Source organism: Miscanthus floridulus, chromosome 2, assembly GCF_019320115.1.
Source record: "Miscanthus floridulus cultivar M001 chromosome 2, ASM1932011v1, whole genome shotgun sequence".
Classification (NCBI taxonomy): Eukaryota; Viridiplantae; Streptophyta; class Magnoliopsida; order Poales; family Poaceae; genus Miscanthus; species Miscanthus floridulus.
This window is the reverse complement of record NC_089581.1, coordinates 103,451,652-103,523,740: the sequence shown is the minus strand read 5'-3', so window position 1 is coordinate 103,523,740 and position 72,089 is coordinate 103,451,652. Positions and strand designations below refer to the sequence as shown.

At 43.6% G+C, this 72,089-nt stretch overlaps 3 protein-coding genes across 3 annotated transcripts; 2 read left to right on the top strand and 1 right to left on the bottom strand.

The window, feature by feature from the left end:
- The first annotated feature begins 25,584 nt into the window (after positions 1-25,584).
- LOC136536831 (uncharacterized) lies at positions 25,585-26,217 on the top strand. The gene is made up of 2 exons (XM_066528991.1): positions 25,585-25,632; positions 25,717-26,217. The coding sequence occupies exons 1-2, from the start codon at positions 25,585-25,587 to the stop codon at positions 26,215-26,217; spliced, it is 549 nt and encodes a 182-aa protein (XP_066385088.1).
- Positions 26,218-40,454: 14,237 nt separating this feature from the next.
- LOC136539278 (uncharacterized) lies at positions 40,455-43,881 on the top strand. Its single transcript, XM_066531218.1, has 5 exons — positions 40,455-40,874; positions 40,970-41,262; positions 41,374-41,518; positions 43,088-43,173; positions 43,405-43,881. Exons 2-5 carry the CDS (start codon positions 41,002-41,004, stop codon positions 43,525-43,527), a joined length of 615 nt encoding a protein of 204 aa, XP_066387315.1. The 5' UTR covers positions 40,455-40,874; positions 40,970-41,001; the 3' UTR covers positions 43,528-43,881.
- Positions 43,882-65,604: 21,723 nt separating this feature from the next.
- Positions 65,605-70,360, bottom strand: LOC136527486 (uncharacterized). The gene is made up of 8 exons (XM_066520242.1): positions 70,235-70,360; positions 69,989-70,134; positions 69,697-69,853; positions 68,808-68,861; positions 68,551-68,702; positions 67,245-67,758; positions 66,875-67,138; positions 65,605-66,078 (listed from the first exon to the last, which is right to left on the bottom strand). The coding sequence occupies exons 1-6, from the start codon at positions 70,239-70,241 to the stop codon at positions 67,663-67,665; spliced, it is 612 nt and encodes a 203-aa protein (XP_066376339.1). The 5' UTR covers positions 70,242-70,360; the 3' UTR covers positions 65,605-66,078; positions 66,875-67,138; positions 67,245-67,662.
- Positions 70,361-72,089: the final 1,729 nt, after the last annotated feature.

Sequence of the window (72,089 nt, the reverse complement as noted above, 5' to 3'; positions counted from 1 at the left end):
TTACTCAAGCATACCTCTGAAAAGGGTCAACATAGAAGCAAGGTGTGTTGTCCAAGTTTAAGTTGGGGCTCATTCTTAGAGAGTTGATCCCAACACCTTTGTCACCACTTACAAGTTTGAACTAGAGCTCTTGATTACCACTGAACTTGTCATGTTGGAGCTCAAACCCACTGCTTAATTGGTGACAAACACCTAGGGTGTTACACTTGCTATTCACGGATGACTGCATTGTCTTTTCTAAAGCATCGCGAAGAGGGGTTGATCGACTCTATAAAGTTTTGAGAATCTATAGTTCTGGCCCTGGACAGCTGTTAAACAAAGATAAATCTACCATCTTTTATAGCTCCAATTGCTAGAATGAGGCCAAGGATGAGGTGATGGAGGTATGCAAATAGATAAGGAGGCATTGGCAGAGAAGTATCTAGGCCTCCCCATGGCCCTTGGACGCTCAACTAAGGAGGCATTTGAGTACATGCCCACCAGATTGAAGAAGTTGGTAGGGGCATGGAGTGCAAAGGAGGCAAGTTGCATGGGGAGGGAGGCACTACTGAAATCAGTCGTGCAGGCAGTCCCTACCTATCCAATGAGCTACCTTCTCAATCCAAAAGACACTTGTCGAAAGATGAAGACCATAATCTCGAATTATTGGTGGGGGAGTTTAGCAGATAATAGACACATGCACTGGCAATGTTTAGAGCTCCTAACCCATCCAAAGATAGCAGGTGGAATGGGTTTTAGGGATTTATGGCTGTTCAATTTGGCAAAGCTAGGAAAATAGGATTGGAGACTCATTGACAACTTGGACTCGCTATGTGCAAAGGTTTTAAAAGGGAGATATTATCATGATGCAGATTTTCTAATAGCATCCAAAAGGAAATATGCTAGTTAGACATGGTGTGCAATTTTAGCAAGGAGAAAGGTGCTATAGAAAGATCTAATGAAGAGAATTGGTGATGGAAACCTAACAAACATTTGGCACGATAGATGGCTACCAAACCACTTTGATGGCAAGCCACTGGTAGTGCCTGATAATCCATCGGTCACCTCAGTGTCAGAACTGATCACAGCAAGCGAGGGTTGGAATGAAGCCTTGATCAAGCAAGTCTTTACAGGAGTTGATGCTAACGCCGTCCTAAGCACGCCGATCAGAGGTACTGGGGATGACAGATGGGCTTGGGAGCTGGAGAAACATGAAATATATTTCGCACGATCAGCCTATAGACAGTTATATAATTGAAAGGATCAAGATGCCCAAGAGGGGGGGGGTGAATTGGGCTAATTCTAAATTTCTTTGCAATAATTAAGTCCTATGATTAGCCCAATTAACCCCTTGTGCCTAGAAAGTGTTACTATTGATCTACCGCACAAAAGTTTAGCAACTTAAGTTCCAATCCTACTCTAGCATGGCAATTCTATGAATATAAATGACAAGAATTGAATTGCTCAAAGTAAATGCTCAAAGTAAAGTGAGAAGAAGGAACGCGATGATGTTTTGCCGTGGTATCGGAGAGTCGCCACTCCCCACTAGTCCTCGTTGGAGCACCCATGTAAGGGTGTAGCTCCCCCATGATCTATGCAAGGATCAAGTGCTCTCTACCGGTTGATTCTTTGACACTCCGTCATGGTGAATCACCCACAACCACTCACAACTTGAGTTAGGTCATCCACAAGCTCCATCGGATGATCACCAAGCTCCCAATCACCACCAAGCCGTCTAGGTGATGGCGATCACCAAGAGTAACAAGCACGACCTCTCACTTGACCATGACAAGCCTAATGAGAAGGGTGGATGCACACTTTGCTACTCTTGATCTCACTAATGAGGACTCTCTTTGGGATTCTCAAATCTCAATCACCTCACTAGGACCTTGCTCTTCTTGGCACTCACAAAGGTGTTTCTCAGCTATTGGAATGAGCAAAAGTACCCCCACACACGAATGGAGGAAGTATTTATAACCATGGCTGAAAAACAAACCGTTATGTGCCTCTGCGGGGTGACCGAACGCTCTAGTCATGTTGACCAGATGCTCTGGTCAGTTCTCCCCGAACTCTAGTGTTTAAGATGTGACTGGACACGTCCGGTCGTGATTTTCACTGTCTGGAACCTTACTAGAGTCGACTGGATGCTGGGACTCAGCGTCCGGTCACTTCACCTCTTAGCGTTCGGTCACACTAGATGATTTCACCTTGATCAAATGAACTGACTGGACTCTACGCCAATGTCTGGTCACCCCGAAGCTAGCGTTCGGTCAGTATTTGACCCTCCATTCACTTCTAACTCTCGATCGTATGTGAATGAAGTTTGCTCCAATGGATCTAAGGACTTCTTAGAAGCTACCTAGTGCTAGATTTAGCAAGTGTGCACCACATCTAACTCACTAAACTCACCTAGGTCAAGCTACCCATCCATACCCTCCTTAATAGTACGGCCAAAGGAAAAATAAAGTCCTAAACTACTCTAAGTGTCTCTTCCACTCCAATCAATACTTAGAACTAGTCCATCCTTATCCTTGTCATTCATCCTTTGAAAACCAAAATGATTTCCATCGTAGGGGCATGGCCATAATGATAGCCCAATCATCTCCATTACCATGACCTAACTTAATTGCCTCTGCAAAACACACGTTAGTCATAGTAATCACGTATTGTCATTAATCACTAAAACCCAATTAGAAGCCTAGATGCTTTCAATCTCCCCTTTTTAGTGATTGATGACAATACCACCTCGAGTATATGAAAGAGTTGAGGTTTTTAACATGCTTGGTTCATATAAGCTTTTGACAATAAGAACAAAAGAGTTAGGCAAGCTTATATGACCCAAGCCAACATGATGTACTCAAAAGATATGAAATAAGCATGAGTACAAGTAATAAAGCTCATTTACATTAGAGTAAAACATGGAAGCAAAGCAAATGAGCATAACACTAGTGATATGACATATAAAAGATTCAAAGTAGAGAGCACACATGTCACATATCATGATCACGTAGGTATCACTATCACATAAATATAGTTTGATGCATGAAAGTAAACACACATGAATGCATAGTGTATCACACATAAAAAGCAAACATAATAGAATATTAAGCTCCCCCTAAGTCACTCCCCCTTAGTCTAACATACTCTATCCCTCTCCCCCTTTGGCGTCAAACACCAAAACCTAAGGGTCGATCGGTGGGGCTGCAGCGGGCAAGTCGGGCGCTAAGGTACGAGGAGTGAGCTGGAACTATGTGCCATCATCATCTGACCCTGAGCTCTGAGGTGTCTGACCCTATGTAGCTAGAAGCGATCTGGGTTAGATCAGGGACTGGAGCGGCCATAGTCTATGCTGGTATCACTGAAGCAGGCGGCTCTGATGATGCAACAGAAGAAGGGAACGTCTCTATAGTCCCGGTAATAGGTGCAACTATAGAAGGACCTAGGACATATAAATATGGTGGAATAGGCTACCCTGTCAACTCACTGAAAGTCGCTCCAAGGCTTCTGGAGACTGAAGTATCTAGCACTAGCAACGAATAAGTCTGAGCCGATGTGAAGCCCATCTAAAAAGGTGTGAACTACGGGGCTAGCACTGGTGAGGCAAACCATTAGGACACCTGCTCTGTAGGTGAAGCAAACTATGATGGTGGCTATCCTTGACTCTAAAGCCCACTAGGTTGTAAAGCTGGAGTCATAGAAGTGGTGGCAGGCTGACTAGGCTATGGCGGTGGAGCCCCAAGTAGCTGCTGTTGCATGAGAAGCTGCTGCTAATGCATGGCCTGCTGCTGCTGTATAGCCTGCTACTGCTGCTGTCGCTGGAACTCATCCTGCCTAGTCTGGAACTATGCGAAAGTAGCGGTGGTCTCCTGTGCCTAGCGAGCCTGATCCTGCCTCATCTGCTCAAAGATGGCAAGTAGAGCGGGGTCTGTCTATGGTGTAGGTGGAGCTAAACTAGAACTATCGGCCTCATGGTCATGTCGATGTGGAGGCATCTGAGGAATAGGCTAGTAGTCATCATCTAAGCTGTCACTAGGGTCACTCGCGACAATCCCCTCCTGCTGAGCATCAAACTGCTCCTCCTCTATAGCTGCTATGCTCCTGATGGTCTCATCCTACTGAGCTATAGTCTCTTACACCTCTAGACGTCGGCTCAGCTGGCTGGGTGTCCTCACTATACTATGATAGATCATCTGAGTCATGTTGTATGCTGGGAACTCTGTAGTAGCACCAGTATACTCTACTAGCATCTCTAGTGGCCTCATAGTAACTACCCTGTGGATCAGGAATGTAACCCAGTGAGCATATGGTAGCTGTTTGTGACCCCTGAACCCCTCTACAATAGTATCCTCCATCTCTGATAGAAGGAGATCCCAAATGTCAAACAATGTCTGTTGCATCAGAGAGTTTAGTAACCATAACTATATGCGAGTCAAGCCCTCATGATACCCCATCCTTGGAAGCAGTGTCCTCCTCATAATAGCATCCAACACTCTAGCTGTAAGAGTGAGAACACTGGGTGTCCTGCTCGACCCCTCACCAAATGGCTCTATAAAACAGTGGCAGACTATATCTGTAGGGGGCACAAGACCACCGTGAGGGTGTCTAGGAGGCACTGTCTGTCCATATCAAACCTCATGTAGCCGGATGGGATGCTCCTAAAGCCTGAGTATCTCTCTGACCCTAGTGCTTGTCAGCCTATAATCTCTGCCTCTGAATGCAAAGTGTATAAATCTATGCTGCGGGTCAATCCAGAGTGTAGCATAGAACTGACAGACCCAAGATGGAACATATAAGCCTATCCATCCAAGTAAATCTATCAGCCCAGGCAGGTAAGCTAGGAAGGGCGAATATGCTCTCTAGCTGCTGCTACAATGGTCTCAATGTTGCACACCATCTGAGATCTGAATACTGCCCCACTGTTAAGATATGCATTATAAAAGTCTTTCTGCAAAGGTGTGTAGAAACCCTCTGAAGCACGCTCATCCTACCTAAGAGGGAACCACTACTCAAAGTCCACAAATCTAAGTTATTGAACCTGCTTGGCCGTGGCAGCCCTCAAATCTAAGTGAGTCACTAGAGGCGGACCCTATGATCTAGGTAGTGGGCGAGAACCCCTCCGCTGTGTCTCTGACCTTGTTGTGACTGGAGCATGGGTATGACTAGAGCAGCAAAGCTGTGGCTGAGGTGCCTGCTCTGTCTCCTCGGCCTACTCTCCCTCCTGAGTCTGCTCTGCTGGCTATGGCTACTACTGAGGATCCCCCTAAGACTAACTCTCATTAATAGCAACACGCCGTCCTCCAACCATGAGAGTCCTAGCTAGACCACCATGACGGCGCTCAACCTGCTCAACTACAATCGTGGTAGATGGAGAAAGTTGATCTACAATAACAACACCACTTTGAGCACCACCTCTCTATACGCACTCTATGGCCTCTGCAACTATGGCTGCTCTCGTTGTATCTACATCAGGATACTTGCGCTTCCTCGTTGCTAGCTTCTTTGTCGCCTTGCCTTTTGCATCTGTAGGCTGGTGAGGTAGGGGCCTCGGATCCTCATCACCGGGACCACCTACAACATTTTTGACATGAGCCATCTGATGGATCTAAAAGGAATAACTATCACTGACGAAGATCAACAACCAACTATCACTTTTGAGGCTTGGCCTCGATCCGTACTCACGAGCTTGGCCCCGAGTTAACTGACAACTACCAATGGGACCATAATGGCACTGACTCTCTACATGATAGAATAGATAGGATATACAAATAAATACAATATATCTAGAGATACGAAACCCTAAGAAAGCAAGCAATGGATATGAATTTGGAAACAAGGGCTTGCTACCTTACGAACTGGCGAATCGACGAGAAGAGGAACGAATCGGGGAACCACCGGATTGGCAATGCGAGGCTAGGGTTAGGGTTGCGGTGAAGTTTAGCGGCCAAGCAATGCAATGAGGGCACGAGCACAAGGATGGCAGTAGAGTCTCCAGCACAGAGGACAGCTAGGGTTTCGACGAGTCTGGTGATGGCGCTAGCGCGTGGATGACGGAGTAGAGCGATGCTAGGGCACAGGAGAACTTAGTAGCAGTGGTGTGGTGGTGCTAGGGCAGCAGCACAGTGCATGAAGGCATGGGCGCACTATGGCGGCACTAGAGCTAGGGCGCACAGAGCAGAGGCGCGGTGGCGTAGATGTGCGGCGGTGGCGTACGAGCGTGAATGGCATAGGTGGCGGCGTAGGAGCACAGCACAGGCGGCGGTACACGGGCAGTGATGTCGGCGTAGGCTCGAGCAAATTGGGTCAAAACAAGGTGTGGCACTGCGGTTATAAGGTGCCCCCCATGATGTAACAGAAAAGGAAACAGGAAAGAGTCCAGAGACCGCACGTTTTCTACTAATCGGACACTCCAGTGGCAGCGTCCGGTCAATTCCAGAGAGGTCCAAAACCCCTAGAATCATGACCGGACATGTCCGATCACCACTGACCGGGCGTAGCCAGAGTCCAATTGATCCTGACTTTATCTTCTTCGCTCGATCAGACACTAGATCGCCATCTGACCAGACGCTGGGAAAGCACTGTTTCAGTGTCCGGTCACTCCTTCTCAGCAGCAGTTCACCTCCTATGAACTGACCGGACGCTGGACTTCAGAATCTGGTGCAGCGTCTGGTCACTCTTTTTCCAGCAAATCTTCAAAGTCCTTCATGCTACCTATTCCCAATCAAGTCCCAACTTCAATAAGATCCAAGTAAACACCAATTGGGACTGATGTGATTGACCTCTCTCAAACCCTCAATTTTTTAAAATATTTTGCCTTAGGCTATAATTCTTTTTAAGAAAATAGGCAATAAGAGGGCAATTGAAGATAAACGACAAAGCAACATTCATGCATATGCAATGCAATACTTGAAAGTAAATCTAGTTGCTTATCAAGTTTGATCCAAGGTTAAGCTTCTTCACACGCTTTTCGACGGTTATCTTAACCATGTTAGACAAGCCCTATATGCATTACCATAAAAAGTAAACATGTTGTATATTATAATGCAATGCAAGGGACAACACAAGCTCATTTTTTGTGAAGTTACTAAAATCAAGAACATTGAGCTAATTTCACAATCGACAAAAAGTCACCTCATCTAGCGGTTTAGTGAAGATATGCACCAATTGATCCTCGGTCCTTACACCTTCTAATAAAATATCATTCTTTGCAACATGATCTCTAAGAAAGTGATGTCGGATATCTATGTGCTTGGTGCGAGAGTGTTGAACCAGATTATTTGCAAGTTTTACCACACTTTCATTGTCGCACAAAAGAGGTACTTTTTCTAGAACTACACCATAGTCTAGCAAAGTTTGTTTCATATAAAGAATTTATGCACAACAAGCACCCGTAGCAATGTATTTGGCTTCGGCGGTGGACAAAGCCATACTATTTTGTTTCTTGGAGGACCAAGACACAAGTGATCTACCAAGCAAATGGCACCCTTCGGATGTGCTTTTTCTATCCACTTTGCAACCGGCATAATCTGAATCAGAATAGCCAACTAATTCAAATATAGCTCCTTTGGGATACTAAAGGCCAATGCTTGGTGTGTGCTTAAGATACCTAAGGATTCTTTTAACGGCAATTAAATGAGTTTCCTTAGGACTAGCTTGAAATCTAGCACACATACACACACTAAATATGGTGTTGGGCCTAGATGCGGTTAAATATAACAAGCTACCAATTATAGAGTGGTTGAGAGTTTGATCAACCATGTTAACTCCCTCATCTAGGTCGAGATGTCCATTAGTTGACATTGGTGTCTTGATTGGCTTACATTCATCCATCTTGAATCTCTTGAGAAGATCATTTGTATATTTCTCTTGAGAGATGAAAATCTCTTCTCTCATTTGCTTGACTTGAAAACCAAGAAAGAATGTAAGCTCTCCAATCATTGACATCTCGAACTCATTTGACATCAATTCACCAAACTCTTTGCAAGAATCTTCATTTGATGATCCAAAGATGATATCATCAACATACACTTGACAAATGAAGATATATCCATCAAGCTTCTTGGTAAATAGTGTGGTGTCAACCTTCCCAATAGTGAAGCCCTTCTCAATAAGGAAGTCCCGAAGGCGCTCATACCAAGCTCTTGGGGCTTGCTTAAGCCCATATAACGCCTTGGACAACCTATAAACATGATTAGGATATCTAGGATCTTCAAACCCAAGAGGTTGATCAACATAGACTAGTTCATTAATAAAGCCATTTAAAAATGCACTTTTCACATCCATTTGATATAGTTTCATGTTATAATGTGATGCATATGCAAGGAGGATATGAATGGCTTCTAGTCTTGCAACCGGTGCAAAGGCCTCTCCAAAATCCAAACCTTCAACTTGAGAGAACCCCTTTGCAACTAGTCTTGCCTTGTTCCTCACAACTACACCTTGATCATCTTGCTTGTTGCGGAACACCCACTTTGTTTCAATGACTCTTGCACCTTTTGGACGCTCTTCAAGAGTCCAAACTTCATTGCAGATGAAGTTGTTCAATTCTTCATGCATGGCATTTATCCAATCTAGATCTTGAAGAGCTTCTTCTACCTTAGTAGGCTCAAAGGAAGAGACAAAAGAGTAATGTGCAATAAATGAAACAAGTTTTTGTGAGTGAGTCATTACACCCTTTGATGGACTCCCTATGATGAGATCTTGTAGATGATCTCGTAGTAGAGGTGTGTTTCTTCTATTGACCACTTGAGGAGGAGGTTGTGGAGCATCAACATCTTGTGCTTGTACCACCATTTGATCATGGGAGATATGAGTTTCTTCATTTTCTACTCTTCCATCTTTATCACCATCTTGTGGCACATTTGATGAAAAGGTGGATCAATTACTTATACATCATCTTCATCATCTTTAGGCTTGATGTCTCCAACCAAAATGTTCTTCATAGCCTCCCTCAATGGTTCATCACCTACATCATCAAGATTCTCATGTGCTCCTTGGAAGCTGTTAGATTCATTAAATTCCACATCATATGTTTCTTCAACCAAGCCGATGGCATGATTAAATACTCTATATGCTTTAGACTTTGATGAGTAACCAACAAGAAAACCAATATCACAACATCTTTGAAACTTCCCTAGGTGTTGCCGCTTCTTATAGATGTAGCATTTGCAACCAAACACCCTAAAGAAGGAGACGTCCGGCTTCTTCCCATTGAGCAACTCATAAGGTGTCTTGCCAACGAACTTTTGAAGAAATAGACAGTTGGATGCATAGCATGTGGTGTTGATAGATTCTGCCCATAGAGCTTCGGGGGTGTTGTACTCGTCTAGCATTGTTCTTGCAAGAGTGATCAATGTCCGGTTCTTTCTCTCAACTACACCATTTTGTTGAGGAGTATATGTTGCAGAGACCTCATGCTTGATCCCAACTTCATCACAATAGGCTTCTATGTTTGTGTTGTCAAATTCTTTGCCGTTGTCACTTCTAATCTTCTTGAGCTTCACTTCAAATTCATTTTGCGCTCTCTTGACAAACTTCTTGAAGCAAGATGCAACTTCAGATTTCTCATGAAGGAAGAATACCCATGTGTATCTTGAATAGTCATCAACAATCACAAGACAATAAAGATTTCCTCCCAAACTCTTGTATGTTGTTGGTCCAAATAAGTTCATGTGAAAGAGTGCTAGCACTCTTGTGGTTGACATGAAAGCTTTTGTTGGATGAGTATTTGCAACTTGCTTGCCGGCTTGACATGCACTACAAAGCTTGTCCTTCTCAAACTTCACATCTTTCAACCCTCTCACCAAATCATTCTTCATTAGCTTCTTGAGTGAGCTCATCCCAACATGAGCAAGTCTTCTATGCCATAGCCACCCAAGTATTGTTTTGGTGAATAGTCATGTTTTCAAGTTAGCATCTTTGGAGGTGAAATCCACTAAGTATAGGTTGTTGTATCTAAATCCTTTGAATATCACTTCATCATCATCCTTCTTAGATACAACAACTTCCTTCTCGGTGAATAAGCATTGGAAGCCAAGATCACACAATTGTCCAACGGATAGCAACTTGAAGCTCAATGAAGCAACATAGAGCACATTTGAGATAGAATGATCATTTGATATTGCCACTTTGCCCAATCCTTTAACCATGCCCTTAGAATTATCTCCAAATGTGATTCTTTCTTGTCCATCTACTTCTTCATCTAGTGAGGTGAACATACGAGGATCATAGGTCATATATTGTGTGCAACCACTATCAATAACTCAATGACTTCCACCGGTCTTATAGTTCACCTGCACACAAGAGATCAAGCTTTAGGAACCCAAACTTGTTGAGGGCCCATCACCTTCTCAACAAGTGACTTTGCAACCTAAATTTTCTTTGGCCTATTCTTGTTTGGAGGTCCTAAGAACATGACTTTCATCTTTCCACTAGAATCCTTTCTAAGCATGTAATGAGCATTGAAGGCAAAAGGTCTAGCATGCTTGGGCAAGGGTTGTGGTGGTGGAGTTTGACACTCATGGGCAAAGTGGCCTTCTTGTCTACACTCAAAATACTTCTTTGGCTTTGGCTTTTGTTGTTGTTGAGCTTGAGCCTTCTTCTCTTTGTTTGCCATGTACCCAATGCCACTTCTATCTATCTTCATGATGGTGTTCATTAGTAGCTCACTTTGAAGATGCTTGCATCTTGTGAACTTGCTCAATCCAATCTTGAGATGCTCTTTCTCCAACTTGAGCTTCTTGTTCTCTTCCTTGAGAGCATCATTATTTTTCTCTTGCTTGAGCTTCCTGTTCTCTTCTTTGAGCTTCTCATTCTCAAGAATCAAGTCACCATCATGATCACTAGTTTCAAGCACTATGGTGTTGGTGGTCTTGAGCTCTTCAAGATCTTTCTTGAGCTTTTCATTGTCATTCTTGAGCTTGACAAACTCATCATAATCATTGGCCTCAACCACTTGCTTGCCCTTGCTACTAGAACTTTGCTCAATGCTCTCAATGATCAAATCATCACATGATATAGCTATATCAATCTTAACAACATTATTAGTAGCATCATGTGGCTCATTGGATAGAAATTCTTGAGCAATGACAAGATTATCATGATTAATCTTAAGAGTAGTATATTCTTCTTTTAGCTTGTTATGGCTAGTGATGAGCTCTTTGTGCATCCCCTCAAGTTTATTATGTTTATCTTTAAGCTCTTTCTTAGAAGATTTGAGCTCCTTGAGTTTGGATGATATAGCAACATTTGCTTCTCTAAGCTCAACACTAGCCTTTTCGGCTATATCACATTTTGCTAAAAGTGAATCATTCTTAGCCTCTAGTTTTTCATTCTTAGCTCTACTCTTTCTAATGATCTTAGTGTATTGATTTAGCAATTTAACAAGATCATCATAAGAAGGTGATTCATATTCATCATCATCACTATCACTATCATCATTGCTAGCATGTTCATCACCACTACTATCATCATTTGATACCTTGTGATCACCCTTGGCCATAAGGCATAGGTGTGTAGGGGATGATGGCGGTGGTGGCGGTGAAGATGATGAAGAGTTAATAACAATGGCGGCCACCTTCTCATTGTCACTATCATCATCGGATGAGCCACTAGATAAATCAATGTCCATGAGCCATTGATCGATGATGTATGCCTTTCCACTTTTCTTCTTCTTGTAGAAGTCCTTCTTGCCATCTCTCTTCTTGTATGGCTTGTTTTTCTTCTTCTCATCTTCTTCTTCATTGCTTGAGTCATCTTTCTTGCCCTTGTACTTGTTTTTGAACTTGTCTTTCTTGGGCTTGGTGCATTGGTGTGCTAGATGACCAAGTTCTCCACAATTGTAGCAATCCATCTTGGAGATTAGCTTCCTTCTAGAGCTAGTGAAGAACTTCTTCTTCTTGCCATCAAACTTGATGCCACTCTTGTTGAGCTTCTTTAGCATCTTAGTGGTTCTTCTCACCAAGAGAGCAAGACTTGCATCATTAATTTCATCATCACTTGAGCTCTCATACTCAAGTCTTGCTTTGCCCTTCTCTTGGCTAGCCTTGAATGCCAAGTCTTTGTCTTTCTTCTTGTTAGAGGATGAGCCATCTTGAGGTGTGATGTGTATATGTACATCTCATGAGCATTGATCTTTCCCAAGATTTGTGTTGGTGTAGCGATGGAAAGATCACCTTGATGAAGCATGGTCACAATATGCCCATATTTGTCAATGGGGAGGACACTCAAGATCTTTTTTACAACATCGGATGGTTGCATTTGAGTGAGTCCAAGCCCATTGACTTCCTCTACAAGAACATTCAAGCGTGAATACATTTCATTAGCACATTCTTTAGGAAGCATCTCAAAAGAGTTAAGCTTTTTCATGACAAGATGATAGCATTCCTCACGCTCACTCTTTGTTCCCTCATGGAGCGCACAAACGTCTGACCATAGTGCATGGACATCTTTGTGGTTCCTCACCTGATTGAACACATCTTTGCAAAGGCCTCTAAAGATGGTGTTTCGAGCCTTTGAATTCCATTTTTTGTAATTCACCTCAGCACCTTGTAGGTGTGTAGCATCCCGAGGTTTTGGGAAGCCTTGTGAGGTGGCTCTAAGCATTCCAACATCTAGAACTTCCAAATACGCCTCCATGTGGATTTTTCAGTATGGAAAATCATCCCCCTCAAAGATAGGAGGAGGTCCATCCCCATGAGAGATCTTTCTCTAGGTGGTTAAGCCTAAATACGTGAGCACGAGGCTCTAATAATAATTGAAAGGATCAAGATGCCCAAGAGGGGGGGGTAAATTGGGCTAATTCTAAATTTTTTTGCAATAATTAAGTCTTATTATTAGCCCAATTAACCTTTTGTGCCTTGAAAGTGTTACTATTAATCTACCGCACAAAAGTTTAGCAACCTAAGTTCTAATCCTACTCTAGCATGGCAATTCTATGAATGTAAATGACAAGAATTGAATTGCTCAAACTAAATGCTCAAAGTAAAGTGAGAAGGAGGAACATGGTGATGTTTTGTTGAGGTATCAGAGAGTCGCCACTCCCCACTAGTCCTCGTTGGAGCACCCACGTAAGGGTGTAGCTCCCCCTTAATCCACACAAGGATCAAGTGCTCTCTACGGGTTGATTCTTCGACACTCCATCATGGTGAATCACCCACAACCACTCACAACTTGATGTGGGTCATCCACATGCTCCGCCGGATGATCACCAAGCTCTCAATCACCACCAAGCCGTCTAGGTGATGGCGATCACCAAGAGTAACAAGCACGAACTCTCACTTGACCATGACAAGCCTAACAAGAAAGGTGGATGCACACTTTGATACTCTTGATCTCACTAATGACACTAATGAGGACTCTCTTTGGGATTCTCAAATCTCAATCACATCACTAGGACCTTGCTCTTCTTGGCACTCACAAAGGTGTTTCTCAGCTGTTGGAATGAGCAAAAGTACCCCTACACACGAATGGAGGAAGTATTTATAACCATGGCTGAAAAACAAATTGTTATGTGCCTCTGCGGGTGACCGGACGCTCCGCTCATGTTGACTGGATGCTTCGGTCAGTTCTCCCCAAGCTCTAGTGTTTAAGATGTGACCGGACACGTTCGGTCGTGATTTTCCCTCTCTAGAACCTTACTAGAGTCAATTGGATGCTGTGACTCAGCGTCCGGTCACTTCACCTCTCAGTGTCCGGTCACACCAGATGATTTCACCTTGATTAAATGAACTGACTAGACTCTATGCCAACGTCCGATCACCCCGAAGCCAGTGTTCGGTTAGTATTTGACCCTCCATTCACTTCCAACTCTCGATCATATGTGAATGAAGTTTGCTCCAATGGATCTAAGGACTTCTTAGGAGCTACCTAGTGCTAGATTTAGCAAGTGTGCACCACACCTAACTCACTAGACTCACCTAGGTCAAGCTACCCGTCCATACCCCCCCTTAATAGTATGGCCAAAGGAAAAACAAAGTCCTAAACTACTCTAAGTGTCTCTTCCACTCCAATCGACACTTGGAACTAGTCCATCCTTTGAAAACCAAAACAATTTTCATCATAGGGGCATGACCACAATGATAGCCCAATCAATCTCCATTACCATGACCTAACTTAATTGCCTCTACAAAACACATGTTAGTCATAGTAATCATGTATTGTCATTAATCACCGAAACCCAACTAGGGGCCTAGATGCTTTCGATAATGACCAATGGCAACAGGGAGATACAAATTTGGCATCAACTTTGTAACAGAACGGTCCAATTTATAAGAGCACAAGTACAATAGCAACCACCAAGGTAGTCAAACCATCACACTTGAGCCCATATAAATCCAGTAGTTCATCGAGTATCATGAAGGATCTCGAATCAACCAACATACAAGCCAAGATCATACATGATTCGACATACAAGCCACATGTTACAATGAGTTCACAAATAGTTTGTCATACATTAGAGTTCCAACATAGTTATTACAACATCAGTTTAACAGTAGCGAAAGCAACATAGTTCAGAATGACATCAACAACAATTTAGATACATAGCCAGATTCCACAGTCATCTCTGACAAAAGTACAAGAGTGAGATGATATAAAAGAGTGACCATTGCCCATGGTCCTATTCCTCATCCACTACAGGAGCAAGGCAATGCTTGCAGTAGCCGTGGTACATAATATTATCTGCAACAATGGGAATAAAACCCTAAGTACAAGAAGATACTCAGCTAGACTTACCCATTATCAACTAAAATGCTAAGACACCAAGGAGTATGCAAGGATTTATAAGTAGAGCTGGTAGACATTATTTGCATAAAAAGCATTAGTTATCCAATATCTTTTAAATTATGAATCGCCAGTTATTAATCCTATCTCATACTAGATTAGCAACTATCCTTTGCCAAATATGTTGGTACCATTAAGTCAATACAATAATAACCATATCAAGTTGAGCTCTTTCATAATCTCATAACCAACACTTCCATCAATTACTACGATGAAGCATACTCCTGTCAAGTTCTCACTATTTGGTAGAGATGGCGATTCGAATCGATTCCTACCCAGCTAGGGAAATATTTCTAACACATGAAAGCATCTAGGCCCCTAGTTTGGTTTTGGTGATTAATGACAATATGAGATTACTATGACTAACGTGTGTTTTGCATAGGCAATTAAGTTAGGTTATGGTAATGGTAATTGATTGGGAAATCATGGTTGTCATGTCCCTATGATGGAAATCGTTTTGGTTTTTAAAGGATGGACGACAAGGTTAAGGATGGACAAGTTCTAAGTGTCGTTTGGTGTTGAAGAGACACTTAGAGTAGTTTAGGACTTTGTTTTTCCTTTGGCTATACTATTAAGGGGGGTATGGATTAGTAGTTTGACCTAGGTGAGTCTAGTGGGTTAGGTGTGGTGCACATTTGTCAAATCTAGCACTAGGTAGCTCCTAAGTAGCCCTAAGATCAATTGGAGAAAACTTTATTCACATATGATTTCAAGTTGGAAGTGAATGGAGGGTCAAATGTTGATCAGACGCTGGCAGTAGAGTCCGGTCAGTTCATTTGATCAAGTGAAGTTGTCTAGATGCAACCAAACGCTAAGTGAAATATGATCGAACACTGGGTGCCAGAGTCTGGTCAACTCCAATAAGGTTCCATAGAGGGAGAATCCTGATCGGACGCGTTCGGTCAGTGCTGACTGGACGCTGGTCTGGTTCTAATTACTGACCGGACGCTGAACAACAATATGACTAGATGTAGGTCAGAGTCTGGTCACAACTTAATGGCTCTATGGTGGGGAGAACTGACCAGAATGTCTGGTCACCTTGACCGGAGCGTCCGATCACCCCACAGAGTGCTAACTCAAGCACATAACGATTCATTTTGAATGAGGGGGTATAAATACTTCCTCTATTCATTCAAGGGAGTACTCTTGCCCATTTCAATAGTTGAGAAACACCCTTGAGAGTGCTTAGGAGAGCAAGAGCCTAGTGAGGTGATTGAGATTTGAGAATCTAAGATTAAGGCCTCATTAGTGAAAAGAGAGTAGCAAGTGTGCATCCACCCTTCTCATTAGGCTTGTGGTCAAGTGAGAGTTCTTGCTTGTTACTCTTGGTGATCGCCATCACCTAGATGGCTTGGTGGTGATTGAGAGTTTGGTGATCATCTAGTGGAGCTTATGGATGACCCAACTCAAGTTGTGAGCGGTTGTGGGTGATTCACCATGATGGAGTGTCAAAGAATCAACCCGTAGAGAGCACTTGATCCATGTGCAGATCAAGGAGGAGCTACACCCTTGAATGGGTGCTCCAACAAGGACTAGTGGGGAGTGGCAACTCTCCGATACCTTGGCAAAACATCACCGCATTCCTTCTCCTCTCTTTACTTTGAGCATTTACTTTTGAGTAATTCAATTCTTGTCTTTACATTCTTAGAATTGCCATGCTAGAGTAGGATTAGAACTTAGGGTGCTAAACTTTTGTGTGGTCGATCATTAGAATCACTTTCTAGGCATAAGGGGTGAAGTGGGCTGAGTGTAGGGTTTAATTATTGAAAGAATTTTAGAATTAGCCCAATTCACCCCCCATCTTGGGCATCTTGATCCTTTCAACACACACCCAGACAACCTGATCAGCGGCCACCTTAGGTTACCTTTGGTATAATTCAGGTCCAAATCGTGGGTCCAATCAGCGCTGCACCCATAGAGATACTACCAATCTGCCAGGAAGCTCAGGACACTAACCCGCCCTTGGGCTCATGCTATTGGCTCCCCACACATCCTTACTACCTCTTGAGTGCACACTTTCACTTATTAGGTCTCGGCCTGAATTGAGCTATTTGGCTTCACGATCGGAATGACTTATCTGGCCAACTATGTGAGGGGCATGCATTCAACATGACAAGATGACCTCCAACGACCGGTCCTTAAACGACACAGATGGAATCACTATGATCACCACCAACATAAGACTCCGCTCGGTCTTCAATTGATCAATAACACCAAGTTATGTTTCACAATAGCACAATATAGCCAACTGTGATTAAGTTATCGCCTATAGCTCGCAGGTGATAGGAAATCACCCGACTTCTATCAGTCTAAGCATAGCTAAGCATAAGGAGTGTTCCTGGACTTAAATATGATTTAGGGTAGATATTTCTGGACAAGGAAAGGTAATATGCATCAAGTGTTTCCAAATAACTCATATCACATAATGCATCAATACGAGTAACTTAGGTGACATTAATAAAATAGGGAGACTTATAATGCTCCGGGGCTTGCCTTTAATGAATGTGGTAGGCTAGTGATCTAGGCACTCGGGAAGATGATCAGCTTTAGGCTCTCCTTCTCTAGGAATCTCCTAGTGCTGCACCTCTTGGCTTTCCTCTTATGGATCGACTTCGAGTTCCACCAACGTGATCTCCTTGGCTGTGGCTATTGTATGGATGCATAAGTAAGTTCTATGAATGCAGAAGAAGGATCATGGATGATGTGACATGGGAATGTACATGATGATGTGATAATGATGTTAAGTTACTTAAATGATAACAACATTAATTTCTTGTTTACTGAGTAGGTGTATAACTCTTCTCTATCTATTTCTAATATTCATCACAAGACAATTTTTGATCTACACACAATAGTTACAAGTTTAAATGATAATTGTAGTTTTACCTATCCAAATTTTGTGATCTTGAACTTTCTAGAAACCTTATAAAATTTCCTACAACTTTTATTTAATCACCAAAAGCTAATTCAAACTATATCCTAACCAAAATAGGTAATCTTTCCAGCTCTGTCTAGAAATTTCAGAGAACAAGCATTTTGGGAGACCAAATTCAAACAGCTATAACACCTTAACTATTTGCCCTATGGCCCTAAAATTTTGACAAAAGATAGATGAAGAAGTTACCTACAACTTTGTTATTAACCATTTTTATAGTAAATTTCATTTTGACTATGCAAAATACCCAACAACAGAATTTGTCCAAAAATACCTCTAAATTGAGTTATAGAGCAATAATTTTTTCGCGGCATATAAACATCTCAAATTGAGCAACACCATTGGTACCAACAGTCCAGGAATATCAAATACACTCTAGAAAACATAATGGTCAAGCCCAATTTATTTATTTAAATGCCTTTATTAATTTAATTAGATAATTAGGTGAAATAACAAATATATACCAAATTTGCACAATAAATTCTCAGAAAATTATAGTAGCTTCCAAGTGCGCCCAATAGACCACTGTATAAATTACATACCATTTGAACACGTATAGCATCCTCTGCAAAAATATTAAGCTAGCAAGGTTTATTTTAGTGAAAATAGTTAACCCTATTGAAAAGTGTCAAAGAACATATTTTATATTTTTCTTAGCTTCATCCTAGTACCATAGCACTATACAAAAACTTACATGGTAATATATTACTTATTTTTATCCTTATGAATTTCCTTAGAAACCACCATTTATTAAAAGATAAATAGAAAGACCCTCCTCCAATCAAGTTTACTTCTAGTTTAGTATTTTTCCTAGCTAGAGCATGTCAATACAAACTCTAAAAAATTGGAATCACAAGTTTTGCACATACCAAGCTCAAGTTATGCATTTTTCAAGATAGCAACAATTTAAAAAGCATTTATCTGGCTACATTTTATTCACCTTGAAAATATCAGAAATAGTGCATTTCATATTTTTATAAAATACTAGACTTCATGAGGAATCCAACAAAATTTGGTTCACCAAAATTGGACACTCCAAACTTGGGATATGAATTTTTGAAACAAGCATTCAAATCTGTGAAAACAATTCAGAAAATCAACTACTACACAGACTAACAGATGGGGCCCGTAGGTCAATGGGACCTAGACATCAGCAACTCTAGAGTAGGGGAGGTGTTTTGGCCAGTGATATCTCACTAGCAGCGAGATCACCGGCGACGACAACGACACAAACATGCTCCCTGTGACCCCCCGCACCCAATAGTACCCTTCGTTGGACCGGTGGTGCACTGGAGCACCCTCAACGGCGGCGATGGCAGACAATGAAGGCAGCATGGTAGTACGTTGGTGTTCTCTAGCCACCTCGTGCTCTGGTGAGGTATGCTATGGCTTCATGGACTCCTAACGAAGCTATCTAGGGTGGTTTGGGTTCCGGTGAGGCGGCGATGAGCTCTGATCGTGTGCATGCCCGCACGGCAGCACACGGAGCATGGCATTGCTCCTACTATTCCAGCAAGATGGCGATGAGAGGTGGGTCTTCGTCATGCCATATGCTAGGTCAAGGCTTACCTAAGCTAAGGCTCACAAAAGAGGAGGGAGTCGATGGGCCAGCTCAACACGGCAAGCTTGGGTGCCATGGCGGCAATGGCGGCCATGCTTGGAGCAACGAACCTGTTCCAGCACCGACATGCAGTAGCGTCAACCGTTGATTCAGCCTAAGTTACTAGACACTAGCAGGGTGCTGGACCAAAGGAGATGGATGCATGTGGGGCAATGAAATGGTTGGGCCACGGTGAGCTGTGAGCGTGGCGGTGCTCCAGTGATCGCACGATGGTGGCGAAGCATAATGCGCCCTTACCCTGGCTCGGCAAGAGGGGCAAGCGGGTCAGGGTGGAAGAGGTGACAATGGTGGAGCTATTAGCGCAATTGATTGGGGAATGGTGTGGCGATGACAGTGAGTAGGCACGGTGGAGCGACGGTGACGGCATGGTGGAGCGGTGCTACGCTTTGCTCATGCGCGGGCGAGAGAAGAGCGAGGCGCAAGAGTGAAATGGAGAGAGCAGCAGAGGTGCGTGGCTTATCTTTCCACACTGGTCTAACTGGCTAGGCCAGCGCCAGCATACGGCCGCCATGCAGCATGCCAGGCCTGCCCTCGTTTGGCCACTGATGGCACCCTCAGCCAATTCAGTCCAGTGATGAAGCCGACTGACCGAGCAACTTTGACCCACTGTAACTCCCAAACTAGTTAGAGTTAGCAAAAATTCCCTGAATAGAAATTGTACAGCTACATGTATCTACATACTTTCTTTAAGAAGCATCCCCAAATTCTCAATGGTTAGCCAGTTACAATGCTCCCAAGTGAGGTACATCGAAACTGTAAGCAGCATAAAGACTTAGAAAAAATTTAGCAAGTCCAAAACAACATTTCTTGCTACTTGTAAGCTAATTTTGAGCATGCTATGCACCAAATTAGGTCTTGACCCAAAAATAAAAGTTGTTACTCTAGTCAATTACTACAACTTTGCTTAAGGGTGTACTACCATGCAAACATTCTATGCTACAGTTCAACTTAGGTCAAACATGTAACTTGAAAATGAAAGCCTACACTATAACCATGACTTAGAGGCCAAATGGGTCCAAGTCATGAATACCAAAATTATTCCATATGACATTCTAAGCATGTTTAAGGTACTCCTAGGGTCCCACAAACATTTTATACATTGGTTACATATAAACCCTAGCATATGTAAAGCACTTAGTAACAAACACATGAAATATAAGCAATCATAGAGAAAATTTGAGATGCTCATGCTCATGAATGATCAATGATGCTTGTGCTCATGCAATGCCAATGCTAAACACATGCTTAACACCTAGGGTGTTACAGCCCTTCCCCCTTAAAAAAATCTCATCTCAAGATTTGTACGACCTACCATCTCTTGTAGAAACCCGGATAGACCTCACATAGATAATCTTCTCAATCCCATGTAGCATCTTGCTCACTATGGTTATTCCATACTACCATGTACAATTTAATGACTTTGCTATGAGTCACTCTTTCCATTGTCTCAAGCACTCGAATAGGTCTTTCTTCATAGGTCAAATCTGACTGAATCTTGACACTAGCGGGTTCAATAGCTTCTTCAGGTACACGAAGACATTTCTTGAGTTGGGAGACATGGAAAACATTGAATATAGCTCTCATTTCTAGAGGTAACTGGAGTTTGTAGGCTACTGCTCCTTTTTGTGTAATGATATGATATGGACCGATATACCAAGGAGCAAGTTTTTGTCTCACTCCAAACCTTTGTACCTTCTTCATTAGGGACACCTTTAGATACACATAATCTCCAATTTGGAACACAATAGGACTTCTCCTTTTATCTGCATAACTCTTTTGTCTTGATTGAGTAGCTTCTATATGTTGTTGAATGATTTGAACTCGTTCTTCAGCTTCCTTGACAAAGTCAATCCCATAGTACCATGTTTCACTAGGCTCAATCCAATTTACAGGGGTCCTACACTTGCGACCATATAAATCTTCAAACGGAGCCATCTTGATGCTCTCTTGATAGCTATTATTGTAGGAGAATTCAGCCAAAGGTAACCAATCCTCCCATAAACCCTTGGAAGAAATCACATATGCTCTCAACATATCTTCCAAGATCTAATTCACATGCTCAGTTTGACCAGCTATCTGTGGGTGATAAGTAGAGTTGTGAATCAATGTGGTACCTAAGTACTTGTGCAGGTGTTCCCAAAAATGATTAACAAACTAGGGCCCTTGATCTAATACAATACTCTTAGGTACTCCATGCAACCTTACAATTTGATCAATGTATAACTTTGCATATTGATGAGGTCAACACTTGACATTGATAGGAATAAAATGTGCAGACTTGGTGAGACGGTCAACAATTACCCATATAGAATCATGACCCTTTTAAGTGTTTGGAAGTCCGACAATAAAATCCATACTAATGTCCTCCCATTTCCAACTTGGGATAGACAGTGGCTGAAGTAACCCTACTGGTTTCATATGAATGGCCTTAACTCGGCAATAGTAATCACATCTAGCAACGTATGCTGTAATTTCTTTCTTCATTTTTGTCCACTAAAATCGAGTTTTCAAGTCTTGGTACATCTTGCTGCTACCTGGGTGAATGGATAGCTTGGAAGAATGAGCTTCATCTAAGATCTGGTTCCTAAGCTCTCTATCTTTCAGCACTACTAGTCGATCTTTAAACCATAGAATACCATTCTCATCCAATCGAAAATACTTACTTTCTATCGGGTTCATAAACCTGAGGTCCCTCACGGACCGGCTTCCCAACGAAGGCTTAGCCCAAGCAGACAACGCACAACTCATGGGCCAGCCCAAGTATCTAGACAATAGGCTAGAAGGGCGATCCAATCATCGACCGGAAGGTCTAGTTGAGGAGGAGCGATGCCCGTTTTCTAACTCCGGCCCACCTCTCCGATCAGAGGGTTCACTTTAGTCTCTAGCCTGCCTTTGGATGGCCTCTCCAATCGGAAGGCTTGGCCAAATGCCACTTCTGACTCTGACCCGCGTCTCTGACCGGGGGTGTGCCAAACCCCTGCCCACTACTTTTCTATGACTGGCGCGATTAGAGCTGACCAGGACCCACCGACCGGGGACGCCCGCTCGGTAAGGACCAAGAAACGGGCAGAGAAAGTAAGGCAGGGCACACAAGTCAAACTATACTAGGGACCATACCCTGTACACCTATAGAAACCGTACTCTGCAACCTCCCTAGCATGGTAGAGCCCAAACAGTGTTGTAGACACCGACATTTTCCCCTATAGTATTATGGGCGTCATTAACTCCTATACGGGCAGGCTCCCCCACATACCTCTGGGCATCAACAGTGTTGTGGGCACCGTCATTCACCGTACCAGGCGAACATGGTAAAACCCCTCACATGCCTCTAGGCATCAATAGTATAGCAGGTACCGACATCAACCATACCTGAAGAAGACGACATGACCCCCACGTTCATCTAACACCCAACAGTGTTGTGGGCGCCTACCATCATCCTATACCTGCCGGCGTGGGCAACAAGGTTTAGAAGCATACATACTCTCTCCCTCTCACTTGTAAGACCATCCCCTTTATCTATAAAAGAGGATGTGTTCTCTCCCAACATTCAAGTCATTCTAGATTCATTAGATCGATCAAGCTCACTAGTTCACAACCATAGAACCACCAGGTTTGAATCTCAAGCACACGCATAGACACTTAGCTCATAGCGGAGCTCCTGTCGCTCTCGGCCCTTCCAACCGGAGTCCGACCGGACCTCTTGTATCCCCCATCTTTCTCCTTCTTGTTTGTAACCCCCCTGCAAACTTTGAGCACCTAGGCTCATGAATAAAGTCACCGACCGACTCAAACTAGACGTAGGACACATTGCCTAAACCAGTATAAACCCTGTGTCATTGAGTGCTAGGCCACCTCCGATCACAACGTATGACAAAACTACAAATATTTACTTATTGGTCACTTTCTGCACCGACAGTTGGCGTCGTCCATGGGGAAGACGTTATACATTTAACACTTTTTGGTCATCAGATGGCCCACTTTTACGCCGCCTTTGCCATGTCAGACTAAGGTGATATGACTCACTTCGGCTCACTAGAGTTTCCCACACTCCCACCGGTTGGGATGTGGGTTCCACCCATCTTCGAGACATCCCAGGCCTTCCTCTTCTAAAGCCTAGACTTCATCGCCGACCGGCTCAGCATACTATGCCTCCGTTAGGAGACACTTGTTCTAGCTCCCATCGGAGGGGTGCCCTCCATTGGCTCCAGGATGCATGACAACTTCAACGATGCGGCATCTACACTTCATTCCAAGCAAACTCTCCGCTCAAACCCCATTGTGAGTAATATGCATACTGTTATTTATTCTCTATTTACTATCACCCACTGATTATCCAGAGGGACTATATTGACCACACCACGAACACCATACGATCAGTTTCCCTATAGCCTCACGTCCCCCGCGGACGCGTGCGCTCGAGGGCTCCGAGGGATGCTGTCGCCATCCCCCCTCACATCTGAATTCATGGGAATGGTGAGCTATGCTCCTACCACTTTCCACAAACTCCTAGATGATGAGGGTAAGAGTGATGGCTCCACCATCGGCAACATGATACCTAGCCACCATCCATCCCGAGAGTGTGCAATGGTGGATACTCCGGGGCAGCCGTTGGTCGTTGCAGAGTCTACGCAAACCCACACCCCTACAAACCTATGTGCGGGGGCCCTCATGTTTGTGCAAGGGCACGCCGAGGAACTATGACAACAGTGGCAGAGCCAGCCACCACCTATGCTAACAAGCTCAGTGCAACACATTGTGGCCCGTGCACATAACCCAGCGGGCAGCGCCTGGGGTCGCACCCGCCAGATCCAACATGACATAATGAACGAGGGGAATGATCTCCCATAGTTTGCTTAGGCTAGCTAGAACATCATTGCTGCAGCAATGCTTCTACGTGACGTTCCCGAGCCCGTCGACCCCTAGGAGCAGGTGGTCTACCAGAACCTCTAGGTTCTAGTAGAAGCCACCGTCGTACAACAAGCGGAAAGCTCCGCTTCGCAACTCCGGCATGCACCCTCTCTCCCCATCAGGGAGCAGGGATGCGCCAGATGGATCACTCCATCCGCTCACCACTATAGCCATTAGGTGTGGCTCGGGTGGCAGCAGCTACGCTTCGGTCCAACCTAGCGCCTGCTTTGCACCGACCGCCAGTACACGAGCGGCCCGGTCTACACCAGGATGCTCGCAACATCATCAGCAACTGGCATCACGCCTGACATGATGATGATGTCCACCGAGCGGTGGTGAGAGTAGGTGACATGGATCCTAGCCGAACCATCGTGGGGAGCGGTGAAACGCACCCTAGGCACGGTCGTTGGCCAAACGATCGGAGTCCCAGCCCTAAGGACCCAGGACCACAGGCCTTTGATCGATGTATCTAGAGAGCACCATTCCTATAGTGCTTTCGACCACCCACCAACATAACCAAGTACACCGAGAGACAAACCCTAGTATTTGACTCAAAGATTTTTGGCTCGCCTACCGAGCCGGAGGGGTGGATGATGACTTTTTCATCATTCAATATCTCCCCATCTGTGTGGGGGAACATGTTTGGGCATGGCTTGAATTCCTTCCTCACGATAGCATCCACGACTAGGCGGACCTCAAGAGGGTCTTCATTAGGAATTTCTAGGGGATGTATGTCTACCCTGGAAACTCCTAGGACCTCAAGAGTTGCCAGTAGGAGCCCAACGAGTCCCTGCGGGACTACATCCGTAGGTTCTCCCAATAATGCAACGCCCTCCCTGATGTCATCGATGCGGATGTCATCAGCACATTCCTCTCTAGGACGACCTGTGAGTCCCTGATCCACAAGCTTGGATGCTTGAAGCCCCGTACCACCTGCGACCTGCTCGATGTCACCACTAACCATGCCTCCAGCGAGTAAGCGATTGGAGCAGTTTTCAACAGGGGCTAGGACAAAGGCAAGGCCAAGCGCATGGACCAAGACAAGGGCCCCTCCACATAGAGGGGCAAGAAGAACAAAAAGGACCAACGCTGATTGGACAACACAACATTGGTCGCCGCAACTAACTACACAGGCAAGCATCCCCAATATGGCCTACCTGACCACTTCAACAAACTCATAGATAGCCCATGCACCAACCACACCTACCTCATCAAACACCTCTACAAGGACTGCAAGCTCCTCAAACATTTCCTACGATAGGCCAACTGGCCAAAAGAAGCGGACGGCAAAGAGGCGGCAGCCAAGAAAGGAGGTGCGGTGGGCAAGGACGGAGATGGTTTCCTTGATGCTGATTAATGCATCATGATCTTCGGTGGATCTGACATCATCTGGTCTAAGCGCCAGCACAAGGTATGCTATAAGGAGGCATGCGCCACCGAGACGGCTGTCCCCTCCTTCCTCAGCTGGTCAGAATCTCCAATCACCTATGATCAGAGAGACCATCCCTCCCACGTCGTGAGACTGGGATGCTACCCGCTCATCGTCGATTCCATCATTCACAAGAAGCGCCTCACCAAGGTGCTGATGGACGGAGGCAGCGGCCTCAACATCCTCTACATTGACACCCTCGATGCCATGCACATCCCCCAATTGAAGCTCTGCCTGGTAGGCTCTCCCTTCCATGGGGTGATCTTGGGAGCGCACGCATACCCGCTCGGGCAGATCGACCTACCCGTCATGTTCGGCAACAGAGCCATCTTGAAAGTGGTGGACTTTCTAGGGTCCTACCATGCCATCTTGAGGCGGCCATGCTACGCCAAATGCATGGCAATCCCCAACTACACCTACCTCAAGCTGAAGATACTAGGACCGAACGGTGTCATCGTGAGCAGCGCCTTCTCCCATGCCTTCACGTGCGACCATGAGCACTACGAGCTCGCCACTGTGGTCATCAACTCATCCAAGCTCCTGCAGCATGGGAATCATCGATCCTGATAGTCCTAGACTGTAACAAACCAACCTCCTCGATGGCCTTCTGTCCACTCGAGGAAACCAAGGCGGTGGGGTCGACCCCACTGACCTGGCCAAGATGGTGTGGATCGAGACCCAGCTCCCGGGCAAATAGGAATGCGAGCTCATTGACTTCCTATGTGCTAATCATGATGTCTTCGCATGGCAACCCTCTGACATGCCAGGCATACCATAGGAGGTCATTGAGCATGCATTGCGCCTCATCCTGATATTGAAGCCCGCTAAGCAAACTCCTGGCAGTCGGATTTATCAGAGAGGTATTTCACTCCAACTGGCTTGCCAATCACATTCTTGTTAAAAAGAAGACCGGAAAATGAAGAATGTGCGTTGATGATATTGGCCTCAACAAAGCGTGCCCAAAGGATCACTTCCCTTTGCCGTGCATAGACCAGATAGTCGACTCCACCTCGGGTTGCGATCTCCTCTCCTCTCTAGATGCCTACTCAGGCTATCACCAGATCACGATGAAAGAGTCTGATCAATTTGCAACCTCATTCATCACCCCGTATGGTTTGTACTTCTATGTAACCATGCCTTTCAGATTGAAGAACACTGGCGCCACCTACCAAAGGTGCATGCAGCAATGCTTCGCCGACCAAATTGACCAGCTCGATCAGCCTAATCAAGCCAAGCGGCCAAGACTAATGATTGCCATCTATGTTGATGACATAGTGGTCAAAACAACTCAAGCTTGTGACCTGATCACAAACTTGGCTGCAACGTTCGCGAACCTCCAAAAATTCAACATCAGGCTGAATCCCGAAAAATGTGTTTTTGGGGTTCCGAAGGGGAAGCTGCTAGGATACATTATGTCTGAGCGCGGTGTAATAGAACTGGCCAATTTATAAGAGTACAAGTACGAAAGCAATCACCGGAGTGATTAAACCATCACACTTGAACCCATATAAACCTGGTAGTCAACTAAAACCATGAAGGATTTCAAACCAACTTGCATACAACCAAGATTGCAATGATTCAACATAACAAGCCACATGTTACATCCATAGTTCACATAGTTATTACAACATGAGTTCATAAATAGCAGAAGCAAAGTAGTTTGAGACCCTCATACACACTTAGTTCAAATACAAGCTAGTTCCATAGTCATATCTAGCAAAAGCAACATGATAAGATAGCATAGACGATCATGCCTCATGATCTAGTCTTCATTCCTCGTAGGGTGGAGACAATACTTGCAGTAGCCGTTATAGAGCACGTCATCTGCAACAAGGGGGAATAAACCCTGAGTACGAGAATGTACTCAGTTAGACTTACCCGTCATAAACAAAAAATAAATGACACCAAGGAGTATGCAAGGCTTTATCAGTGGATCTTGCTAGACAACCTTTTTGCATAAAAGCTTGAGTAATCATTATCATTATTCACCTGTACTAGCAGTGACTTTTAGCCATTACCTATCATCTATATTAGCACCTGTACTAATCAATCACTTGATTAAGTTGTAAACAATAGTAACCATATCAGGTATTTCATGACTCATTATCATTATCATTATCATTATCATCATCATCATTTAACCATATCTTTAAATTTAGTGAATCTATGTTACCGCTGCTCAGTTAAGTTCTCACTATTCAGGAGAGACGGCGATTCAAATCGATTCCTATCTAGCTAGAGGGGTATTCCTAACACAAACCCTGCTCCCCCCGTCAGGGTCGCAATTAAGTCACCTTTAGTACAACTCCAAAGTCGCGAGTCCAGCCAGCGTCGTATCCTCAAGGGCGACACTCTGCCAGGAAGTGTAGGAAATTTTAAGCACCTGACCCCTTAGACTCAAGCCAATGTCCCCAAGCACATCCTTACTACCTCCAGAATGCACACGACCCCCTGGTTCCTGGCCTGAGTCAAACTACTAGGCTTCGCGGTCGGAACAACTTATCCGGCCAGCTAAGTGTTAGGCTACGTTCAACATGACATGAGGACGTATAGCGAATCAGTCCTTAAACAACACGGATGGGGATAGATCCACACTCAAGACCTCCTTGCCTTGTTGCTTCTCTATCGACATCCCGCCCGGTCTCCATTCATTATTAACACATAGTTATTTCCACGATAGCAAATATAGCCAACCATGACCAGACATTATCCTAACTTGCAGGTGACAGGAAATCACCTGACTTTTACCAGTCTAAGCAAGGCTAAGCTTTGATTCGCTCCTAGACCTAAATAGGATTCAGGGTACGTTTACTGGACAACGAATGGATATATATGCAACAAGTGTTTGCATCCAATTCCTATCACTTAATGCATCAACAAATAAAGATACTTAAAGTAACCATTTTCAAAACATAGGAGACTTAGATGCTCCGAAGCTTGCCTTTCAAAAAAGATGAAGGTTGGTGATCGGGACACTCAAGAACTTCTTCGTTGGCTCCTTCTTGGGGGCCTGCACCTCCTGCTCCTGAGCTTGTTGTTGTTCCTCTAGGGGTCCTTGCTCGAATTCTAGAAGCGTGGCTCTCTCTGGAACACCTATTGCATGCATATGCATAGTATAAGAATCATGCATGCACAAGAGATGGAAGGTGATGATGAAATGCGCATTCATGTATAGATGGACGCATGAAAGATACGATGATACAAGATTAACACCTATTTTACTGAGTAGGTGCATATCTCTTCTAGACAACAAGAACTACACACTCACCAAGCTCTAACAACCTAAGATAAGGTTGTTCATCTTCAGTAACAGGCCTAGCACCTGCAACTAACAAGTTATGTTAATTAGCCTAGCGTCTAAATCATCACATCAACTCATAGCAAGCAAACAAATTATTCACTGCAATCACAAAGTCAAGGCTGCAAACAGCAGCAACTAGTTTTACTCATAATTGGAGTTGTACTAATTTCAAAGACATACAACAAGACAATATGGAAAGCTTATGAAATTGTCTACAATTTATATTTAAACCTCTTAGCATGATTCCTAAGTTAATAAGGTCAAACAGGCACATTTATCAAATCTGGTCCAGAAATTCAAGAGAGTTACAATTTCTGAAGGCCAACTTTGAATAGGCATAACTCAAAAACTATTAGGCCAAATGCCATAAAAATTTAACACAAGCTAGTTAAGTGCGTTATATACAACTTTGTTTTAGACAAGATTCCTAGCAAATCTCATCTTCACCAGTTAATTTGCTTATCTCTAAAATCTATCCAGAAACTCACCGCGAGTGAATTATAGTGAAAATAATATTTCATTACATACAAGAATAGTACTAAGAGCACTACCAATATTACCAACAGTTAACATACATTAAATAAACACTAGAAAACATAGTGGCCATTCTTAAATAACTTCCTTTCATGCCTTTATTAATTTATTTAGATATTTAGGTTAAATAATAAACACCTAGACAAAGTGTACAGAAAATTCTACAAAAATTACAGTAGCTTATACATGTCCCCAATAGACTACTGTATAAATTTTATATCATTTGAACAATCATAACATCATACATAAAAATGACAAGCCAGCAGGGCTTAAAATATCATAAATAGGACAACCTCCAATAAATTTCACGAGCATTGGATTCATAGATTAATTATTAAAATTCACACAAGGATCACCTAATTATAAAAGAGAAATTAATAACTCAAACAATATTCATGTGCTGACTCTCAAATTTTTACCAGAGCTTCAACACATCAAGAACAGCTTACCATACAAATTTCATAATTTTTGGAGCACTGAAACTCTAGATATGAGTTAAACAAGTTTGTATTCATTTAAAAACACATTTTAAGTTGCAATTTAATTCTTCCAGAAACTTTACCACAAGTGTTCATGTCATATTTTTCCTAAATACTACACTACATGAGGAACACCACAAAATTCAGTTCACCAAAATTGGATCTCTAAAACTTCACTTATGATTTTCCAAATATGCATGCAAATCTAGAAATAAATGAGCTATCTTTCAGATTTGTGTCGCTAACAGCTGGGGCCCATCGGTCAGACGGACCCACATGCCATCGGCACCAAAAGCAGGGGACACAACACGGGACAGCGCGGGATCGATGGAGCTCGCCGACGACGGCTTCTCCGGCGACGTCGTCGGTACTAAGATGATCACCAAGACATTGCGAACACAACGAGCTAGCTAATTGGACCGATTGACGGAGCTAAGCACGATGGCGGCGGTAATGGCGGCACGGCGATGTGGCTCGATGGCGATGCGCCGGAGGCAACCATGACGACTTGATCTAGGGCTCGGCCAAGCTTCAACGAACTACGATGAACCAATTGCGCACTCTATCATGTCACGCGGTGGTCGGAGGTGACCGGGCCACGGCGACGTACCACGGCGGTGAAACGCCGGCGAGGGCGTGCGCGGCGCTAAGGCCTTACCAAGTGCGGCTAGCGAGCAATACAAGCGTGGTGATGCAGTGGGATGACGACTAAGCTGCTACGGTGGCGGAGACGTGATGCGGTGCGAGCTGGCACCAGCAATGGCGACGGCGGCGAGCTTGGAGCTTCGACGGCTGTTGCTGGAAGCGAAGGAGAGGACAGGGAGTGAAATGAGGGAGCGTAGGGTCACGGGCGAGCGCTGGCGCTCGAGTTGGCAAGCAATGGCCCGACGTGGCCTGGCCGGGCAGCACAACGCCGACGCGCGGCCTCCACGCGACGACTGATGTCTGAACCGGTCAGTTACTGTGGACCACCATCAGAGCTCCAATTTCGGCCTGACAGCGAGACTTGGCGACCTTCAATCTCCTAATCCGTGATGATCCAGGTTAAGGTGTAGTTGACAAAGTTGTAGTACCAAGTGAGATCTTCGACTTTTCGAATTGGAGCTCGAGCTAGGTCGGCTTGGTTTGGGAGCTATAGGCCTGACAAGTCGAGTATATGAAACTATTTTTCAGAGTTAACACTTAGAAAAATTATCTCTGAAATCAGGGGTAAATTTCATGTTGTGGTCCCATTTTGAGCATGTTCTACGCATTTTCATGACTTGACCTCTAAACAAAGTTTGTTCTATATATAATTTGCTACAACTTTGCTTTATGTTGCTCAGCCATGCAAAGCTTCTAGCATGCAGTTCATAAAAGGTCAAACAAGTTGGTTCCCTTGGTCAAACTAAACTCTACATGACTTAGGGGCTTAATTAGGTGAAGTAACCTTCATGAACAATGTTCCACTATGTACCCTAAGTGTAGTTAAGGTGTTTTAGGTGATAATTAACCACACCACACATTGATCACACCAAAATCAAGCATCACATACATTGAAACAAGGAAAAATAAGTGAATTGCTACTTTTGTTTCAAAGCCATGTTTCATATGGTTCATGAGTTTGTTGCATAGTACTAACTAACCATGTTTCACTAAAGTATGTGACATGTTTCAAGAGTGAGTTGCACATGTTGCATTTGAGTGTTGCACACTATCCATTTCATAAAACAAACACACATGGAATATAAACATATGTTGCAATGTTTCAAAAGCATGTTCCAAACAATCTAAGCTCATGAATGGGTGAATGATGCTCATATTTATGACATCCAAGTATAAATGTGGAAGCCAAACACCTAGGGTGTGTCACGCGGCATCGAGGCCAACCCTAAAAAAATCACGGCCATCTCCAACATGGGTCCTATACACAACGTCAAGGGCGTGCAAAGGCTCACCGGCTGTCTGGCTGCCCTAAGTTGATTCATCTCCTGGCTCGGCGAATGGAGGATGCCACTCTACAAGCTCCTCAAAAAGACGGACGCTTTCATCTGGATTTACGAAGCTCAGCAGGCCCTAGAGAGCCTCAAAGCGTCCCTAACGTCAGCCCAATCCTCGTCGCCCCCGAACGGGGAGAATCCCTTCTCCTCTACATCGCGGCCAGCAACCATGTGCTAAGTGCCGCGCTGGTCGTTGAAAGGGAGGAGCCAGGACACCAACTTAAGGTCCAGCGGCCCGTATACTTTGTCGGGAAAGTACTCACCGACCCCAAGGTCCGGTACCCCCAGGTGCAGAAACTCCTATACGCCGTGCTAATGGCAACCTAGAAGCTCCTACACTACTTCACCGACTACGAAGTCATGGCGAAGCATCATTCGCATGGTTCGGTCCTGACCTGGGTGAGCGCATGGTTCGGTCCTGACCTGGGTGAGCGCTGCGCTCGGCAGCTCAGGCCTGGCGAACAGCCATGGGCGGGCGAGCACTATGCCCAGCACGACGAGCAGAGCCCTGAGCGGCAGCCTGTAGGACCGGCCGAAAAGCAGCTAAAAGTTTATGAGTTTCCAACCGAGCCTTCAGTTTCTATCCCTCCGAGGCTACGATCCTTTCTCAGCCTAAGTTTTTTATCAGCGAAAAGATAATCTATTTCGCCATTTCTATTTTTCTTTTCTTTGCCATTTCGCAGCTCAACGACACCTTAGAAGCTTAACTCATCACTCGTCATTTCACAAGCCAAAAATAACGCTAATGCTGGCCTGCTGGGTTTTCGAACCCAGAACCCTTCTCGAGCTTTAGATTCCATCCGGTAACCTTTTTGCCGCCTTCGCTCTCTGTTTCAGATGCTGAGCTTTTCTCTCAATGAAATTGAAAAGTCTTGGACCCAGTTTAAACAACGAAAGCAGCTTTGGAGCTCCCTGTACTAAAGGACCAGTGCCTCATGGAATGGACGCCTCTGGTTGGAATTAGACTGCCTCACAACGGTACACCATCTAAAGGACCAGTGCAAAAACCAATCTATATTATGCCATATCATTGAAGAAGCGAAGGAAAACCTAAAGAACTTTTAGGAAGTCAGAATCTCCAAATGTCACCGGAGTGCAAATGAGGTAGCTCATGAGCTATGTAGGTTTAGTAGGAGAGAGTTTTCAAATGTTTTTGTTGTTAATGACATCCCAACCTACGTGTCGGCGGCTTTAGCCCGTGATTGTAATCACGTTGAACTTCTATAATCGAGCTCTCCCCTTTCAAAAAAAAAAGTTAGTGTTCACATTAAACTAGTGGAACATTTTTTTCAATACAACTGAAACTATTTTTCCATGAAGCTAGATCAGATCTCGCACCTGGAATATTTTCTCACAAATCCCGAACAATTTTTCTCTAGTGAAGATAGAATAGTTTTTTTTAATGTGGAACATTTTCCAACAAAACCAGAACATTTTCTTCTCCTAAATATGGGACAATTTCGGCCATATTCGCTTTACTGAAAAACAGTACTCTTCGTTGATTTGTTGTGAGAGAAAAATATTGTTCGTTCACTGAAATAATACGGCTCATAAACAAGCGAAGAGGCCTTCTTGTGAAGATAGAGCAATGTTCTTGCCAACCTAGAACATTTTTTCTGTGAGAACCTACAACATTGTTCGTTCCACGTACATTAGAAATATAATCTTTTACTAAAATATCATTTAAGTATATTAATTAGATATTATTTTAATATTCTATTTTTAGAAAATATGACGGTGCAATCCAAATTAAATTTGGGTGATTCGTTTAGAAATAGTGGTGATAAATTTTATTTGGTACTTCCTGACATCAGCCAGATTGCTTTTCGACATGGATAAAGCTATCTCTAACAACAACACCCAAAATACAAAACACATTCGTCTTTTAGGTAGCGCTACAAGCAAAAAGTTCAATACATATTCGACATCTTCTCCAACAACGAGACATAAAAGAGAATCATTTCTGCAAATGAGTTTTCAGAAGAGATGATGCCCATATTTGGATTGTACCTCTCAAACAATCTAAAATAGATCTCCCGCATAGATACTCTGTTAAAAACTAATTTTAAATTTTTGTTACTTATTTTGAGTTTAGGTGTCCACGTGGTTCTTTGTGGGAGACACTCCAACCCGTGACCGGTCGCGCATGGGCCGTAGCGCACGACCCCAAGCCACATGCGCGCGACTCAGACACGTCGCTGCCCCTGCCCCGCCGCAACTCAGACACGTTCCAGACTCGCTTCTGACAAGCCGACGTCAATCTGACGCAAAACGAAAAAGCAAAATATTTTCTTTTAAGCCCTTGATTAGTTCCTCCAAACTCTCAACTTTGGCACTATGCAAAAAAAAAAAAAAAAATTCACCATCACATCAAACTTGCGGTAAATGTATGGAGTACTAAATGTTGATGAAATCAAAAACTAATTGTACAGTTTGGTTGAACTTTGCGAGACGAATCTTTTAAGCCTAATTAGTCAATGTTTGGACAATAATTCATAAATACAAACAAAAGTACTACAGTGTTTGCCGCCACATCAAACACTGTGCAAATGCCGAATCCGGCCGGAACTAAACGCGCCCCAAATGCTATAACTTTGAATGTTGCATCCAATTTCAATTCCGTCTGCACCAGTGTTTTCTACATGACGAGATGAATAAAACAAGACTCCACTTACACATGTTTCAAAAAATATATATTTTAGTAGCAATTTATGTGTAATACGTGCGAGAATATTTATCAAAGAAGTTACTACCTTGTAATACTAAAGTTGCTAGACTCTAAAAATATATTAAAGTTATTGTATAGTATATACAAGCTCGGGGCAAAAATATCAAAAAAAAGTTACTATGGAATATTAAAGTTGCTACTCATAAATATATTAAAGTTGTTATATAGTGTGCACATTCATTATAATAACAAAACTAGACCTCACTTGACTATGTTTCGAAGAAATTTTAATTTCGTAGCAATATATGTGTAAAAATATGCTAGGGGGTTTATGAAAAAAATTGCTATCATGTAATACTAAACTTGCTACTCCAAAAATAAACTAAAGTTTTTACATGGTATGCACATCAGTATTATCATGTGAATATGATAAATTTGTTATATAGTATTTACATAAAGACAGTAACCCCTAAAGAGAGTAACGGACCAAAACCAGACAAGCTACAATTTAGAGGGACAAATTATTAAAATAAACATTGCATAAGCTGCCAATTTGTTGGACAAGTTATTATAAAACATATTATAAAAGCTAGGAACACATGACTTGCCGCCAACTGGAGACATTTATTAAAAAATGAAGGTAGCAATATTAAACACTTGCTGCCATGGGTCATTTATTAAAAAATGTGGGTAGCAATATAAAACAAGACATGCTGCAACCTGGGGCTAAATTATTAGAACAAGCATCATATAAGCTGCCTATAGGGACAAGTTATTATAAAACTCATTATATAAGCCGAGAAACATGACTAGCTGAAAATTAGAAGGACATTTATTAAAAAGACGAGTAGCAACCTAAAATAAGATAAGCTACATCCTGAGGGACAAATTATTAGACATTGCATAAAGTGCCAGAGGGTAAGTTATTATACAGCTAATATGTAGAATTTAGAAATCAGTCTCCACTAGCGTAATTCGAAGAACGAACAAGAAAAGGCGTTACTGTTTAGGCAGGAGGATGGATGGATGTGGTCCAATGGCTAAAGCTCTGCCAGTTCGATAGAGCCTAATATTCCCCCGAGTACGCCGCTTACCCCCGAACCGTAAAGTTTTCTTTAATGGGTGGAAACCTACTTAGTAAACAAGACTGAAAACTGAAACAAAAAAACGAAAAAAACTTGACAGTGAAACTGGGGGTAAATTCTTTTGTGGCAACTTATGTATGTAATTGCTACCATTTTGTAACAACTTATATATTATAGGTGAGGCAACTAATATGTAAAATTTAGGAAGACATTCAAACCTTATAGGGAGACTGAAATATGAAATAAAAAAACATGACTCAAAAATAAAACTAAAAAAAACTGGAAAAAAAAACTTGACTGAAAACTAAAACTAAAAAAACATGACTGAAACTGAAAACTAAGAAAAGAAAACAAAACTGAAAACTAAAACCGAAGGGCAAATACTTTTGTGTCAACTTATATGTGCAATTGATATCCTTTCGTAACAACTTATAAGGTGAGGCAACTAATATACATGATTTAGAAAGACATTCGAACTTAAACGGATGGCTGAAATATGAAACTATTTTTTTTAAAAAAACATGACTGAAAAATGAAAATAAAAAAGGCTGACAGAAAACTGAAACTAATTTATTTTTAAAAAACAACACTAAAAACTGAAACTAAAAAAGACTGAAAATACCCATAAATCCACCAGGGAATGTGAATTGTTTTCCCTGAAAAAAGCAAGTAAGCAACTTGTGTCAGTTTGAGCATAATGTACACTGTGCATGAAAGCAAGCAGTTTGACATGCTCATGCTGGAATTAAATAAACCAAGTATCAAATTTTATACTTTGGAGCATACACTGTGCATGAAACAGAGCAAAGTGTTGTTACAGCCTAAAGAACCAAACTGCATTTTGCAAACAAGGAAACAGAGCACTACAATCCTGCTGCACCAAATTATAAAACATGCAGCGAGCCATAGTTTCACACAAAATGATGCACTTTTCAGCAAGCATTAGCACTAGCCGTATCTGAAAAAAACAAAAACAAAAAAAAATTAGCGGTTGCATATATACGGCAAGCATACAAACTGGTGCCATCTACTCTTGCTTCCATGAAACGGAGTCTTTAGTTTCACTGCAGCATTTTTACGAACTAAAAGTAGGGACACCTGTCTTAGAAGCAAACTGAAACTTCCTAACTGAAACAGTATCTGAAATGAATAATAAGGAGTCAAGCAACTAATTTTCATTTCATGCAATTTGTTTTATCTCAACTTCAGGTTACTAATTTGTAACTGAAACAAAATTGCTAATTGAAATTAATAACTAAAACTGCGAAAACAAAATTGAAAACTGACATTTCTTTCTAACTAAAATTGCTAACCGAAAGCACGTAATTAAAATCTAACTGAAATCACAAACTGAAATTAAAAATTGAAATTGCAAACTCAAATTAATAACTGAAATTGCAAAATGGAAATGAAAGCTGAAATTGAAAACTGAAATTGCAAAAATGAAATTAAAAAACTGAAAATACTAATTGAAATTGATAACTGAAATTACAAAAAAAGATGCAAACTGAAATTGCAAAACTAAAATAACAAAATGAAATTTCGATGAGAGATTTTTCAGGACTCCCAGGCCGGTGTGGTGGGATACCCATTCCCTAGAAAGATGGAAACCATTTGAATCCTCCATGAACGAACTTGACTTGAAAAGTTCAGAAACTCTGTTACGTCCCTCTGCTGCAGTCAAAAATGGATCGAATTGTTCCAAACTGAAAACTTTTGTTCTGTATCAGCATCACTGACTGAGTGAATCAAATTGGATGGAAAAGTCGCTTGTTCTTGCGACGGTCGGAGCAGGTGACCCATGCAGCGCTCGGGAGTAGGGGAGGGCCGCACCTAGATCTGCAGGCGGCCTGATTAGCGAGGAGAGGCAGACGACCTGATTAGCAATCAGGTGGAAACGGGTGGTGGTCCGCCGGCCGAACCGAGCAGCAACCAAACCTGGGGATGAGGACGGGGATGAAGATGGATGGAGCAGGACGAATAGGGAGGAGGAGGAGGAGAGAGGAGCAGGGGATGGCAGAACGACGAGCTTACCTGCGGGAGCAGGGGAGAGAGGAGCGAAAAGGACAGCGGCCGACGGGAGCAGAGCAGCAGCACGTGCACGACGCGGAGGAGAGCGGGCGTCTGGAGCAGCAGTCCAGCGCGGAAGGGAGCGGCCAACGGGACTACGGGAGCAGTTCGACGCGGAAGGGAGTGGCCAACGGGAGCAGCAGTTCGACGCGGAGGGAGAGCGGGGGTTTGCTGGGCCGGCCCATCGCGGGCTGGTGTCGCCGTCGCTTAAAAGACTGCGTTTGCTTTCGAAAAAAGTCTACGTTATGTCCTTGACTTTCGTAAAAATCCGCTTTTCCTCCCTGAACTCCAAAACCTGATAAAATAACTGTCTCAACTTTTAAAACCGTTCATCTTAATTCCCGGGCCTTGTTATAAGCGGTTTTGTTTTTTCTTTTTTATTTATTTCGGCTGAATCTGAAAAATCATAGTAAATCATAAAAAAATCATAAAATAAAAAATCTAATTTTGTTGGACTCTACATGAGTAGATCTACACAGTGAACATATAATATGATATGCTTTAGTATAAAGTTTTTGTTGTAGCTTTAGATCTATGCTTTTCTGTAATTAATTGGAATAATTCATAGCTGTAGTTTCTATGGTCCAATTATAATGAAATTTTTATTGTGGGCTAATTATTGTATGCTTGAACTATAGTAAAAATTTCATACACATTGGTCTGTTTCTGAGTATTGAATAAAGAGTATAGTATCATCAGCATACTGTAAATGAGTCAATCCTCCCTCCACTAAATCAGGACACACACCATTTATCACTCCACTCTCCTTGGCCTTGTCTAGAATTTCAGATAGAGCATCTGCCACTAAGTTAAACAGTAGAGGAGATAAGGGCCCCCCTGTCTCATCCCCTTATAACTCCTGAAATAATTCCCAAGCTCCCCATTCAGATTGACAACAACTCTACCCCTTTCACAGCTTTCAGAACCCACTCTATCCACTTTGTGTCAAACTTTTTCATCCTCAACACATCATGTATGAAACTCCAATTTACCTTATCATATGCCTTTTCAAAATCCAGCTTTAGGACAATACCCCTCCTCTTCTTGACCCTCAGCTCATGCAGAATCTCATGTATAATGAGAATCTCATGTATAATGAGAACCCCATCCAAAATGTACCTCCTAGGTATAAAGGCAGTTTGAGTCACACTCACCACTTTGTTGATAACTGAGTTCAATCTAATTGTAAGGACCTTGGTGATAATTTTGTAGATCACATTAAGCAAACAAATAGATCTAAATTGTTTAATCTGGTTATCTCCTTTTATTTTTGGCAGCTAAACTAAAATGCCATAGTTGAGTCTAGTTATGTCTAGGTGGCCTCTATGAACATGATGTAGCATCTCCAAAATGTCTCCCCTTAACTGACCCCAAAAATTTTTGAAAAAATTTGTAGAAAACCCATTAGGGCCTGGGGCAGTGTTTGTTTTCATCTCCTTGACTGCTGTTTCCAACTCGGCCACAGTAAATGGTCTAGTTAGCCATTGATTGTCTTCCTCACTCACAAATCTTCTATTACTCCAGAAATCTTCACCTAAATGTATCACAAGATCTTGACCTCCCCCAAACAGATTTCTTAGTAGAATTTGGTGATGTACAATTTTAACTCCTCTTTGTCCTCTATGATTCTATCCTCCTCTACAAGATTCCTGATAGTACACTTTCTCTTCCTCCCATTTGCAATTGAATGGAAATAGCATCACCCATTTGTTAGCATCACCCTTGAGCAGCCAATTTTGTCCTCCTCTTCTTTGCCACAAAAGCTCCTCATCCTCATATATTTTCATTAATTCATCTTCTCTCTCATACCTGTCAGCCCATTCCCTATCAGATAAAGATCTTTCCTCAGCCAGTCTATCCCATTTTTCAATTATGAGTAACAAATCCTGTTTGTGCTTTTTGTGGTCACTCCCTCAATTCCTGCTCCACCCTTTCATGCTTTTCCTCAGGCTTGAAGAAACAATATTCCAGTGATCCAACACATAGCTCTTCTTCCTCTGAGGCCATTTCTGTATCACCCACTCTTTAAATCCTGCTTGATTGAGCCAAGCATTTTCAAATCTGAAAACTGATGAACTTGTGCTTTCCCCACAGTCAGTCTCCACTAACAGGGGATTATGGTCTGACCCCACCCTTGACAGAGATTTGGCATTGGCCAAAGGAAACTTCACCTCCCAGTCAGCTGAGATAAAAACTCTATCAAGAACAGCCATAATAGGAGCATTTTGCTTGTTGGTCCAAGTGTACGTCCCCCCATGTCTATGCATCTCTCTCAAACTGACATCACTCACAAATCGGTTAAAGAGGTTCACCAGACTGTTATTTACATTTTCAGTAGATTTCTCATAACTGTCTCTAACTAAGTTGAAATCTCCTCCCACTATAATAGGCACTTCAACAGATAGAATTAGTTCCATCAGCTCCCTAAGAAACTCAGCTTTCAAATCAACTTGAACCGGGCTACACACGTTAATAACTCCCCACTTAAAATCATCATCAATAGATTTCACTACGAAGCACTGGAAAGATCTCCCCTCCTTGTATTGTAGTCTAGAACTTCCAGACAGCCATTATTGGCTCCAATCAGCAGACCCCCTGATCTCCCCCTCATGATGGGCCCGCGCGGGGTCTCAGGCCTAAAACTAAAAGGCCGAAACGAGAAGCCTTTAAACTACCGATTCTGTTCCAGTAGCCTCCATCTCCTCCGTCCTCCAGCCCGCTAGCCCGCCACCCTCCACCATCTCCGGCAGAGGCCCTCCACCTGTCCTCCATCACCCGGCCGGGCGCTGTAGATCGGCACCCGCGCGCCTCCCTTTCCCTCCTCTCTCGCTCGAGCGCCGCCAGTCGTGCCCCCGCCTCGTGCTCCCCTCCGGCGGCCGTGCGCGCAGACCTCCTTCCTTGCCGTGGCCGTGCTTCCCTCGTCCTCCGTCCTTGACGTGTCCGAAATTCGGCGAGGGGCACCTGCGGCTGAGATCTGGTGAGAGGGCACTGCGGTGGCGACGGCACGGAGAAGAGCGACTGCCTCGCCGCCCTCGGCCCCGGTCTCGTCGTCTTCCCCGTCGACCCCGTTGCTAGCCAACCTGCGGGCGAGAATCGCACTGCCAAACGGTTAGCTTCCTTCCGCTTTGCTTCTTTGAAAATCAGCTTACCAAGAAATCTTAGCTTGCAATTGAAGCGTGGGGGAACTAAGCTGTTCCAAACAGGTCCTTAGCATCATCCTGCAGCGAAGCGAGCCATGGCGACGACCACCGCCGCGCCGGGTCTTGCCGTCGCAGCAACCGATCCCATCCTCTCCTTCCTCTTGACCGCCGCCGCCTCCGTTGACCTGGCTGCCGATCTTCGGGACGTCGCCTCCGACCTCATCTCGGACCCCGCCGTCTCCTACCGCGCTCTGCGCACCATCTGGTGCGCCACCCCGCCAGACACCCGCCCGCAGCTCCGCGACCTCCTCCAGGGCGCTGACTTCGTGCTGCCTAGCCCTAAGCCTCGTGAGAAGGTTCTCTCTCTGTGTCCTTGGTGGCACTGTCTGCCTCGGTCTGTGTGGACCGGCAAATGGTTGGGGTTTTGATTCTGATTCGGCTTGGTCTGTCGTGCGGTTCGTTTGCAGAGCGATCAGCTCAAGGCTAGGCTGGAGAAGCTCCGGGAGATACAGGAGAGGAAGGAGTACGCCGAGCTTGTCAGGGACGTCGCGCCGCCCAGCAAGGACGACGCTCCTGAGCCCTTCTCATCCTACAAGGATCAGATAGGATTCGGTACCTACCCAACTGCCCTATGTTCAAATTGCTCTGTGCAGCCTGTGTGGTAGCCTATTTGGCGCAAAAACATTTTGGTTATGTACTATATAATGTCTAGAGTCCGAAGTTTGATGGATCTATTTTAATTTGTGCACCATGTTTACTTTCTGTTTGTTGTTGGCTTCAGTGTGTACAGTTCCTTTATCTTGTTTGGGAATCCAGGGACGTTAAGGGAAAACAGACTCCTTAAGTTTAAATTAGTGCTGGCGAAACTTGTAATCAAGTTTTCAGGATGGAGTAACCATGCATGCCAATAGTAGTGAAATGATACAAATGTTTCTTCGCTAAATTGTACTACTACACAAACCTGCAATGCGCAATTAAGAATGATTGCTATAACGCAAGAATTGTGCTTTTTCGAATCCAGAACTTTTTAACTCCAAGAAGTTTAGTTAGTACTGGGCTTGTGTGGTAGTGTCAGTAAGCACGAGTGGGATCAAACATTTCTGTGCCTATTTGCGATGGGATTAGAGTTCTACAATAAATCCCTCATTTTATCTTTAACCATAGCTTAGCAAAAATGGTTTAAGTTTTTTTTGTAAACATGTGAAAATTGGGGGGTTTATGGGTCTTCAGAAATTCCCAAAAATAAGTTGAAACATGTATGCTGGATTTGGGTTTGAGCTTGTTTTTGTGCAACTAATCGAGCATTTTGGTTATCTACAATGTAATTGAGTGAGGCTGAACCGCTAAAGCTTGTTGGATCTACTTTAATTTCTGCACTTCCTTTATTTTTTTCTAATTGTGGTTATGATGGGAACTGTAATTCCTTTAGCTTTGCTAATGGAACCCTAGGGTGTTATGCAAAAAGGGACTTTTCAATTAAACAGGTGCATGTGAAACTTGCAATCAAGTATCCAGGAAGTGTTAATAGGGGCAGACCCAGTGCCGGAGGCTCCCACATGAGTGAGGTCTGGGGAAGGGAAAAACCGAGGCAAGCCTTCCCCCACAAAATCTGCGGAGAGGCTGCTTTGAACCCGTGACCTGGTGACGCAGTGAGACAACCCTCACCACTGCACCAGGCCTGCCCTTCGAAGTGTTAATAGACTAGTGGTAAATAAAAGACTACAAAAATTGTACAATTATGCATGCCATTGGTAATGAAATCTTGTAAATACTCTCTTGACTGAAATTTACTACTACACAAACCACAATCAAATTGTGGAAATAGTTTGTCACTTAAAGTTAATGGTGGCATTTTTCATCTAAATGCTTTGCATTTCTAGAATCACTCTTCATGTAACCATAATCATCAGTCACTTTCATTGGGGTGATTTTCTATCCGATTCCGCTTTGCATCTTTTTAAGTACAATGATATCAGTTGATCCTCTGTTTTGGTTATATCAATCCAATGTATCATCAATAATAAATCCATATGCCCTAAAATAGAGACCAACTTTTTCCTACAAGTACATTTATCCTCTTAGGATGCCACACAGTCTATTTCTGAGCTTAGGCTGCTAGGATTTTCTTGTATGGCTTGTATGGTTTTCAATGTTCAATTGACTTCTCTTCTTCTTTTTCAGGTCTGCATGTCGTGGTTATTATGTTCACAGGTTATTTGGTAGGATTTGCTATGTTCAAAGCTCTGTTCAACAATAGTGCTGTACTGGTAAGTTTATTAGGGCCATTCCCGTTCGGCTGCTCAGTTCTCAGCTCATTTCAGCTTGTTTCAGCTTATTTTGTCTCACAGAATACTATTGAATCATCTGAAATCATCCAAAATCTTGTACATTGAACAGGAAAGGCCAAATAATTTTGCCTTCCTCTGTAGCTGCTAATTTGTTTGCCGTATCCTGGTAAGATTAAACCTCACAGAGTTAACCTTGTCGTGGTTTTTTAGAACGCTGCTGGAGGTATCTTAGGATTAGTTGGTGGCATGCTGGTGGAGACCGTTCTCTTCATCATCAGATCATCGAGTAAAGAGTTGGCCTCCTCTGTTCCAAGATCAAAGAAAGCTCAGTAGACGCTTGGAATGCTATCGTCAGTTAGTGGTGGGAGCGATAAGAGGCCTTAGCTTATGGAAGTCTATGGAGCATTTGTTTGGGTTTAAAAATGCAATTCGTTGAATATATTCAATTGACATCCGTTTGAATTTGCATCAAGAAAGAATATGGCAGAGGGATTTGATTTGACTATTTTTAGCTGCCCAGAAGTTTGTATCTCACCCAGTGACTGGCTCGATGATCATTGAAGAGCATGTACCTACTGTAACACCCTAGGTGTTAAGCTTGCATTTAGCCTTGGCATTGCATAAGCACAAGCATCATTGATCATTCATGAGCATGAGTATTTCAAATATTATCTCTATGTTGGCTTATATTGCATGTGTTGTCACTCAATTGCCTTGCATGTGCTAGGGTTTACATGTAACCAGTGTATGAAATGATTGTGGAACCCTAGGAGTACCTTTAACATGTTTAGAATATCACATGGAACAACTTTGGTATTCATGACTAAGGCTAGTCTAGAAGTCATAGCTAGTGTAAATCATCATTAGCAAGTTGTATGTTTGACTGAAGTTGAACATCACTTTAGGAACTTTGCATGGCTGTGTACCCTAAAACAAAGTTGTAGAACTCAAGTAGTGTAACAATTTTTATTTTTGGGTCATAGGCTAGTTCAGCTCCTAACATGTTTGAATTTGGCTCACAAGAATTAACATTGTACTGTTTTTGGAACTTAGGAATTTTTTGTAAGTTATATTGAGTTTACAGTTTCGTTGTGGCTGACTTTGTGATGATTTAACTCCATAACCGTTGTGAATTAGGAGATGAGTTCTAAAGCAATTTTGTAGCCTTCACTTAGATCACCAACTTTTATTAATAGAGTTTGTGCTAACTAATCATGGTTTAGGAGCTTGGAAGGGTTGAAATCGCGTTGTCAGGTCTGCCATCGGGCTCTGATGGCCGAAGTCGCCTCGCCGTGGGTGGCCGACCGCGGATGTCGCGTGGCGGCCGTACACTGCCAACGGCCCGGTCGGTCAGGCCACGTTGGGCACAAAGGCGCCCCGGGGCGTGCCCGCTTGTTCATGCCTGCGCCCTCATTCCCTCTTTGTTGCTCTCTTGCGCTCACAGTGGAGCTGCTCTCATCGATGCGCCATCGCGCTGCTCTGCCATCGCCTAGCGCTCGCGCCATCGCACCATTGCCGTCTCCATCTAGTTAGTAGTTGCGCCATCTTCCTCTCTACCTCCTTGACGCAGTAGCAGGGCCAGATGAGCTACTGAGGGCGAAATCGCCGTTCTTGTCCTCGTCGGGATCTTGACTTCCATGGCCGCCTTCATGGCGAGCTCGCCGCTGCTTGGCTCCTTTGCGCATTCCTTCGTCTTCTTCGCGTTAGAGCTTGGTTAGGGTGTCCTAGCTTTTGGCATGATGCTAGTGCTACTGTGCTCTCGCCACTACACCACCGCGCACGCGGACAGACCTCATCGGCGTGTCCCACCTAACCAAAGTAGTCTCGGTAGGTTCGTGTGGTCACCGTGGAGCCCGTGCGCTTCTCGTCGGACCTTGCCATGGCCAGTAGCGGCCGACATACCTCCACGCAGTGCCGTCGTGTCACCATGGCCGACGATGAGCATGCTCCGGTGCATCTGCGCTGCCACCACCGGTACGAGTCGATGTAGGTGAGTGAGGAGAACACGAAGGTGGGGTCGGTTTCGTCAGAGAGTTCGCGAGCTAGCGTTGATCAAACTCGTGCCCCTGTTTCGGTTCACTGACAGTGGGGTCCGCTGATTGCTGAGTCCTGCGTGTCAGCGACTGCAGTTAGGGTTGAAAGGATCAAGATGCCCAAGAGGGCGGTGAATTGGGCTAATTCTAAATTTCTTTGCAATAATTAAATTCTATGGTTAGCCCAATTAACCCCTTGTGCCTAGAAAGTGTTTCTAATTGTTCTACAGCATAAAAGACTTGCAACCTAAGTTTCAATCTTACTCTAGCATGGCAATTCTATAAATGTAAAGACAAGAATTGAATTGCTCAAAGTAAATGTTCAAGGTAAATGCTCAAAGTAAATAGAGAGGGAGAAACGCAGTGATGTTTTGCCGAGGTATCGGAGAGTTGCCACTGCCCACTAGTCCTCATTGGAGCACCCACGCAACGGTGTAGCTCCCCCTTGATCCGCGCAAGGATCAAGTGCTCTCTACGGGTTAATTCTTCGACACTCCGTCGCGGTAAATCACCCACAACCGCTCACAACTTAAGTTGAGTCACCCACAAGCTTCGCCGGGTGATCACCAAGCTCCCAATCACCACCAAGCCATCTAGGTGATGGCGATCACCAAGAGTAACAAGCACGAACTCTCACTTGACCACGATAAGCCTAATGAGAAGGTGGATGCACACTTTGCTACTATTGATCTTCACTAATGAGGGCTCTCTTTAGGATTCTCAAATCTCAATCACCTCACTAGGACCTTGCTTTTCTTGGCACTCTCTAAGGTATTTCTCAGCTGTTGGAATGAGCAAAAGTACCCCCACACACGAGCGGAGGTTGTATTTATAGCACCGGCTGAAAAATGAACCATTATGTGCCTCTACGGGGTGACCGAACGCTCCGGTCATGTTGACCGGATGCACCGGTCAGTACATCCCGAACTCCAGTGGTTAAGTGTTGACCGGACGCTAGACAGCGTCCGATCAACACTGACCGGACATGTCCGGTCACGTTTTCTCCTCACTGTAACCTTACTGATGTCGACCAGACTCTGGACCCCCAGCGTCCGGTCACTTGCTGAGCAGCGTCCGGTCAGTAACTGAAACCTGATCAGCGTCTGATCAACATTGACCGGACACGTCCGATCAGGATTCTCCCTCTTTGGGACCTTACTAGAGTCGACCGGACGCTGGCTCTCAGCGTTCGGTGACTTGACCTCGCAGCGTTCGATCACTTCTAGACGCTTTTACCTTGGTCAAATGAACTGACCGAACTCTGAGCCAGCGTTCGGTCACACCGGAGCCAGCGTCCGATCAGTATTTGACCCTCCATTCACTTCCAACTCTCGAACATTTGTGAATGAAGTTTGCTCCATTGGATCAAAGAGCTGTTATGGAGCTACCTAGTGCTAGTTTTAACAAGTGTGCACCACACCTAACTCACTAGTCTCACCTAGGTCAAACTACCCATTCATATCCCCTTAATAGTACAGGCCAAAGGAAAAACAAAGTCCTAAACTACTCTAAGTGTCTCTCCAACTCAATCGACTACTTAGAACTAGTCCATCCTTAACCTTGTCGTCCATCCTTTGAAAACCAAAACGATTTCCATCGTAGGGGCATGACAACCATAATTGCCCAATCGATCTCCATTACCGTGACCTAACTCAATTGTTTCTGCAAAACACACGTTAGTCACAGTAATCACGTATTGTCATTAATCACCGAAACCCTAACTAGGGGCCTAGATGCTTTCAATCTCCCCATTTTTGATGATTGATGACAATACTACCTCGAGTATATGAAAGAGATGAGGTTTTTAACATGCTTGGTTCATATAAGCTTTTGGCAATAAGAACAAAAGTGTTAGACAAGCTTATATGACCCAAGCCAACATGATATACTCAAAAGATATGAAATAAGCATGAGTACAAGTAATGAAGCTCATTTGCATCAGAGTAAAACACGGAAGCAAAGGCAAATGAGCAAAGCACAAGTGATATGACATATAAAGAATTCAAATTAGAGAACACACATGTCATATATCACGATCACGTAGATATCACTATCACATAAGAATAGTAGTAAACATGAATGCATAATGTATCACACACACAAATACATAATAGTGTATCTCACATATAAAAACTTCAAATATAATAGATAAGCTAATATAATAACAAAGCTCCCCCTAGATAAGTAGCTCCCCCTAAGCCTAACATACTCGAACCCTCTCCCCCTTTGGCGTCAAACACCAAAACCTAAGGGTCGGTCGGCGGGGCTGCAGCGGATGAGCCGGGCGCTAAGGTACGAGGAGTGAGGTGGAACTGGGTGCCATCATCGTCTGATCCTGAGCTCTGGGCTGTCTGCCCTTTGTAGGTGGTAGTGCTGCTGAAGCAGTCTGGGTCGGATCAAGAACTGGTGCTGCTATAGGCTGAGCTGGTATAACTGAAGCAGCCGGCTCTGATGATGCCACTGAGGAGGGGAGCGTCTCTGTCATCGTTGTGATAGATGCAGATGTAGAAGGACCTGGAGCATGCAGGTATGGAGGAGTGGGCTGCCCTAGCAACTCACTAAAGGAGGTTCCAAGACTCCTGGAGACTGAAGTGTCTGGCTCTAGCAGCGACGACGTCTATGCCGGTGTGAAGCCCGTCTGGAGTGGTGTGAACTGCGGGGCTACCATTGGCGAGGCGAACCCCTAGGACACCTACTCTGTAGGTGAAGCATACTATGCTGGTGGCTGTCCCTGACTCTAAAACCCACTAGGCTATAATGCTGGAGTCATCGAAGTGGTAGCAGGCTGACCAAGCTGGGGCGAAGCCTATGGCGGTGGGGCCCCAATCGCTGTCACTACATGCTGCATGAATCTGAGAAGCTGCTGCTGCATGAGGATCTGCTGCTGATGCATAGCCTACTGCTGCTGCTGGAGAGCCTGTGTCTGCTGCTGAATAACTAGCTGCTGTCGCTGGAACTCATCCTGCTGAGTCTGGAACTGAGCAAATGTAGCAGCTGTCTCCTGAGCCTATCGTGCCTGGTCCTGCCTCATCTGCTCAAGTATAGCAAGAAGAGCGGGGTCTATCTGCGGGGCAGGTGGCGCTGAACTAGAGCTACCGGCCTCAGCATCATGTCGTCATGGAGGCATCTATGGAATGGGCTGGTAGTCATCATCAGAACTATCACTGGGCTCACTAGTGACCAACCCCTCCTACTGAGTAAGCTCCTCCTCCTCTGTGGCTGCAATACCCCTAATAATATCATCCTGCTAGGCTTGCAGTCTCTAGCACCTCTAGGACGACGGCGCGGCTGACTAGGTGGTGTACTATGGCAGATCATCTGAGTTAGGTTATAAGCAGGGAAACTCTATCGTGACACCATTGTACTCAGCAATCATCTCAGGCGACCTAACTATAACTGCTCTGTGGATAAGGAATGTGATCTAGTGAGCATAGGGTAGTTGTCTGTGACCTCTGAAGCCCTCAGCTATAGTGTCCTCCATCTCTGACAGAGGAAGATCCCAAATATCAAAAATTGTCTATTGCATTAGAGAGTTGAGAAGCCATAGCTGTATCCGAGTCAATCCCTCTCTGTATCCCATCCTTAGAAGTAAAGTACTCATGATAGCCTCAATCACGCGAGCAGTGGGCGTGAGATCACTGGGGTTCCTCCTCGACCCCTCGCCAAAGGGCTCTGTGAAACAGTGACGAACCAAGTCCGTAGGAGGTACCATACCACCATGAGGGCGTCTAGGGGGTGCGGTCTGTCCATAGCACACCTCATGGAGCCTGACTGGCTACTCCTGAAGCCTAAGAATCTCCTTGACCTTGGTGCTCGTCAGTCAGTAGTCTCTGCCTCCGAATGCAAAGTGTATGAACCTGTGCTGGGGGTTAATCCATAGAGTAGCATAGAACTGTCGAACCCAAGATGGAACATACAGGCCTATCCATCCGATCAGATCTGTCAGCCCTGACAAATATGATAAATATGGGCGAATGTGCTCTCTAGCTGCTGCTACTATCGACTCTATGTTACACACCCTCTATGATCTGAAAACTGCTTCGTTGTTCAGATAGGCATTATAGAAGTCCTCCTGCAGGGGTGTATAGAATCCCTCTAATGCTCTCTCATCCCTCTAGGGTGGAAACCACACCTCAAAGTCCATGAACCTCAGCTGCTGCACCCGCTTGGCCGTGGCGGCCCTCAGGTCAAGATGGGTCATTGGAGGCGGACCCTGTGGATGAGGTGGTGGACGAGAACCCCTCCTCTGAGTGTCTGCCCTCAGCGTGACTGGAGCACGGGTACGACTAGAGCGGCATAACTGTGGCTGTGGTGTCGGCCCTGTCTCCTCGGCTAGCTGGGCTTGCTCACCCTTCTAAGACTGTTGTCCTGGCTGTGGCTCTTGAGTTTGCTCTGCTGCCTGCTGCTGTGGCTCTCCCTGAGGCTGAACCTCATCAATGGCAACACGCCGTCCGCCAATCATGAGAGTCCCAGCTAGACCTCCATGAAGGTGTTCAACTCGCTCAAGTGAAGCCATCACCTCTGGTGAAAGCTGATCAGCAATCCGGACTCCACTGCGAGCGCTTCCTCTCTCGGCACGCTCTGCGGCGTCAGCAACTGTGGCGGCTCTCGCTGTATCTGCATCTGGATACTTGCGCTTCTTTATTGCCAACTTCTTGGTTGCCTTGCCTTTTGGTTTTGCAGGCTGGCGAGGCGGGGGCCTCGGATCCTCATCACCGGGACCACCTCCGACATTCTTCGTACGAGCCATCTGATGGATCAAAGAAGAATTAACTGCCGCTGACAAAGATCAACTGTCACTTTCGAGGCTTGGCCTCGTTCCGTACTCGCGAGCTTGGCCCCCGAGTTAACTGACAACTGCCATTGACACCTCAACGGAACCGGCTCGCTGCACGATGGAATAGATAGGATATACAAAATAATTTAGATTATGCATCTAGAGATACGAAACCCTAGGAAGCAAGCAATTTAGGTACGAGATTTGAAACGGAGGCTTGCTACCTGTCGAATCGGTGACCCGAGAAAAGAGAAGCGCCATGCAGGGAACCACCGAAGATCTAGGGTTAGGGTACACGGTGAGCAGTGAATCGACGGTTGGAACTCCGATGAAGCTTTGGTGCGGCACTAGTGGTGGCTCTTGTTGGCGCAGAGGCTTGAGTGCCAGGGCACGACGGCACTGGAGTAGTCGGGCTAGGGAGGCATGAGTGGCGGCATAGGAGAGAACAGCGCGGTGGCATGAGGTGCAGCAAGGAGGCACTAGGGCGGTGCTGGTGCGGGCGTAGAGAGGTGTGGGGAGGCCCGCGTGCGGTGGCACGATGGTGCGGTGGCATGGTGCTCAGGCGGCGTGGAGGCCGGGACATGCGGCGACGTGGAGCTCCGGGCGACGGCTTAGGTGCAGCGATGATGACGACTGAGGGCAGCACCGGATTAGGGCCTTAGGTCAACAGAAGATGGGATTTTAAGGTGGCCCCAACATATTAGAAAAAGGACACAAGAAAAGAGATTGAATCCTGCATGATTCCCATTGACCGGATGCTCCGGTGGCAGCGACCGGACGCTCCAGTGGCAGCGATCAGACGCTGCCACCCAGCATCCGGTCGATTCCAGTAAGGTCCAAAACCCCTGGAATTGAGACCGGACATAGCTAGAGTCTGGTCAATACAGCCTTCGTCTTCTTCCACATGACCGGACGCTGAAAGCCTTTTGACCGGACACTGAAAGCCAGGGTCCGGTCACTCCTTCGCAGCAAGTTCAACTCCTGTGAACTGACCGGACACTGGACTCCAGAGTCCGATGCAGCGTCCGGTCACTCTTTCTTCAGCAAATCTTCAAAGTCCTTCGTGCTGTCTGTTCCCAATCAAGTTCCAACTCGAATAAGATCCAAATAACACTAATTGGGACTGATACGAGTGACCTCTCTCAAACCCTCAAGTTTTTCAAAATATTTTGCCTTAGGCTATAATTCTTTTTAAGAAAATAGGTAATAAGAGGGCAATTTGAAGACAAACGACAAACAACGATCATGCATATGCAATGCAATACTTGAAAGTAAATCTAGTTGCTTGTCAAGTTTGATCCAAGGTTAAGCTTCTTCACACGCTTTTCGGCGGTTATCTTAACCATGTTAGACAAGCCCTATATGCATTACCAAAGATTAAACATGTTGTATTTTACAATGCAATGCAAGGGACAACACAAGCTCAATTTTTAGTGAAGTTACTAAAATCAAGCACATTGAGCTCATTCCGCAATCTACAAAATGTTGCCTCATCTAGCGGTTTAGTGAAGATATCCGCCTAATTGATCCTCGGTCCTTACACCTTCTAGTGATATATCATTTTTAGCAACATGATCTCTAAGAAAGTGATGGCGGATATCTATGTGCTTGGTGCGAGAGTGTTGAACGGATTATTTGCAAGTTTTACCGCACTTTCATTGTCGCACAAAAGAGGTACTTTATCTAGAACTACACCATAGTCTAGCAAAGTTTGTTTCATGTAAAGTATTTGTGCACAACAAGCACCCACGGCAATGTATTCCGCTTCGGCGGTGGACAAAGCCACACTATTTTGCTTTCTTGGAGGACCAAGACACAAGTGATCTACCAAGCAAATGGCACCCTCTCGATGTGCTCTTTCTATCAACTTTGCAACCAGCATAATCCGAATCGAATAGCCAACTAATTCAAATATAGCTCCTTTGGGATACCAAAGGCCAATGCTTGGTGTGTGCTTAAGATACCTAAGGATTCTTTTTACGGCAATTAAATGAGTTTCCTTAGGATTAGCTTGAAATCTAGCACACATACACACACTAAACATGATGTCGGGCCTAGATGCGGTCAAATATAACAAGCTACCAATCATAGAGCGGTAGAGAGTTTGATCAACCGGGTTACCTCCCTCATCTAGGTCGAGATGTCCATTAGTTGGCATTGGTGTCTTGATTGGCTTACATTCATCCATCTTGAATCTCTTGAGAAGATCATTAGTATATTTCTCTTGAGAGATGAAAATCCCTTCTCTCATTTGCTTGACTTGAAAACCAAGAAAGAATGTAAGCTCTCCAATCATTGACATCTCGAACTCCTTCGACATCAATTCACCAAACTCTTTGCATGAATCTTCATTTGATGATCCAAAGATGATATCATCAACATACACTTGACAAATGAAGATATGTCCATCAAGCTTCTTGGTGAATAGTGTGGTGTCGACCTTCCCAATGGTGAAGCCCTTCTCAATGAGGAAGTCCCAAAGGCGCTCATACCAAGCTCTTGGGGCTTGCTTAAGCCCATATAATGCCTTGGACAACCTATAAACATGATTAGGATATCTAGGGTCTTCAAACCTCGGGAGGTTGATCAACATAGACTAGTTCATTAATAAAGCCATTTAAAAATGCACTTTTCACATCCATTTGATAAAGTTTTATTTCATGATGTGATGCATATGCAAGGAGGATACGGATGGCTTCTAATCTTGCAACCGGAGCAAAGGTCTCTCCAAAATCCAAACCTTCAACTTGAGAGAACCCCTTTGCAACTAGTCTTGCCTTGTTCCTCACAACAACACCTTGATCATCTTGCTTGTTTCGGAACACCCACTTTGTTCCAATGACTCTTGCACCTTTTGGCCGCTCTTCAAGAGTCCAAACTTCATTGCGGGTGAAGTTGTTCAACTCTTCATGCATGGCATTTATCCAATCCGGATGTTGAAGAGCTTCTTCTACCTTAGTAGGCTCAAAGCAAGAGACAAAAGAGTGATGAGCAATAAATGAAGCAAGTTTTTGTGATCGAGTCATTACACCCTTTGATGGACTCCCTATGATGAGATCTTGTGGATGATCTTGAAGTAGAGGTGTATTTCTTCTATTGACCACTTGAGGGGGAGGTTGTGGAGCATCAACATCTTGTGCTTGTACCACCATTTGTTCATGGGAGACATGAGTATCTTCATTTTCTACTCTCCCATCTTTTTCACCATCTTGTGGCACACTTGATGAAGAAGGTGGATCAATCACTTGTACATCATCTTCATCATCTTTAGGCTTGATGTCTCCAACCGGAATGTTCTTCATAGCCTCCCTCAATGGTTCATCACCTACATCATCAAGATTCTCATGTGCTCCTTGAGAGCCGTTAGATTCATCAAATTCCACATCATATGTTTCTTCAACCAAGCCGGTGGCATGATTAAATACTCTATATGCTTTGGACTTTGATGAGTAACCAACAAGAAAACCAATATCACAACGTCTTTGAAACTTCCCTAGGTGTTGCCGCTTCTTGTAGATGTAGCATTTGCAACCAAACACCCTAAAGAAGGAGACGTCCGACTTCTTCCCATTGAGCAACTCATAAGGTGTCTTGCCAAGAAACTTTTGAAGGAATAGGTGTTTGATGCATAGCATGCGGTGTTGATTGCTTCCGCCCATAGAGCTTCGGGGTGTTGTACTCATCAAGCATTGTTCTTGCAAGAGTGATCAATGTCTGGTTCTTCCTCTCAACTACACCATTTTGTTGAGGAGTATATGATTGCGGAGACTTCATGTTTGATTCCAACTTCATCACAATAAGCTTCTATGTTTGTGTTGTCAAACTCCTTCCCATTGTCACTTCTTATCTTCTTGAGCTTCACTTCAAATTCATTTTATGCTCTCTTGGCAAACTTCTTGAAGCAAGATGCAACTTCGGATTTGTCATGAAGGAAGAATACCCATGTATACCTTGAATAGTCATCAACAATCACAAGACAATAGAGATTTCCTCCCAAACTCTTGTATGTTGTTGGTCCAAATAAGTCCATGTGAAGGAGTTCTAGCACTCTTGCGGTTGACATGAAAGCTTTTGTTGGATGGGTATTTGCAACTTGCTTGCCGGCTTGACATGCACTACAAAGCTTGTCCTTCTCAAACTTCACATCCTTCAACCCTCTCACCAAATCATTCTTCATTAGCTTCTTGAGTGAGCTCATCCCAACATGAGCAAGTCTTCTATGCCATAGCCACCCAAGTGTTGTTTTGGTGAATAGGCATGTCTTCAAGTTTGCATCTTCGAGGTGAAGTCCACTAGATATAGGTTGTTGTATCTAAATCCTTTGAATATCACATGATCATCATCCTTCTTGGATACAACAACCTCCTTCTCGGTAAACAAGCATTGGAAGCCAAGATCACATAATTGTCCAACGGATAGCAAGTTGAAACTCAATGAAGCAACATATAGCACATTGGAGATGGAATGATCATTTGATATAGCCACTTTGCCCAATCCTTTGACCTTGCCCTTTGAGTTATCTCCAAATGTGATTCTTTCTTGTCCATCTACTTCTTCATCTAGTGAGGTGAACATACGAGGATCACCGGTCATATGTTGTGTGCAACCACTATCAATAACCCTAATGACTTCCACCGGTCTTGTAGTTCACCTACACACAAGAGATCAAGCTTTAGGAACCCAAACTTGTTGAGGGCCCTTCACCTTCTCAACAAGTGACTTTGCAACCCTAAATTTTCTTAGGCCTATTCTTGTTGGAGGACCTAAGAACATCACTTTCATCTTTCCACTAGAATCCTTTCTAAGCATGTAGTGAGCATTGAAGGCAAAAGGTCTAGCATGCTTGGGCAAGGGTTGTGGTGGTGGAGTTTGGCACTCATGAGCAAAGTGGCCTTCTTGTCCACACTCAAAACATCTCTTTGGCTTTGGCTTGGACTTATGTTGTTGTTGAGCTTGAGCCTTCTTCTCTTGATTTGCCAAGTACCCAATGCCACTTCTATCCATCTTCATGACGGTGTTCATAAGTAGCTCACTTTGAAGATGCTTGCCTCTAGTGAACTTGCTCAATCCAATCTTAAGATGCTCTTTCTCCAACTTGAGCTTCTTGTTTTCTTCCTTGAGAGCATCATTGTTCTTCTCTTCCTTGAGCTTCTTGTTTTCTTCTTTGAGCTTCTCATTCTCAAGGATCAAACCATCATCATGAACAATAGTTTCTAGCACAATAGACTTGGTGGCTTTGAGTTCTTCAAGATCTTTCTTGAGCTTTTCATTGTCATTCTTGAGCTTGACAAACTCATCATAATCATCGGCTTCAACCACTTGCTTGCCCTTGCTACTAGAACTTTGCTCAATGCTCTCAATAATCAAGTCATCACATGATGTAGCTATATCAATCTTAACAACATCGTTAGTAGCATCATGTGGCTCATTGGATAAGAATTCTTGAGCAATAACAAGATTATCATGATTAACCTTAAGAGTAGTATATTCTTCTCTTAGCTTGTTGTGGCTAGTGATGAGCTCATTATGTGTCCTCTCAAGTTTATCATGTTTATCTTTAAGCTCTTTCTTAGAAGATTTGAGCTCCTTGAGTTTGGATGATATAGCATCATTTGCTTCTCTAAGCTCAACACTAGCCTTTTCGGCTATATCACATTTAGCTAAAAGTGCATCATTTTTAGCCTCTAGCTTTTCATTCTTAGCTCTAGTTTTTATAATGATCTTAGTGTATTGTTTTAGCAATCTAGCAAGATCATCATAAGAAGGTGATTCATATTCATCATCATCACTATCGCTATCATCATCACTAGCATGCTCATCATCACTACTATCATCATTGTTCAGATACCTTGCGGTCACCCTTGGCCATAAGGCATAGGTGTATAGAGGATGATGGCGGTGGTGGCGATGAAGATGATGAAGAGTTGATAACAATTGCGGCCACCTTCTCGTTGTCACTATCATCATCGGATGAGGCACTAGATGAATCAATGTCCGTGAGCCAATCACCGACAATGTATGCATTTCCACTCTTCTTCTTCTTGTGGAAGTCCCTCTTCTTGCCATCTCTCTTCTTGTATGGCTTGTTCTTCTTCTCTTCTTCTTCTTCATTACTTGAGTCATCTTTCTTGCCCTTGTATTTGTTCTTGAACTTGTCTTTCTTGGGCTTAGTGCATTGGTGTGCTAGATGACCAAGTTCTCCACAATTGAAGCAATCCATCTCGGAGATTGGCTTCCTTCTAGAGCTAGTGAAGAACTTTTCTTCTTGCCATCAAACTTGATGCCACTCTTGTTGAGCTTCTTTAGCATCTTGGCGGTCTTCTTCACCATGAGAGCAAGACTTTCATCATCAACTTCATCATCACTTGAGCTCTCATACTCAAGTCTTGCTTTGCCCTTCTCTTGGCTAGCTTTGAATGCTAAGTCCTTATCTTTCTTCTTGGTAGAGGATGAGCCATCTTGTGGCGTGATGTGCATGTACATCTCATGAGCATTGATCTTTCCCAAGATTTGTGTCGGTGTAGCGGTGGAAAGATCACCTTGATGTAGCACGGTCACAATATGCCCATATTTGTCAATGGGGAGGACACTCAAGATCTTTCTTACAACATCAGATGGTTGCATTTGAGTGAGTCCAAGCCCATTGACTTCCTCTACAAGAACATTCAAACGTGAATACATTTCATTAGCACATTCTTAGGAAGCATTTCAAAAGAGTTGAGCTTTTTCATGACAAGATGATAGCGTTCCTCACGCTCACTCTTAGTTCCCTCATGGAGCGCACAAACGTCCGACCATAGTGCATGGGCGTCTTTGTGGTTCCTCACCCGATTGAACACATCTTTACAAAGGCCTCTAAAGATGGTGTTTCGAGCCTTTGCATTCCACTTCTCGTAATTCACCGCATCGCCTTGTAGGTGAGTAGCATCCTAAGGTTTTGGGAAACCTTGTGAGGCGGCTCTAAAAATACCAACATCTAGAGCTTCTAGATATGTCTCCATGAGAATTTTCCAATAAGGAAAATCATCTCCCTCAAAGATAGGAGGAGGTCCATCCCCATGAGACATCTTGCTCTATGCGGTTAAGCCTAAAAACATGAGCACAAGGCTCTGATACTAATTGAAAGGATCAACATGCCTAAGATGGGGGTGAATTGGGCTAATTCTAAATTTTTTTGCAATAATTAAATTCTATGGTTAGCCCAATTAACCCCTTGTGTCTAGAAAGTGTTTCTAATTGTTCTACCGCATAAAAGACTTGCAACATAAGTTTCAATCCTACTCTAGCATGGCAATTCTATGAATGTAAAGACAAGAATTGAATTGCTCAAGGTAAATGCTCAAAGTAAATAGAGAGGGAGGAACGCGGTGATGTTTTGCCGAGGTATCGGAGAGTCGCCACTCCCCACTAGTCCTTGTTGGAGCACCCGCGCAAGGGTGTAGCTCCCCCTTGATTCGTGTAAGGATCAAATGCTCTCTACGGGTTGATTCTTCGACACTCCGTCGCGGTGAATCACCCACAACCGCTCATAACTTGAGTTGGGTCACCCACAAGCTCCATCGGGTGATCGCCAAGCTCCCAATCACCACCAAGCCATCTAGGTGATGGTGATCACCAAGAGTAACAAGCACGAATTCTCACTTGACCACGACAAGCCTAATAAGAAAGTGGATGCACACTTTACTACTCTTAATCTTCACTAATGAGGGCTCTCTTTGGGATTCTCAAATCTCAATCATCTCACTAGGACCTTGCTCTTTTGGCACTCTCTAAGGTGTTTCTCAGCTATTGGAATGAACAAAAGTACCCCCACACATAAGCGAAGGTTGTATTTATAACACCGGCTGAAAAACTAACCGTTATATGCCTCTACGGGGTGACCGGATGCTCTGGTCATGTTGACCGGATGCACCGGTCAGTACACCCCGAACTCTAATGGTTAAGTGTTGACCGGACGCTGGACAGCGTCCGATCAGCACTGACCGAACGCATCCGGTCACGTTTTCCCCTCACTGGAACCTTACTGATGTCGACCGGACTCTAGACCCCCAGCGTCCGGTCACTTGCTGAGCAGCGTTCGGTCAGTAACCGGAACCTGATCAGCGTCCGGTCAACATTGACCGGACGCGTCCGATCAGGATTCTCCCTCTTTGGGACCTTACTGGAGTCGATCAGACGCTGGCCCTCAGCGTCCGGTGACTTGACCTCGCAACGTCCGGTCACTTCCAGACGCTTTCACCTTGGTCAAATGAACTGACCGGACGCTGGCTCAGCGTCCGGTCAGTATTTGACCCCCCATTCACTTCCAACTCTCGAACATTTGTGAATGAAGTTTGCTCTATTGGATCAAAGGGCTTTTATAGAGCTACCTAGTGCTAGTTTTAACAAGTGCACTACACCTAACTCACTAGTCTCACCTAGATCAAGCTACCCGTTCATACCCCCCTTAATAGTATGGCCAAAGGAAAAAAACAAAGTCCTAAACTACTCTAAGTGTCTCTCCAACTCCAATCGACACTTAGGGTCCATCCTTAACCTTGTCGTCCATCCTTTGAAAATCGAAACGATTTCTATCGTAGGGGCATGACAACCATAATTGTTCAATCGATCTCCGTTACCGTGACCTAACTCAATTGTTTCTGCAAAATACACGTTAGTCACAGTAATCACGTATTGTCATTAATCACCGAAACCCAACTAGGGGCCTAGATGCTTTTAAGGGTTTAGTTTTATTTATTTTCCAGATTTTTATGCTAACTTTGAAAAATAATATCTGGAGCTAGGAGTACCAATTTTGGTTAACCAAATTTTGTTGGATTCCTTATGAAGTGTAGTATTTTATAAAAATATGAAATGTACTATTTCTAGTATTTTTAAGGGTAAATAAAATGTAGCTAGATAAGTGTTTTTTTGAATGTTTACGGTCTTGTAAAATGTGTAACTTGAGCTAGGAATGTGATAAAATTTTCATTTTAATTTTGTTGGTCTTGTATTGACATGCTATAGCTAGGAAAAATAATAAACTTGCAGTAAACTTGATTGAAATAGGGTCTTTCTATTTATCTATTAATAAATAGTGTTTTCTAAGGAAAATTATAGGGATAAAAATAAGTAACATATTTTCATGCAAATTTTTATACAGTATTATAGCACTAGGATGAAGCTAAAAATATAATATCTGTTGTTTGACACTTTTCTATAGGGTTAACTATTTTCACTAAAATAAATTTTGCTAGCTTATCATTTTTGTAGAGGATGTTATACATGTTCAAATGGTATAAATTTTTTATAGTAGTCTATTGGGAGCACTTGGAAGCTATTATAATTTTATGAGAATTTATTGTGCACATCTGGTTATGTTTGTTATTTCCCCTAATTATCTAATTAAATTAATAAAGGCATTTAAATAAATAAATTATACTTGACCATGATATTTTCTATGGTGCTTGTGATACATAAGAACTATTGATGTTAGTAGTAAGGCTTAGAAGCAATTGGTTGTACGCAACTAATTAATTATTGCTTTATAATTCAATTAGAGGGCGCCATGCATAATTTTGGTTGAGTTGATAATTTTATGGTGATAATGGTCTTATCTGTAAAACTTATAATAACAAAGTTGTAGATAACTTACTGATCTACCTTGTGTTAAATTTTCTTAGTCATAAGCCTTAGGGTTTAAGAGTTTTGGTTGTTAGAAGTTGTCCAAAATGTTTGCTCTCTGGACAGATTTAAATAATTGAATTGTTTGACTTAGATAACTGTTGAATCCCATCAAGGGTATTAAAACAAAGTTGTAGACAATTTCATTAGCTTTCTAGAATGTCCACAAACATATCATTTCGATGTAGATAACTCCAGTTAGGGTTAAAACAAGTAGCTGTTGTCTTATAGTCTAAAAATATATTACAGAAGTGTTTGCTTAAGTAATAGAGAAGAGATATGTAACTACTCAGTATAATATGATGCACTTGTTATTACTTTACTACTATGCTGTTGAAAACACTTATGGGGATGCATTCATCACGTCATATCATATTATATGTGTCATCATATATGCATTCGTAATATCTTATTCCATGCTCATGTATATAGGATCGACCGAAGAAATAACGTTGTTGGAGTTCAACGAAGAAGAGAAAGGGATCAGCAGGAGACGCCCCAAGCCACAGCTCCAGGAGAAGAGGAGCAGACCCCTGAAGAGCTCCCTGAGTGCCTAGATCATAGGCCAACATCTTTCCTCAAAGGCAAGCCTCGGAGCATTCTAAGTCTCTCATATTTTATAAAATATTAATTAAGTTATTTATGTTTGATGCATTAGGTTATAAGAGTTGATTGAAAACACTTGATGCATGGAACTACCTTGTCCAGATACATATACCTTTAACCCTGTGTAGGTCCAGGATCGAATATATGCTTAGCCATGCTTAGACCGGTAGAAGTCGAGTGATTTTCTATCACCTGTGAGATATAGGTGGATACCGAAGCATGGTTGGCTATATTTGCTATCGTGAAAAAGAACCATAGGGTAATATAAATGGAGGCTGAACGGAGTCTATGTGTAGGTTGACTCATGCTATTCCGTCTGTGCCGATTAAGGACCGTACCGTTGTTGGTCCTTCTGACAAGATTGAACGCATACCTATCACTTAGCTAGTCAGATAACTCGTTTCGACCGCGAAGCCGAGTATCTCAACTCAAGTTGGGTCCCATTCTATAAAAGTGCATACTCTAGATGGTAGTAAGGATGTGCGGGGAGCCAGACGTGAGCCTAAGGACAGGCCAGGCCCGAATGTTCTGACAGTTGGTTGTCCCTGATTGTGTGGCGCTAGGCGAACCCGTGAAATGTGGACTTGAGTTGTACCAAAGGTGACCTAAGATGACCGTTGATCTAGTCTGTCTGGGTTTGTGTTAGGAATAAATTCTCAGCAGGTTAAAATTGATTTGAATCGCTGTCTCTCCCGGACAGTAAGAAACTTGGCTAGTTCCAACATCGTAGTAATTGTATTATGGAATGTGATGGTTCGGATAAACATGGAATTACTACACCGGCTAAGGTTATCAAATGATATACCACATGTTTGGCACAGGTTAGTTGCTAATCTAGAGATGGATAGCTATAATTAACTTGATGACCAAAGTATAATTGTATAACTGAGTTAATCGCTTTTATGCAAAATGTTGTCAAGCTACCTCCACTTATAAAGCCTTGCATAATCCTTGGAGTCAATTTATTTCTGGTTTATAACAGGTAAGTCTAGCTGAGTACCTTCTCGTACTCAGGGTTTTATTCCCATTGTTGCAGATGGTACAGTTATCACTACTATTGCAAGCACCGCTTCTGTCCCAACGTGGATGAGGAGTGAGCCCTGGGCAGACATCCTTAATAATCCTTCTTATATGCTTTTGTGGATCGTGATCATGAGTTGACACTATATTTGAACTATGTTGGCAAATGCTAGTTTCGAACTTTAATTTGCTTTCGCTACTATTTATCGAACTTGGTTTGTAATAACCTTATTTCGTGCTCTGATGAATAACTGTATCTGTGAACTTTATGTAACATGTGACACGTATGTTGAATCATATACGATCTTGGTTATATGAGGATCGTTAATCGAGACCCGTCGTGGTACTTGACGGACTACTGGGTTTATGTCGACAGAATATCATCGGCAGTCCACCGAGGGGTATCCCGCGATGGTAGATTTGTTAGTGGGGGTACGCGTAATCAGGAGCCGGATGGTGACACAAGGCGCAGAGACAGTGATTTAGACAGGTTTGGGTCATCTGATCAATGTAATACCCTACGTCCTGTGTCTTTGGTGAATTATATTGAGACGTAGTAGATAGATCTTTGTGTATCTTGTCTACTAGGGGACCCCTGCCTCTCCTTATATAGTCTAGAGGGATAGGGTTATAAGTAAAGTATCCTATTTGGTATTATACAATGTCTTGCGGTGCACACCGAGTAGCGTCGTGCACGCCTTGATCTTGTGGGCCGGGCCACCTCTGATGGTGCGGCCCATGTCTTTGTCTTGTGGATACCGGGGGCCATACCCCCACAGCTAGTCTCCGAGCCTGACAGTAGGTGACGTAGTCGCATGGTGCCAAGATCAGAAAGTAGAAGACCAGCCGAGCAGGCAACCAGTCCCCGGGTGTAGCCTCGAGATGAGAACAAGCACATTCACCGCAAGGTGAAGTGTGCCCACTTAGTCCCCGAGCCTGCTGGAAGATGAAGAATGAATCTTGTAGTAGGGTCAAAGAAAAAGAAGTCTGAAAGCTTGCCGACGTCGTCTGACATGCACGTATCAAGACCCTAGACATGCTCCCCAAGATCAGCACCCTGATCCGAACAGCATGGAGCAGCTTGATAGCACACCGACGAGACGTAGCAAGATTCGAGCAGCAAGGGAGTCGCTGGCGATGTCTAAGCACCGAAGAGCGAGGAGTCCCCGACGTCACTGGCGATGTCCGAGCACCGAGGAGCGAGGAGTCCCTGGTGTCACTGGCGATGACCGAACACCGAGGAGCAAGGAGTGCCTAGTGTCGCTGGCGATGTCCGAGCACCGAGGAGTGAGGAGTCCCCGGCGTAGACGATGATGTCCGAACACCCAGGAGCGAGGAGTCCCCGGTGTCGCTGGCGATGACCGAGCACCGAGAGCGAGGAGTCCCTGGCTTCGCTGGCGATGTTCGAGCACCGAGGAGCGAGGAGTCCCCGGCGTAGACGGTGATGTCCGAACATCGAGGAGCGAGGAGTCCCCGACGTCGCTGGCGATGTCCGAGCACCGAGGAGCGAGGAGTTCCTGGCATCGTCGGTGATGACCGAGCACCGAGGAGTCCTCGACGTAGGCGGCGATGTCCGAGCGCTGAGGAGTCCCTGGCGAAGTTGGCGATGTCCGAGCGTCGAGGAGCGAGGAGTCCCCAGCGTCGCCGGCGATGATCGAGCACTGAGGAGCGAGCAGTCCCCGGCGTCGCTGGCGATGACCGAGCACCGAGGAGCGAGGAGTCCCCAGCGTCGCTGGCGATGACCGAGCACCGAAGAGCGAGGAGTCGCCTTATGTCACCATCCGGTTCCTGATCACGCGCACCCTCTACGACAAATCTACCATCGTGGGATACCCCTCGGTGGACTGCCGATCATCTTTTATCGACAGCTAGCACGCCAACTGTCGATAGAATATCATCGGTAGTCCACCGAGGGGTATCCCGCGATGGTAGATTTGTCGGTGGGGGTGCACGTAATTAGGAACCGGATGATGACACAAGGCGCAGAGACAGCGATTTAGATAGGTTCGGACCGTCTGATCGACGTAATACCCTACGCCATGTGTCTTTGGTGTATTGTATTGAGACATAGTAGATAGATCTTTGTGTATCTTGTCCGCTAGGGGACCCCTGTCTCTCCTTATATAGTCTAGAGGGACAGGGTTACAAGTAAAGTATCCTATTTGGTACTATATAATGTCTTACGGTGCACGCCGAGCAGCGCCGTGCACGCCTTGATCTTGTGAGCTAGGCCACCTCTGATGGTGTGGCCCATGTCTTTGTCTTGTATGATAGTGCGACCGCTTATGGGCTACCATTGTACTTGTGCTCTTATAAATTAGTCGGTTCTGTGACACCTACGGAAATGTAAAAGGTAAATACAAGAGGATGGTATGCTTAAGTACCATTGAAGAATATATTGGCTTGAAATTTTGCATTTAAAAGTAAGTTCTTATTTTTGCTTGTGTATATTGGTTTTGTTTGTGTATAAGCATATGGTATCGTAAGATTTTTCTCAGATTTCTTTTTTTACCATAGTAAATTGAAATGAAAATTTCGTTGGTATTTGCATGGCTGTTCATTTAGCTAGTTCGACATTTGTATAGGATTGAAAAAAGATGACGAATTACCTGAGGAGATACTAGATAAATATGATCATTATTTTTTCATTTCTACATTTTTATTTTGGAAAAAAAGGATAAACAAGGAATTGATTTTTGCCCACCGCATGTCTTATCATCTAGATGTTCTTTATAAAGTAGATCTAACATCTAGAAATCATCCATCCATATACTCTTATTAAATCTCATCCAAAGGGGAGAATGTTAGCAAAATAGTGTTAGACCCAGAGGAAACGGGGCCAATGCTTAGACCAAGCCTTGTTTGGTAGGGTTTCTCTCCGGCTTCTCCAGAGAAGCCCTATCAAACGGTTTAGGAGAAGTCATTTGGAGCTCTCTTTTAGTGGAAAAAAGAGAAGCTGGAACTGTTTTAGAAGAGACAAAAATTGTGGCTCCTTAAAACGGCTTTAGCTCCTCCTGAGGAGCCCTCCCAAACAAGGCGCAAGTCAAGAAGAGCACGCAACATTCCCATCTTGCCCTATGATCAAAGGCGTGCCTAACAATCGATGTTTGTTGTAAGAACATAGGCCATAGTAAAGGTTTAGTGATATTGGTGGTTGATTGACAACCTAACCATTTGGAATAATAATGTTAGAAAAGTTATACGTTAGTTCATTGGATAAAAGTTGTATTTGAGCTAGGCTAAGATGAAGATCGAGGAATCAACACCTCAAATGAATATCAAAGTGGAGAAATAGAGATCCTAGAAGGCAAGCAAGAAGCTTAAGATATCAAGGAAGAGAAACCTGGACAAAAAGATGTGATAACACTCAGTGAACACCGAATAAGTGCACTGGAGTTTTCCGGTGTGCACCGGAGCTCTCTAGTGAAGGCACCAGATAAATGGAGTGAGGCACAGGTCCGAGGCACAATTGGACGTGCACATCGCATACTTCCAATACCACCGGAGAAAATACTTCCAACGGTTGGCAACGGCTAGTTGATGTGGGAATAGGCACCAAAATTCTCTCCAGTATTCCCACCAAAATTCTCTCCAGTGTGACCATCGGAACTTCCAATGCTCACTGCTTTTGCAAGCCTAGTTTCCAACGGCTAGTTGAGAGTGTTGGAGCTATATATACCCCTCCAATCGGCCATTTGGAGGGTGTTAGAGTTGGTTGAAGGTGTAGTTGAGTTGAGGCTCATCCATTAGTGCTCTAGCCACCAAAAGTGCTTAAGGAAAGATTAGACGATTAGCAAAATATGCATAGTGCTTTGGCTAGTTAAAGGCTGCTTTAGGCCTTGTTTGGATACTCTAACTAAACTTTAGCTAGCTAATTTTGCCAGCTATAGTTTAGTTGGCTAAAGTATAGCCAGCTAAAGTTTAGTGGTTGTTTAGATTCTTTAGCTAATTGGTGTTTATTTACTATGCTGCCCTTACTTTTTTTTGTTGAGCCCAGTGTGGACATAGAAAAATAGAGAGGCACTTTTGTCTTTAACCATGCTCCAGCTGGGTTTAGCTGGGGTGGAACAGCTAAACAGATTGTGTACATTTTAGCTTCCAGGTGAGTTTTATGTTTTGACTGACTTGGTTCATGCATGCAGCTCAATAGTCGGTATATGCATATCAAATGCTAGAAATTCATTCTGTTCAAGCGAGAGTATATTTTTTTATATATACACAGGTGACAAGAACAATGAGCCATTCACTACAATGGGTCAATAGCATACATCAAAGCTTTCCTACTATTTTACTACTGCCACGCAACAGAACTCGCCAACAAAATTATATAGAAAATTACATAGATTGTACAATGCCATCAGAAGTACTCTCGTTATGTGTTTCTTCACTGTCTACAGAGTATTCAGCCTGCCGGTAAAAACATCAACAAAAGATTTGAGTCTGAGATGCTACGCTCAGGAGTATTACATTTTACAGAACAGTCCAAGGACTGGGCAGCATTATATGTAAATACGTAATTACTTTAGCCTGGGTAAGCATTTCACTTTTGAACCTAGGAATTCATTTGGACAGAATAGAACCTCAAGCTGTTCATCTGGTGTAGTGTCCAGACTATTGGGCTGCTCAGATAATAAGTCCATGAATGGTATGATCCCAGTTACCACTTGGTCTATGGTTAGGAGTGTGCTCCATCTCCAGTATGTTGTGCACATCATAAGAAACTTAAGTGCTCCTGTTGTCATCACAAAGATTATCTAGCCAATCTACAGGCATACAATCAGTGTCCTGGAAAAAAAAAGTTGAGTTATGCATGTCTTCATGAAAAAAGAAAAAAAAACAGCACCGACCATCATATTGGGATTCTCTAAAAAGGGAAAATGTTGACCCAAAGTCATGATTTGGCATGGATACAAGTAATAATAACTAAAATAAAATGCATGAAAACCCAGCCAAAAGTGCATGAGTCATCACAAGCTAAATTGCATATGAACCATCGTATGTACTCCCTTCATCTAAAAGATACATGGTACATATTTGTGATTGGTTTAGATTATAGGGCATATTTCCAAAGTAAAATTTGTGTGTTGTCCCCTAAAAAGTAGAAACTCCTTTCAAATGTCTAGCTTTTACTTTGTATTGCTCAAAACGTTCTCAGAAATGGTAATCATCCTTGCACATTATCAACCACCCTGTTCGTTTGGGCTTGTTTGGCTTATAAGTCGTACTTTTTCAGCCAACGAACAGTATTTTTCTCACACCAAATCAACCAACAGTACTTTCAGCCATGGCTTATCAGCCAAACAAGCCCAAACGAACAGGGCGAACGTTGTAGCTGGACACCAGTACTACAAAGGCTGAATCTAGTTTCTGAGCGGGTTTTTGTTCGGGCATTGCCACTGCATTTCCACAGAAATGATCTTACAAAAAAAATATAGCTGCTTAAAGAATTAGAAAGGTGATTTTGCTGCCTGCGGTGAAAACTGATGATTGAATGCCAAATATGATTAGCTGTCCAATTGCCTGCACAGAGTAACAAGCTTATTGGTAACTGCTAAAAATAGCGAATACAGAAGAAATGTACCTTTACTAGATCAACACCAAGTTCGGGGTTATCAAACTGGACCTTGCAACAATCCATCTCCACCATCACCACTTTACCATCACAAAGTTCCCTAGAACTTGGGTGACCAATGAAAATGGCCGAGCTAGGTCCACTGGTAGATAATCTAGTGAACCATCACTTAGTTGAGCATAGTACTTCCTAACTTTTTCTCAATAATCCTCAAGTTGTTTTCTTTCCATCACCAGAAAATTATCAGAAAAGCGTCGGGGCTTGCCACAATAGCTGCAGAAAAAGTTATTTTAGTGTACAACTTAAACAAACAAAATAACAACAAACCTAAGGATTAAAAGAACAAATGCTACAACTTCCATGGTTTGCTAGCTATTACCCTCGTACTATGCTCCACCCAGATCTAGCCAGCATTGAAATATGCCTCAAATATGGATGATTTAAGTACTTTGCAAACTCTATTGTCCATAAACCAAAGAAAATCAACTGCACTGTAGAACCACTCATATGTACACCATCTGCGAAGCAATTCAGATGACAAACAGTGCAGCAATTTCCTTGCCAGAAAACAGTCAGATTTAGGGCTCCATGCAGAGGCTATATAGAAATCTACAAAGTTGATAATATATAGCATATACTGTACCTGTAAATTATCTGAACTTTCATTGCATGACACATGATTCTTTTTCCTATGTATTTTGTGTTTCATTTTTTTTTCTTCTTGGCATACTTATTTCAGGGTTGATTTCCCTTGGCACACTGGAGTATACTTGAGATGAAATATTATTTACAGTTGATTATAGTAAATCTCCTATTCCTCTTGCAGAGTCAGAATTCAGGGTATCCTCAGTGATATTAATAGAATGCGCTACATTTTGTTCTTCAGCAGGCACCTGCAAGAAAGGAAAAGAACGCAAATGAGAATTATCATAAGAGTATCAAAAGAAACTAACACTGTTACAAAGGAGAACACATCAATGTTGACCAATAGTTGTTTCTGTTGTCTAGGGCAGTTGACTAACAGTGTTACTATGTCAAGGGCAGTAGAGGCAGGTTCCTAGGCTATTTCTGTTGTATATAAGGACGTGAATGTAACACAAGGCTAACCCGAGCCATGGAACCGACATGTAATCGGGCCCTTTTGGTATCTTCAATACAATGGCATGCAACTCTCCTGCATGTTTGAGAAAAAAATGTTGACAAATAGTTAAGATGGCTTCAGACAATAAACACATCTTGATAGTGGGCACTGGACATAATAAATTGATCAAAATAGATAACCAATCGGTAATAAATAAGCAGTGACTTCCCATGAACATCACCCGAGATTTAATGAAATATTGGGATGCAATTGACACACTAAAGTTCAAAATGCAAAATAACAACATCAAATCGAAGAAAAACTTAGAGGTGGAAACAGGGGCGGATCCAACGGTGGGGCGGGGGGCTCAAGCCCCCCCTACCCATACCAGAACAGTGGAACCTCCTGTAGAGCCCCTATGAATTTTTAGGCAAAGTTTTATAGTGTAGGGGGGGGCTGAGACTTAAGATCGAGCAGCAATGTTGTTCAGCCCCCCTGAAATATTTCCTGGATCCGCCGCTGGGTGGAAATGCTGAACATCAGCACATTCATGCTTAATTAAATTGGCACAAAAATACAGCTCACTATCCAAATTTTATTTTACCTCTGCATCTAATAACTCAGTGTGCTTTTTCTTATTGGCCTTATAAGTGCTGCACTCATCAACTGGCTTCCCATGTTTAGATACATCAACCAGAGAAATCCCTTCATCCTTCCTATCAGTATCAGATAATGTAGTCTCACTTCTAAGTGTACCTGGATCAGTACGTAAGAGATAGAATCGTAGGCAATGAGTATTATGAGTGGAATAGTATATAATGTCAAAAACGAAATGAAGTAAGAGCTGTAATGGAAGATAACCTGAAGGAAAATTAATCTTGACTTTTGACATCTTATCAGCTGCCTTACCAGACTCTGAAACACATTTAACATCAACATATCATCTGAAACATAAAAAAATACAGTAGTCAAATATTTACACTGCTTGCTAATAGCAGTACCAAGACTATCAACAAGTACTAATATCAGGTAAAAGCAAAATAAACAAGTAGTTAAAGCCTTTCAACAATCATAGAGCTGGAATCCTATGGTGGTGAAGAGCCACTGAGACAACTTGGTGCTAATTGTACTGTAAGTCAATCAAGTAGTAGAAGAAATGAACTTGATAACTGCTCAATATAGGAGGAAAATCTACATGATGGAGGAGTTCTAAGGTTGTTTTTTGTTGACTATCTAACTGCACTATAACAGCTTGGTGCTAGAATTCCATTCTCATTCTAAGGGCAGGGTAGATTGCCCTTACTTTTGATTTCTACATATAATTGGGAAAGAGGATTTGAGTCTACCTTATCTTATAGATGGTTGCAGTAGCCACATAATTGGTTCATTGTGTATGGCAATGCCATATTAGAAAGGTTATTTGAACTCATGTAAGTCTGTTCGTGATTTTAGTACCTGAAAGAAACATTCTTTGCTGAAAAAAAAAAGAAAATTTGATAATACTAACTAAGCGCATGCTTGTGATATGATCAGATGAAAGCTCCTAAAAGCATAGGGTGTAGTTCAGCCTGCTTGCATGACTAAAAAGCTTTTCCCTTAATGATCATGCCCTAGCTAAAGGTCTGATGGGACGTGTGCACAAGCTCAGGCTTTCCTAGTATGTCCTGATCACAGGAAGTGGTTAAGTAGATCTGGTAGGGTGAATTGTATATGATGACAACAGAGTATAAAGTACCACAAAAGAAAATACCTGAAGAAATGTACTCATCAAACATTTGTTCTGCTTTGAGTAATCCAACAGGTTTGTTCCCTTCTCTAACGTCCATTAAGGTTTCATGCCCAGCTGTACTGGTCTGACCCCTGTCCATAATTTGGTCCATTCCTTTTCTTTTCAAAGGTTGCTGATTCTGAAATATATCAGTATCTCCAGTTCCTTTAGTCAAGAAAGTCTGATATTCGACACCTTTAGTTGATTCCATGATTCTCGATCTTCCATCAAGGGAAAACTCATTAATCGAAAAATTAGCACAATCGTTACTAACCCTGTCATTATTCCTTTTTGTAGAGCAGATGGCGTTTTTAAGTTCTGATGTGGCATCATCAGTAGCGCTCCTGTCCGTAGGAGCTAAAACTGGTATCCGAGGGGTACGATTCCCAACAGGACGACTTTGACTGTTCGTAACCAGTTCTGAAAAAACAATTAAAGCGTTAAAACCACTTAGGAAGCAGATTATCAAATGAAAATGCTTCTCAACTTTTGTTCAACTACTATACTAAGCCATCCTTACCTGGCATTTTCCCTCAAGAGATAGCCCGAAAAATCAATAAGGAAAAAAAAATGGCAACCATTTTTCATGCAATACTTGCCTCCATAGTATCTATTCTTGAAGGAAGGTGAAAACCCAGAAATTGTCCCTGCATGATAGGAGTCGCGAAGGTGAGGTGCTTCATGTGCTTTCTGCTGAGTAGCTTCTCCACATTTCTTTGCCTTTCCAGATGCTCTGTGTGTCTGTTTGTTTGCTCTATGACTTGGGGATAAATCCTACCATTTTAAGCATCACAATTAACACAATGACAATTTTAAAGTCAATGTGATCCATATAGTTTAAACTTTCTGGTAAATATATTAACAAAAAAAGGGAACAAAATAATGTGCTAAGGACTCAACAAGGAAGTTCATATATAGTCTATGGCATCAGAGGAAACCAGTTTTAGGTGCATACATATCAAGATCACTAGTACCTCGGGTAAAAAAAGTGACCACATATTCCGATTGTATGACTGTACTAGGCCTAAACAGTACAGACTGTATTGCAATATCCCAACCTACTACAGATTGGATGTCACTTTTAGGGTTAGGAAAGGCATCATCATTGCATACTTATTTAATAGAACTAAACGAACCTGGTGAAACTAATAAGCAGCATTATAACTGAACTCAGAATAAAGCCCTGTTTGGTTGAGCTGTGACTTTTGGAAAAGCAGCTGTTGGGCTGGGTCGGAGTCCGGGCCGTTGGCGCATCGGGGTCGGGGCTCGGGCCTGGCGGAGCATCGGGGTCGGGGCTGGGGGCGCAGCGGGGAACGTCGACCGAGGGGATGCCGGCGCATCGCGGACGCCATCGCATCGGAGCCGCGGGGATGTCGGGTTGGGGTGGAGGACACCGGCGGAGGGACGCGCGCCACCAGGGTCGCGCCCGCCTGAGGATGGGGTCAGAGGGATGAGCGACCTTCGTCGGGGCTCCTCGCCTGGCGTGGGACCTCACCGCCACCGAGGAATGGGGGAGCAGCGGCCGGCAGGGGACCTCGCGCGGCCATTCATGGGGCTTCTCGCGATCGGACCTGGGACCTAGGGGCAGAGGCGGTGAGGGGCGGCGGAGCTCGCGCGGAGGGAGGCGTGGCCGGTGAGGAACGCGCCGGCCTCCGGCGGAGCTGCAGCCGGCTCGAGCAGGTCCGGCGGAGTAGCGGCAGCCGCCGGGTCGCGGTTCTCTCGCGGTCGCGGATGCGGAAGGGGCGACGGGAGCGGACACGAGGCGGAATAGAAAAGAGCGAAACGTTATTTTCTTCCCATAACTAGTGGCAGCTGCAGGTGGGTAATTTTTGAGCTGAAAAGTCAGTGAAAACAGGGGTAGAGGTGCTTTTGAATTTGTGCTACAGTAAAACCGATTTTGGCTTTTTGGCTCTTTGTTTAAGCTTTTAGGTTTTGGGAGCAAAAGTCACAGCCAAAAACCCAATCAAACAGGACCTAAGCAAAATAGTGGGTACTCATCTTCATTGCTATAAACTCCACACGCTAGCTTCATATCGTATCCATGTTTACATGAACTTAGCATACCAGAAGTAAACAGTCATTACTACAAGTACATCCTAACCTAAGCTTACCAAAACATTTCGATGACCAGTTACCAATGTAATAAATCCCGTGGCCGTAGCTTGATGTTTTGGAAGAGATAAGAAAGTCTGCCAAAAGAAATAAAACATGTCAACCTACAATGCATTGTAGTTTAGATCCAAATCATCAACACGCATTGAAATATGAACCTCCAGATTAGATTCAAGTTGCCTTTAGTTTTGACAAACACAGTAAATGGCGGTAGATGACAAAAGAACAATGATAAACACTTTACAACAAACTAGGATCCAATA

Bases quoted from the DNA above. Each gene is read 5' to 3' on its own strand.
- LOC136536831 (XM_066528991.1), top strand. From the start codon at position 25,585: ATGATCTTCGGTGGATCTGACATCATCTGGTCTAAGCGCCAGCACAAG. The intron at 25,633-25,716 runs GTATGCTATAAG...ACCTATGATCAG, and splicing joins GGTCTAAGCGCCAGCACAAG to AGAGACCATCCCTCCCACGT.
- LOC136539278 (XM_066531218.1), top strand. From the start codon at position 41,002: ATGGCGACGACCACCGCCGCGCCGGGTCTTGCCGTCGCAGCAACCGAT. The intron at 41,519-43,087 runs GTACCTACCCAA...CTTCTTTTTCAG, and splicing joins CAAGGATCAGATAGGATTCG to GTCTGCATGTCGTGGTTATT. The intron at 43,174-43,404 runs GTAAGTTTATTA...GTGGTTTTTTAG, and splicing joins TCAACAATAGTGCTGTACTG to AACGCTGCTGGAGGTATCTT.
- LOC136527486 (XM_066520242.1), bottom strand. The intron at 68,862-69,696 runs GTATTTTCTTTT...AATGTGTTTCAG, and splicing joins TGATGAGTACATTTCTTCAG to AGTCTGGTAAGGCAGCTGAT. The intron at 68,703-68,807 runs GTTATCTTCCAT...GTACTGATCCAG, and splicing joins CAAGATTAATTTTCCTTCAG to GTACACTTAGAAGTGAGACT.